The 67,767-nt window shown below is 30.8% G+C and overlaps 5 protein-coding genes and 1 pseudogene across 9 annotated transcripts; 5 read left to right on the top strand and 1 right to left on the bottom strand.

Annotated features, from left to right (window-relative positions):
- Nucleotides 1-15,171: 15,171 nt before the first annotated feature.
- Nucleotides 15,172-17,614, bottom strand: LOC149512655 (uncharacterized). Of its 3 annotated transcripts, XM_089751791.1 has the most exons (8): nucleotides 17,282-17,614; nucleotides 16,708-16,848; nucleotides 16,473-16,506; nucleotides 16,313-16,362; nucleotides 16,025-16,082; nucleotides 15,896-15,942; nucleotides 15,685-15,724; nucleotides 15,172-15,522 (listed from the first exon to the last, which is right to left on the bottom strand). In XM_089751791.1, the coding sequence occupies exons 1-7, from the start codon at nucleotides 17,477-17,479 to the stop codon at nucleotides 15,689-15,691; spliced, it is 564 nt and encodes a 187-aa protein (XP_089607917.1). In that variant the 5' UTR covers nucleotides 17,480-17,614; the 3' UTR covers nucleotides 15,172-15,522; nucleotides 15,685-15,688. The 3 variants fall into 3 exon arrangements, with proteins under 3 accessions (XP_089607917.1, XP_089607916.1, XP_089607915.1); XM_089751790.1 differs by having other exon boundaries at nucleotides 15,172-15,724; XM_089751789.1 differs by lacking the exons at nucleotides 15,172-15,522; nucleotides 15,685-15,724 and having other exon boundaries at nucleotides 15,731-15,942.
- Nucleotides 17,615-17,672: 58 nt separating this feature from the next.
- LOC111307383 (cytochrome P450 CYP72A616-like) lies at nucleotides 17,673-22,486 on the top strand. Its single transcript, XM_022905395.2, has 6 exons — nucleotides 17,673-17,800; nucleotides 18,288-20,329; nucleotides 20,643-20,863; nucleotides 21,035-21,279; nucleotides 21,386-21,749; nucleotides 21,924-22,486. Exons 2-6 carry the CDS (start codon nucleotides 20,050-20,052, stop codon nucleotides 22,347-22,349), a joined length of 1,536 nt encoding a protein of 511 aa, XP_022761130.2. The 5' UTR covers nucleotides 17,673-17,800; nucleotides 18,288-20,049; the 3' UTR covers nucleotides 22,350-22,486.
- Nucleotides 22,487-25,265: 2,779 nt separating this feature from the next.
- LOC111307381 (cytochrome P450 CYP72A616-like) lies at nucleotides 25,266-27,383 on the top strand. Its single transcript, XM_022905394.2, has 5 exons — nucleotides 25,266-25,617; nucleotides 25,715-25,935; nucleotides 26,017-26,261; nucleotides 26,367-26,730; nucleotides 26,861-27,383. Exons 1-5 carry the CDS (start codon nucleotides 25,329-25,331, stop codon nucleotides 27,284-27,286), a joined length of 1,545 nt encoding a protein of 514 aa, XP_022761129.2. The 5' UTR covers nucleotides 25,266-25,328; the 3' UTR covers nucleotides 27,287-27,383.
- Nucleotides 27,384-32,177: 4,794 nt separating this feature from the next.
- LOC111306703 (protein PSK SIMULATOR 1-like) lies at nucleotides 32,178-34,450 on the top strand. The gene has a single exon (XM_022904508.2). It carries the CDS (start codon nucleotides 32,392-32,394, stop codon nucleotides 34,201-34,203), a length of 1,812 nt encoding a protein of 603 aa, XP_022760243.1. The 5' UTR covers nucleotides 32,178-32,391; the 3' UTR covers nucleotides 34,204-34,450.
- An 18,742-nt stretch (nucleotides 34,451-53,192) lies between these two features.
- LOC111306701 (bet1-like SNARE 1-2) lies at nucleotides 53,193-56,904 on the top strand. Of its 3 annotated transcripts, XM_022904506.2 has the most exons (6): nucleotides 53,193-53,338; nucleotides 54,317-54,473; nucleotides 55,391-55,447; nucleotides 55,539-55,598; nucleotides 55,703-55,788; nucleotides 56,486-56,904. In XM_022904506.2, exons 1-6 carry the CDS (start codon nucleotides 53,325-53,327, stop codon nucleotides 56,508-56,510), a joined length of 399 nt encoding a protein of 132 aa, XP_022760241.2. In that variant the 5' UTR covers nucleotides 53,193-53,324; the 3' UTR covers nucleotides 56,511-56,904. The 3 variants fall into 3 exon arrangements, with proteins under 3 accessions (XP_022760241.2, XP_022760242.2, XP_089607984.1); XM_022904507.2 differs by lacking the exon at nucleotides 55,391-55,447; XM_089751858.1 differs by lacking the exon at nucleotides 56,486-56,904 and having other exon boundaries at nucleotides 55,703-55,792.
- A 5,444-nt stretch (nucleotides 56,905-62,348) lies between these two features.
- LOC111307380 (AT-hook motif nuclear-localized protein 20 pseudogene) lies at nucleotides 62,349-63,502 on the top strand (annotated as a pseudogene).
- Nucleotides 63,503-67,767: the final 4,265 nt, after the last annotated feature.

Raw genomic sequence — 67,767 nt, 5'->3', positions numbered from 1 at the left:
GAAATCACCATATCAGCTAAATTTTTTATTGCATTCCCTATCATCATTTCATAATAAAGAGATTTCAAAGTGATGACAAACAACACTGTAGTCTATTTTTCAATTAGAAGAGGTTGCACCTGAGAAGCTACATCTCTCCATCTCTGGGTGTATTCCTTAAAAGACTCATTTGCTTTTTTCTTCATGTTCTGTAAAGATAAAAGATCAGGAGCTAAGTTTATGATATACCGATATTGACTGATGAAATCATAAGCCATATCGCTTTAAGAACGGATGCGAATTCTGTCTAACTGGACATACCACCTAGCAACGAAGCTTGTAAGACTATCTTGAAAAACATGTATTAATAGTTTTTCATTGTGAGCAGGGGCTGTAATTTTCTGATAGTACATGGTGATATAAGTTTTTGGGCATTTCGTACCATCATATTTATCAAATTTTGATACTTTAAACTTTGATAGAATGACTACATCTGAGACTAAGCAAAGCCCAGTAGTGTTGACAGAACCATAAAATCCAATTTCTTCTACAGCTTGTAACCTTTGTTCAAGCATACTAATATTCAAATCTACTTGAGATTCCACCATCTTTGCCTTTTATTTCTCCTTCTCTTTTAAGTCATCAAGATCAGGAACTTGAATCGGTTCTACTATTTTTTTAGTAAAGATAAGATTTACATAGCTATGGTAATATCCTGGGTTTGAAATGATGACATTTCAGAGAATACAGGATATGTGAACTATTATGGTGGCATATCTTTTATGGACTGGGCTTATTGTGGATCAAAACCTGAAGGATATAAAAGGTCAACCACTTCTTGTGATGGGAGGCCTTATTGGCTTGTATTTTCTTCTATTTTTTTCCCTTGTTTAGCTTGTTGAGAGCATCCAAAATCTTGCTTAACTCATTCTTAATCTTTTCCTATGCTTTTTCCAGTTTTTTAAATCGATGAGAGTTTTTTTGCTCCATTTGTCTAGCTCTGGCTCTTGTGTTATATCAATAGGCAAGGTTCTTGCTAGATGGAGCTATCCTTGAATCTTGAATATCATATCTTAGAATTAGCAAGTTTATAATCTCATGGTTACTTTGTTAAATGTAATGAATGAGGATGTAATGAATGAAAATATATGTATGAAAAAAATATTTGCCTTAGGACAGTGCTCAACCAAAAGATTTCATTTATTTCAAAAAACTTTCATTTACATAGAGTTTATCATCCTAGAGTTATAACCATAAAATTGTTTGATTTGCTCATACTGGGCTTTGGCTTCCTCGATGAAGTTTAGGAAACGCTACCCATGTTCTCCTACTGGGGCTACCACTTACTTTAATGCCTCTGCCTCTTCTACCATCTCTCTTGCCTTACATACCTTTTTGTAAATTTGAGTCGTTAAGTGCTCAATGTACTTCTGTCTTTCTAAGTTCTCTCTTTTATCACAACAAACTTGTTATGATAACTCTCTATGCTCTCTAACCAATACAGTGATGTAGTCTTCTTGTTCATTCAACTTCTGTCTTAACCTGTTTAGGTAGCTATTCAACATGTTATTCTCTGTCTGTACTTGGATTTTTTTCTTCTAATTCAGCATATTCTTCTTTCAATCACGCATTCTCTTCAGTTAGCTCATCAATTTTATCTCTTTAGCTTGTACCCTCATACAAAACCTCTTATGTTCATGGTGTAACTCTGATAAGTCTTTGACAGTCGTGTCACGTTCCCTAGCAATCTTGTAAACTTTGACTTCATGCTTTTCAGCTCTATCTTTCCATTGATCCTTCTCCATTCGAAGTTTTTGGATTTCTTGCTTTAACTTATCTTTTTCAGACTTAAATTCTTTTGTCGCAAGCTCCAATTCTGATGGTGTCTCTTCAAATTTTTCTTTTGTTGGCAATTAAAAGCTTTCATAAGCAAATACCATTTTCTGTCTGCGTCTTGCTCTACAAACCAAGTACCCCTGAGTGACCTTATTAGTGAACGGTCCAAGACTCACTCTATGAGGATTTTTTCATGCGTTAATCATCTCATTCATCCTCTGAAATGCTTTTGACTCATTGTAAGAAAAATTTGATTGATGAAGCCCATGCGTCATAGGAATAAACTATTATTTCCAAACTGTCTTTTTACTAGAAGTGGCGTATAACTTGTTACTCTTCATAAACCCAAAAGTGGGATGACAGTGTTATCTCCATACTGATATAGCATAGGTTCTCGATTCAGCAACGAGACCAACCATCTTATTTTGGCACTTGTCAATTTTTATAGGAAAGCTATCCAATCTTTTTTAGACTTTTGTTCTGATCACCCACTTTCATAGAATTCCTTAATCAGAGCTCGATTACAGACATAAAGCATTGAGAAAACACATTTTCTCCACTTAAAATAGCTTTTCATCCATAAGTGCAATAACTGTATGCAACATATAAAATACCTTCCATTCCGACGATAGTAATTCAAAGATCTGACAGTCTCTGCTAATATTATCATTGAAGGGTTATAAAAATTTATCACACTTTCGAAGAAGTTAATCACTGCTATTTCAATATAATCCAAAACCTTTAAAAATATCACCATTCCATATATAGTCAAGGCAAATACATCTAACCCCCGTTCTTCATCGGCATGTTACATGAGAAAATCATGAAAGAACTTTCAAGGTAGGCAAACCTGTTCTTATTTCTTCTTTGTATGTGAATCCATAATCTCTTTGTCTATTTTTATGAGATGGGCCAAATCTTTACGGAATCTTGATTTGTGTTTTTTGACATATATCTTGTCAGGAGCCTTGTGGTGCAAGCCCAACAAAGTCAAATATTCTTCGATGGTTGGCATCATATCAACTTCATTGAAGATGAAACACTTGTATGCAGGATCTCATAATTACGCTGCAGCTCTAATTAGTTGATTGTCGACACTTACTGTGAGAAGGTGTGCTATATGCCCATATTTTTAGTAAAACTTCTCTTGTCTAGCTGGGCTCATCTTTTTCCATATATCAACCGAATCCTCTAGATTATTTTGTTTAAGGAGGATAGATGTTTCTTGAGACAAGATATAATCATAGCCGATTGGTAAACAATTCCTCATCTTTAGTTGAATCTTTTCTAATTGAACTTTTACTTCGTTAGGTGGCTCACAAGGAGCTAATATAGATAATGAGCAAACTAATCGTTCTGTGGAGTCCATGAAACACTTTTTGTTGAAGATCATCTTTCAAGCAAATGTTCTTTATGCAACTTTATGATATGAGCATGAACCAATGCAAAAGAATGAGAAAAAAAGGTTAGTATACCAAATAATGAGAAATAAATAAAAAATTAAGTAAATTAAAACGTCACATAGAATAAGAGGAATGAACCCTATGCTTTTGGTCAATTCTAAAGGGAAGGAGATGGCTCTATCTATAGATTAGGCATTCTTAAAGTTCATTATATGTGGTTCAAGGTTAAAAGTCTAAAGGTTCCTAAATTATTCCTTACATCATTGTCCATTACAGACTAGTAAGGTACCTCAATCCTCACCCATTACAAGTTACAAGCGAAAAAGGTTCAATTTGAGTGAGAGTATTTCGCTAGCCATTACGGAGGCATTAAACCTTACGATAGCAATAGGTACTTTACTCCCTTATAGAGGGATGGAGCTCGGGTATAGAGCTCATGTTATGCACATGTATATAAATGACAGAGTTAATGAAGTAAATAAATATGAATATAAAATCTATACAAAAGGTTCAATTTTATTAGGCTTTTGGATAACACGAATTTATTTGCTGGCCTGACTCTCAGTGGTGTCCCTAGTGGAGTCGTCAATCTGTTATAACGTCTAAATCTTGGGATCTATCGCTAGATATTGATTTGAGAAGTCACTACCAATCTTTTTTATTTAGGTGCGATTGACCACCTAAGAAATCTATCCTTTCAAGGAACACCCAAGCTTGACTAAAGGTCCCTAAAAGAATAGGTTCGAGTCTATTAACCAGAACAAGGTTTGAGAGTATGATTACGTGTGAGAAAAGTTATAGCACCCTCATAACGCCCATCAAAAGATGGTACCAGCTTGATTTCATGTTATCCAATAAGCCTTTAAAATTTTATCTAATAATTAATTATTAAAAATTATTCTTAATTAACTCCAATACTTTTGACAAAAAATTAAGAAAATTCTCTCACCTCAAGAGTATGCAAGAAAACTATTGTTTCACTTGTAGAGACTCCATCGTTGGATTATTTAACATTAAAAAAATTCAAGAAAAAAAAATAAAAACTTAATTTCAGATATAAATCTTTTTCTTTAAAAAAAAAAAAACTCATTTGCTTTTGTACAAGGAAAATTGATACTTTCAACTTTTTCTCAAAGCATTTAGAAGTTTTTTATTTTAAAAAAAATTGATACTTTCAACTTTTTCTCAAAACGTTTTTCTTGATAATTTTTATTTTTAAGGAAAATATGTACTTCCAACTTTTCTCTAAAAATATATTTTTTTTAATTTTGAAATTTTAATTTTAAGAAAAATTCATACTTTCAACTTTTTCCTAAAATATATATTTTTTAAATTTTATTTTAAAAATTTTATTTTTAAGAAAAATTGATACTTTCAACTTTTCTCTAAAAATATATATTTTTTAAACCTTTTGTTTTTCAGGGAAATTGATACTTTCAACTTTCCCTTAAAAAATTTTTTTGGGTTCAAAAGAAATTGATAAAATCAACTTTCCTTCAAAAATATTCAATAAATAACAATAATAATAATAATAAATAATAATAATAATAATAATAATAATAAAATGAGAAAGAAAAGAGAAGAAAAAACCTAGAACGGAACGACTCGACTTGACTTGCATTTGGCTCGGCTTAGGAGACAAAAAACGGCTCAACTTATACGGCTCAAGCAGTTCGGCTCGACTTGGCTTGATGACATTGAACTCGGGTTGAAAGTGGGTTACACTGCGGGTCAGATCGTCCGAACAAAAATGCGTGGATCCTCTGGGTTTTACTAATGCCAAAACGACGTCATTTTAGCTGAGTATAAAATACTCCCACCTCTATTTTTTTACAGATTGCTTCCTTACCTCTCTCTTTCCTCTCTTTTTTTCTCCTCTTTCTCTCTAAAAGAATCCCAAGAACATTGATTGAATCTCATCAAATTTTGAAAAATATTGCCAGAATCTAGGTTATTCGTGGGAAATTCGTCAGAAAGTTGGACGGTTTGTGGAAATGGTACGTCGAAAACTAGGTAACTAGCTAAAAAATTCAACCGATGCTAGAAAAGTCACTGAAAAATTCAAAGTTCACTGAAAAATTCTACCAGAATCTAAAATTTCCAAAAATTCCCAGAAAAAAATCGTCAAAAATTCCTCAAAATTTTTCTAAAATTTCTAAGAATACTCCTGACCTTTCTAACACCTTTTTTTGTTTTTCCTTTCTTCATCCGTGTTCTTTCTATCTTTAGGTTCTATTTCAACATCTATTTATAGGGATTGATTATAAGAGTTTTTGATCAATCTCAATTTCATATGGGATTGAGATTTAAACTTTGAATCTAATCTCAATTCTGTCAATCCCCAAATTCACGATCAAATTCATTTCAATTTTTTCTAATCCTAATCCTAATCCCAGCTGAAAATTGATCAAGGATAAAGATAAAAATAAAAATAATAGATAAATAATTAAATATATTAATAGATAACTAAAAAATAATAATAATAGATAAATAAATAAAAAATATTAATAGATAAATAATAATAACAATAATAATAATCATAATAATAATGAAAAATAATTAAATTAAAAATTAAATTAAAATTAAAAAAAAATGAGCCCATATTACTCATTTGGACCAGGCCCAATTGATCCGAGCTTAGATCAAATTGGGTGTCTACACCTGGGTTCACATATCTATATGTTTAAGACTTCACATGCCATGAGCACCTCCAGCAACTTATCAACCTTATATTGACATTTCTACCAAGTTGCCTCCAATTTAGATAAATGTTAATCACGGGCCTACCGTCTAGACCCCATTGTTGTGCCTAATTTGGATGACCTTAAAAAATGAGAGTAATTGAAAAAGGTATCTAATCCATCAACAGATATAAAGATGAAGGATAAATATGACTTATTAGAAAAAAACTGAAGGCAATTGAAGGTCATAATATATATGGGATCGTTGATGCCAGCAAACTCAATCTAGTGCCTAATCTTGTCATTCTATCAAAATTTAAAACTCTAAATTTCAAGAAGTAGGATAGAATGAAATGTCCTTCAACATTTATCGTTATGTACTACCGAAAGATGATAGGTCACACTCATGATGATAAATTGTTGATCCATTACTTTCAAGATAGTCTCACCGAGTTTGTAGTAAGGTGATATGCTCAGCTAGACTGAAGTAAAATTTACTTCTGAAGTGATTTAGCTAAGGCATTCCTAGCACAATACAAGCATGTAGAAGATATGGCGTCATATAGTGTAAAACATGAAGAAAAAGACAACTGAAACTTTCAAAGAATATAGATACAAATAAAAAGATATAGTAGCCCAAGTATAACCACCTCTACTAGAGAAAGAAATCACTACTTTGTTTGTCAATTCTCTGAACACTCCTTATTACAAAAAAATAATTAGAATATTTTCAAAAAGTTTATTGATATGGTGATTGATGGAGAAATGATAGAAAATACAGTCAAGAATGGCAAGATTAAGTTGAAAGATGCAACTGATGTTAAAAAGGAAAATACATAAAAAAAATATACGAGAGGTGCAAATAATTACACTTAAGGGGCATCTACCCAAGAACTTTTTCCCATGTAATTCTTATCTTTTTCATCAACCCCATTTTTTATTATAGGTAATATCTCTCAAAGCCTATATATTTATCAACTAAGCCAGTATATGGGCTTTTCGACAAATCTTCATCCTCAAATGACCATTTACAATCTTGTTCCCACATTTGAGCCTACCATCCGACCAACAAAGAATAAAAAAAGATCAAGAAATGATTAAGAAAAATTTTTAATTCCTATTTCTCACCTTTTACCTTTGTTAATAAAAGGTCGACACCTCACTTTTGTGCCTCCAAAAACAACACCAAATCCAGTTATAAGGAATTATGATCCTAATAACAAGTGTGATTATCATATAGGAGGTAATTGGCCATTCAACTGAAAAATGCAAACAGTTAAAGAAAAAGGTTAAAAATCTTATCAAAAATGGTATTCTGACTCCAAAACTAATGAAACAATGGAAGTTAACTCTATCTAACTACAAAATGTGAGGAGTTAAAATGTGAAAAAAAAAAAAGGTTTCAAGCATTGAAAGATCTGGATAGGATGATTTTCTTTTGAATCTTTGACCTTTTATGTATGACATGTGTCCTTAAGAGTTATTCGAATTAATCTTGTTAGAATTTATTTTGGAAAAAATGAATGCTTTGGATTTTTCTATGAAATTTTATTTTTATGCATTTATTTAAATAAAAGTTCTACATAATTAATTTCCAAAATTATAAAAGGAAAAGTGCTTTGTAAAAAAAAAAAAATGATTCACAATTGTTTGAAAATAAAGTCCCATATAAGTGGTTTTCAAGATCAAAACAAAAATAGAAAAAAATAGACATTTTCAAAAAAAAATATGCATTTTTTAAATTATAAGAATCTGGAAGTAATTGATAATTACTATTAAAAAATAAACTCATCCAATACCCTTACACATTTCCTTGACTGCTTTTATGTTGCAATCCTTTTGAAAAACTTCACTCACCATTCATAATCCTTTATGAGGCTTGCATACTAATTTGCGAAGCTTGTCATCCTTTGATATATTGAGATAATAATCTTTTCTTGGGCAATGAACAAAAGAAATCAATTTTGAAAATTCATTTTGAATTTCGAAAACCAAGCAAGATACTCTTATAAATTTTTAGTTGGTAATTTAATGTGTGTCAAAATTTTACTAATATGATTGAACTATCTATATTCTTTTAATAACCATAAACATGAAAAATGCCTGAATTTTCTTTCTTAAGCAACTCTTGTTTCACGTCTTAAGGCACATTAACTAAAAGAAGCAAAAATCCTTCTTACATAAGATAATTTGTTCCATGCCTTAATACATTTTCCCCTCATTTTACCAAAAAATGGCAAACAATTTGAACTAAAAGGAGTTTCCTTTGAACTATGTGATCAAATTTGGAATTTCCCATAGAACCTGATTTTCTTCATCATGGGAACCTTGAGTGGAAATAAGATAAGGCATTAATCACGTAAAAACGTTTAATGGTTATAACACACAAAAAAAAAGTAAAACAAAAACAAAAAGAAACCTTTTATCTTTCTCTTCAAATAATTTGCTCTTCTAACTAAGTGATCATATTTGAAATGATGAATGATCATCTCTCTCTATCCTTCACATATAGAAAAATTATCCACTTACTACCCATTTGAGCCTATTAAATTTCTTGTTCCAAAATGAACCCTGGTTAAGGATCATTTTTTACACTATAAGACAAAATAAGGATATCTTCAAGTGATCAACTTCAAGGAAAATGTTTGATGTTAAAAACATCTAACATGCACTTCGGAGATAAGAGATCGAGGTAAAAAATGAATGACGTTTTAGTTAGAATCCCAAGAATTCAAGAAACTAGATTACTAAAGTTGAAATTAGATGTTTCAAAAAAAATAAAAAAAATAGAAAGCGTGTACCTCAAAGATGAAAATTCCAGGTAAAAAGTGAATAAAGCTTCAGTTAAGATCTCATATAAAAAAAAAAAAAAGATAGGGAGAAAATAAAATGCTAAACTTAAAGCCAAATATTTTTAAAAAAAGAAAGACAAAAAAGAAGACATGCACCTAGAAGATAAAGATCCGGGATAAAAAGTGAATTAAGCTTCAGTTGAAACCCCAATAAAAAAAAAGATAGAATTTAAGAAAATAAAATGCTAAAGTTGAAGACAAATATTTCAAAAAGAAAAGAAAGAGCAAAAATAGAAAGACACATGGCTTTTCATCCAAAGAATGCTCTGTAAGATCTTTGGCCTAATTATCCTAAATAATATATCTTAAGCTTATTTATCCATTCTTTCATAACCTTGAACTTTGGCCTACATTACATACCTTAAAAAGCTCATTCTGATTAAAGCGGACATTTAAATTGAAAAGCTATGTCATTAAAATTTTGTATATGCTTGTTATTAATTGGCAAGATATTACCAAGTTCTTTCTTGATTAGAAAATATAGTTTTAAGGTGAAAACCTAAAAAAAGTAGTTTAGCGCTGAGCCACTCTTGAAACCCTTAAAGAATTTTAGAGTTTTAAGATTCTATTTAGAATAAAAAGTCACAATGCAAAACCTTTTGAAGGATCAGTACCCATTAAAAATATTGTATTTTACCAAAACATGAAAACAAAAAAAAAAAATGAATAGGCTTTTTCTCTTCCCAAATCTCTTTCAAAAAATAATGGGTAGTTTCAACGTTGAAATATCATATTTTCATTAAAAGAAAAGTGTTTTAGAAAAATTATCCTTTTATGAGCCTAAGAGAAATCTTTGCAACCCTCGCCGAACCTTCTTTGAAATATGTTCACCAGTGAAAAAATTGAATTATCAATCACCCCATCCACAAGTATTCCAAATAGTAATCATCAATTTGTAAAAGATTTGAAAGTTATATGTTTTTAGTTTTTCTTATTGATTACATAAACAATTTATGTAATGCAATTTTGTGATTAATTTAGAAAAGTTTAGAGATTAGTTTAGCATTTTATAAAAAATACTAAGATCATTTTTGGTTAAGAATAAACATTGAAAACTTGAATAGAGATCTTTCAAAAAAAATAAAAATAAATTAAAAAAATCATATTTGCATCAATTACATGTGTGTTATGAGAAAGATATTTGATTTGCATGTTGCAAAAATTAAAAAAAAAAAAAAAAGACATTCACATTTACATCACTTACATTCACACTGACATATACATCATGAGAAGGATATTTGATTTGCATACTATAAAAAAAATAAAAAAAGGTGACATTCCCATTTGCATCACTTGCATGTGTATCATGAAAAAAATATTTTCATTCACATATACATCATGAAAAAGATATTTGTAGTTGCTTCATTTGCATCTATATCATGAGAAAGCTATTTGCATTTACATCATATGCATCATAACTAAAACATTCGCATTTGCATCATAAAAAGACATTTACATTTGCATTATATAAAAAGTACTTGTAGGGACATCTACATGAATAGAACATTAGCATTTGCATTATGAAAAAAGTCACTGGTATTTATTTTGAAAGGCAAAAAAAAAAGAAAGAAGTCTATCATGAAAAGATGAAAAAAAGAGAAAATAGTTTGACAAGAGATGAAAATGTCAAAAAGGTTTGAAAAGTTGAAAGAAAAATTATCTGTAAAAAGTATAAAGGTTGGTAAAAAAGAAGATGAGATATGATTTTAAATCAACTGGCACCCAAGCCTAGATTAACTGGCACTTAAGCCCAAATTAGCTGGCACTTTAAGCCTAGATTAGCTAGTACCTAAGCCTAGATTAGTTACCACTTAAGCCTAGATCAGTTGACACCTAAGCCCAAATTAGTTAGCACCTTAAGTTCAAATTAGTCGATATCTAACCCCATATTAGCTGGTACCTAAACCCAGATCAATTAGCACGTAGAGAATATTTAAGCCTAGTTTAGCTGGCACAATTGAGATTTTAAGCCAAATTTAACGAACACACTAAACCCAGTCTAGCTGGCACTTAGATCAAACTAAGCCTAGCCTAGCTAGCACTCAGATCAAACTAAGTTTAATCAAACTGGCACCTAAGATAATCTCTAAAACCTCTGAACAAAATATTTTAAATTTTTAAAGTTTCAATGCCTCTAATATGATGAGCATTCAAAGATATTGAGATTTGTAAAACCTATAGGCATAATTTCTAAACCCTTCGGGCATAATCTTTAAGGTCTCTAGGCATAATTTGTAAGACCTATAGGCAAAACATTTCAAAATTTCAAAGCTTCAATGCCTCTGAAACAAAGAGCATTTAAAGATGTTGAGATTTGTAAGACCTTCAAATATAATTTGTAAGACCTCTATGCATAATCTATAAAATCTTGAGGTAAAATATTTTAAAATTTTAAAGTTTCAATGCCTATGATACGAGAAGCATTCAAAAATGTTGAGATTTGTAAGATCTCTGAGCATATTCTCTAAAACCTCTAGGCATAATTTATAAGACCTTTGATAAAAATATTTTAAAATTTCAAAGTTTCAACACCTTTGATACGATGAACATTCAAATATGTTGAGATTTGTAAGACCTCCAGGCATAATCTCTTAGACCTCGAGCATAATCTATAAGACCTCCGGGCAAAATATTTTAAAATTTTAAAGTTTCAACGCCTTTAATTGGGAGGAACATTCAAAGATAACGAGTTTTGTAAAACATCCGGGCATAATCTCTAAGTTTTTCGGGCAAGATTTGTAAGTCTTCCGAACTAAATCTATTTTAGTTCAGAGATTTGTAAAACCTCCAAACATGATTTCTTGTTCTATTTTCAAAAGTTGTTGAGCTCTTATTTCAAAGAGTTCTTAAATTTGTTTTCAAATGGTCAAATTAAAAAACAAAAAAAAAGCAAAATAAAAAAATAAGAAAATAAAAAATGAAAACAAAACAAAATAAAATTAAAAAAAGAGAAAAACTTTTGAAAAATTTGGAATCGTTACTTCAGACAAAATTGTTCTTTTTGTTTTTACCTTATTCATAATTTCAATAGTGTGCAAAAAGGAGTAGCTATTGACCCCTAATTTTTTTCTGAATCGATTCAACTTTTGTTTGAGTTTTACGTTTGATTCGAATAATTTGATTAATTTAAGCATTTTAATTAAATTAACGTATTTTGAGATTACCTCAGATTAATTATTCCCGAATCATTAGAATACAATCTGGTGTAAGGTTAGAGTTCAAAAATCCAAGTTGATTTAGTCTTAAGTCAACATTCAATCAATTGGGCTTCAAAGCCCAATAGGAGTGTAGATTGATTTTTAAGGCCCAAACTTCCATCTTAGGCCAAAATTAAGTTTTAAGCCCAATTTCATTTTATTTAGTTTATTTTATTTATTATTGTTATTACTATTATTTATTTTTATTTCTATTTCTATTTTGTTTAAAAAAAAGGAAACAAACAAAAATGAAAGGTAAACAAAATAAAAAAAAAATGATCGATAGCCACTGTATCAAGGTAGGAAACTGCCCATTCTGGCCATAACAAGCCAACACCTTTCATTACCCTTAAATTTTTATCCAACCCTATAATTTTTGTCTCTTATAGAGATTCACACATTAAAAACCAAAAGCATGCACAAAGCATAGGTCCTTGAAACACCGTCTAGCCCTTCCCCTGAGCACCACACCTCTCAACCTGTAAAACACCCTAACCCTAGACGAACTCCAAGCCACCAACCCCAGTCTCGGTGCCATAACCTTTGACCAAGCCATCGTAGATCATCCTCCATTGGCCTACCCTAAAACAGTGCCTCTCATAGCCATAAACATCCAAGTACCTGGGCACTTATTGAAAGCCTTCAATTTTTTCACCAGACTTCTCTAACACTGTACCCTTGCAAGCCTCACACCCAAAACAAGCCCTCACAAGTACCACCCTTGAACACTAGCTATCCTAGTCCTTACCCGCACCATCACCAACAATAGCCCCTTCTAAAACACCAGCCTCGATCAACCTTTACGAGCACCACCTAAGCCATCATCCAACACCAAAAGCCTATTTACAACACTAAAAATCGGATCCTTCGTCATAACCTTTCAACCAGAACCCTTCACTCTTGCATACACCAAACCAGTAACTTCGAAACCCTCAGCGCCTTCCCTTCCACTGCACTAGTATCTTTCACGCACCAAGCCCTAGATAGCCCTAGCTCAAGCACTGTCAACAGAATTCTCCCAACACCGCTTCAAGTCGTAATGTCACGAACCTAAGGGGGAGTCCTGAATCTCACATCGAACATAATAAGAGGGTCATTGGGGTATAAAAGGGTTCACACCATCTCCGCCTTGTGAGGCACCTTTTGTAGGATAAAACCGTGAGGCTAAGGGGGCCAGAGCAGACAATACCTCACAAGGGTGTAAACCGTGGCGGTCAGGCTGATCTGGGAAGTTGGAAGGGTGAATGCCCGAGTCTCAGAGTCGCGCGGGTTTGAAGCTTGAGTCTCGACCCGTGACAAGTGGTATCAGAGCCAGCCCTAAATCGTTCGAGCCACTCCAAGCACCTCAAGAGAGGCAGGTAGGGTGGTCAGCCTCCGTGACGAGGGCGTCATGAGGTTGGGTGCGGGAGAATGTCACAGACCTAAGGAAGAGTCCTGAATCCCACATCGAACATAATAGGAAGGTCACTGGGGTATAAAAGGGTTCACACCATCTCCGCCTTGTGAGGCGCTTTTTGTAGGATAAAACCGTGAGGCTAGAGGGGCCAGAACGGACAATACCTCACAAGGGTGTGAACCATAGTAGGAAGGCTGATCTGAGACTCCGAAAGGGTGAATGCCCGAGTCCCAGAGCCGCGCGGGTTCGGAGCTTAAGTCTCAACCTGTGACAAGTGATATCAGAGCGGACAATACCTCACAAGGGTGTGAACCGCAGTAGGAAGGCTGATCTGGGACGCTGAAAGGATGAATGCCCGGGTCCTGGAGCCACGCGGGTTCGAAGCTTAAGTCTCGACCCGTGACAAGTGATATTAGAGCCAGCCCTAAACCGTTCGATCCACGCCAAGCACCTCGGGGGAGGTAGGCAGGGTGACCAGCCTCTATGACGAGGGCGTCACAAGGTTGGGTGCGGAAGAATGTCACGGACCTAAGGGGGAGTCCTGAATCCCACATCGAACATAATAGGAGGGTCACTGGGGTATAAAAGTATTCACACCATCTCCGCCTTGTGAGGTGCCTTTTGTAGGATAAAACCGTGAGACTAGGGGGGGCTAGAGCAGACAATACCTCACAAGGGTGTGAACCGTGGCGGTCAGGCTGATCCGAGAAATCGAAAGGGTGAATGTCCGAATCCCGAAGCCGCGCGAATTCGAAGCTTAAGTCTCGACCCGTGACACTAGAACCCTCAACATTACCCTTAAATCCCTAAATTGGCCACAACGAACAAACAATAAATAAAAAAAAATATAAAAAAAAATAAAACACAGTCCTCGTAAGGAGAAACCTCAATGCCAACAAGCAACAATGCCGCTGTCAATGACAGCAAAGGATAGCGACAATTCATAATAAAGGAAGATAGAAACAATAGTCATTGATCTTCGATTTCAAGCTTTGATTTAGACTAGAAACTAATTGATATTTTGGACAGAAAGAGGAAGAAGTTTGCTAAAAAAAAAAAAAAAGGGATTGTAGGAAGCTAGTTGGATTTCTAATATAGACTGGTGACAGCCAAAGACAGAAGGTCGCAAATAGCACATTATGGTGGAACTCATTGGGTTTTAAGGTCTAAGCAATTATTGATTGCTTGGGTTTGGTTAGGTTTGAAAAGAAGAAAAAAGGGTGAAAGTAGTTGGAAAGAAGGATCAAGAGGCTAAAGGGATTTGAAAAAAAGGAAGGTCTTCGGTCACTACCAAAAGGCAGAGTGGTCGGCGAAAGCTAGGTGGGAAACTTTTGGTTTTCTTTGAAGGAGAGAATTTTTTTTTTTAAATGGAGTATGAAATGAACTTTTAAAAAAAAGTTTGTCTTATATAGATGTTAATGCGGATAATTGTAACTAAAAAATGAGCTATTTATAAACATGATTTTTTTTTTTTTTTGTAGAAATTTATGCTATGTGTGAGTCCATACAATAATATTGAATTATATTTCATTGAATTTTTAATGGTAATTGATGAAAGAATTCAAAATATTTTTTAAAGATCATTCTTGTAATATTTGTGTTTTAAAGGTAATGGATGCGATATTGTACAAAAGTCATAACGATTGATGATTTTTCTGGTAAAGTTAGATTTTTGTTTTGTTTTTTTTTTTCTTTTTTCTTTTTTTTTGGGGGGGGGGGGGGGGGTGGTGGGGAGGGGTGGTGTTGGAGATATATGCATATACAGAGAAAGAAAATTTAGCCATCAAAATTATGTAAAGACCGATAACCAAGTGAAAAGAACCCCATGTGGTAAGGCAACAGCACATGCCTTGGGAGTATTTATTTGACCCTGCCAGCCTGCAACATTAACTTATAATAATGAAATCTCCGACAAATCACATCAAATGGACCAAATTGAAGTAGTTGAGTAGAACTCTTCATAGCTGATCTCAGTACAGTTAACCTAAGAGTCTGAAAAAATTGAAGAATTTACATCCTGATATAATCTGATCCTAGAAGACATGCATCTAAGCAATTAAGGCACCCATTAACAATTAAGGGCTACTGTTAGCTTTGAAAAATCTATGTTGGGTAGGAGTTGCTGTCCAAATCAAGCTTCTTCATGACAATATTGTTCTTGAGATTTTCTTTGAAATTCTGCAAAGTGCAGAAGTCAACAAAAAAAAAAACATGATGACAATTCAGAAATGATACAGAAATTCTGGAAGTGAGCTAAGGTCTGGTCTTAGGCAGAATATGTTTGTGATAGAGGGCTATTTGAGAAGACTTCAGTTAGAAAAATATAGTGTCCAAACCAACCTTCTCAAATAACATATCCATTGCATTGAGGCAAATTACCCTGCTTTGTCATTGCAGAAGCAGAAATCAATATCAGAATTCTTTATTTTGTTCAAAAGAAATCTGTGCATGAACTTCATTTGATGAATTCATTAAATTGGTAACTGATTGCACATTAAGATGACTGAAATGACAAGGAAAAATATAGTAACAAACAATGACTGGGACCAACCATTTCAGGAGGCTGCAACTGAGATTTTTGTCTTGCTTCTTCCAAACCTGAGAAAATAATGCAAATTGAGTTACTGAATATTGACTTCCACCTCTGAAACAAATAAATCTTGAGGATACGAAAACTTACCAGCATTTTCCTGATTACCAAAAGGCTTTTGTTTCAACCAAGGTTGATGCAGTTGTTGCTTCAGAAAAGAAGAGAATAGCATGGTCAGGTACACAACAAATAAAACCTATCAATTTACTACCAAACAAAACAAGTTTGTTCCCTCATGGTTCCATAGTTCCTAGAAGGAAAATGAGTTTCTAAGCAAGGAACAGAATAGAACCATAAGGCATTAATCTAGTTAGATAATTAATGACATTAAAATAGAATGCTAATGACAAGAAAAACACAATCAGTGAAGGTTCAGACCTTTGCAGGAGGAGGTGGCTTAAATTTTTTTGGTTTTTCACCCTCAAAACCTGAAACCAAATCATTGATGTATATATAAATGACAAATAGTACTTTAAAAAATAAATTTGATTTAACTGAGTTCTGCTGCTTAAATAAGGTAATAATCAGGATACCGTACCAGCATTTCCATGCCATGGTCTTGTTCGTTGTTGCTACGAGAAAAAGGGAAAAATGAAACATCACAACCAAGATCAGTATAGACAACCTTATAAATTCACTATGTTCCTCATGTAGTCATGTAGAAATAAAAAGAGGAAACTAGTACTAAAAAACATCTATTTATTGCCGGTTGGAAATTCATCTTACAGTAGCAGTATTAATATATTCTTAAAATGGTGCCCAATTGAAACTACCTTGCAAGAACTTGTTTTGTCAAGTTTCATATAAGCAGCTGGTTTAGAACTTGTTCCATTGCCATCCTGATAAGCTGGGAGGCATAGAAACTGTCTGGATTCTCCTGGCAAGGGAATTGATGTAGTTGTCCGCAAAGGTTCCTACAAAGCAAGTCAATCAACCAACGCACGGAAAGTAAACCACGTGAAGGAAAATGATGAGAAAAATGAACTTTTCGACATAGAATATCAAACTTTAAGGACTCAGTATGTGCAAGGGATGTGCAAGGGATGGGAGGGCTGAAACATTGAATTGCTGGCTAACGCGAGTTACAAGCTCTTATACGAGTAATTCTGCAATAAGAGGATTGTTCTGTTATCCATAGGTCACCTTCGAGTTTTCAGGGCACTCATCAAAAATCAGAAGGATGACCGCCAACTAGTATATATCGGTGCAAGACTATAACAAGCTATCTAGATATTGGATATATATAGCACGTTAAAATCAAAGAAAAGGTGTGAAACAAGTCATTTGGTGGAGAAAGGGAAGGTCTAGGCTCTAGGTTAATAAGCATAACGTTTGTTAAAGGCCTACCAGCGCACGGTCAGTTTCCTGAATGAAAGTACCACTTCCACATTCTTCCCTTCTTTCATATGGCGGATTACGATCATGTAAAGGGGTTGTAACACCTTCAGGAGGAACATTTCCAGCAAGGAAACATGATTTAACTTTTTTATTCTTCATTTTCAACTTCCATAGCTGGAATAAAAGATTCAAACAACAGATAAACATTAGCACATAGGAAGTATATTTCCAAACTAATCAAGCCCTACTGTCACTTTCCATTCTTCATGACTCTGTGTAGTCATTGACTGTCAGCATCTTATATGAAAAGACAGTACTTGTAGGAGTCTTTTGGTCCTCTCTTTTTCACTTTTCAACTTTCTTCAACCATTCAATATCACAATGATAGATAGACACTAAAATTGGCAAGAAAATTGGAGTACCTCTTGGAATTGAGAATGAACCACATCATCACCGTAATGCTCAAGGAAAGCTCCGCGGGTTTTGTTTGCCACTTCCTCCATCACCTTGTGGTACAATGCTGTCGATGTACTGTCCTTCTTCCTCTTCTTCTTCTTCTTCTTCTAAAAAAGAAACAAATCAATCCAAGTTTAAATTGTCTTTGATGTTCTGTTTCATGGTTTAATAGATGTTTGTATTTAACTTCAGAAAGTTTTTCATATAGTTTGTATATATGTTTGCTTTGGAGAGTAGATTTACATAGTTGACATATGTCAAGTAGTTCTTAAATATTTTGTTCATGGTCATACTTTATTTGGTAATGCTATTACTATTAAATGAAAAGAGGGAACTAAAAGTTAGTAGATAAATTCCATATGAAAATAGATGAATTGAAGTAAAAAAAAAAAAAAAAACTATAAAATCAAGGACAACCGTTGCAGGAGGCTGTGGCTTATGCTTTTGCTTTGCTTCTTCATTACCTGAGAAACAAATGGATGCATACATATGTTGTTCACTAAAATTTTTGTATTTTGAAAAGTTTCGTGCTAATACATTGAATTGTACCCATCTTCAGGATGCCACAACTTACCAGAATTTGCTTGATCACCAAGAGGCTTTTGTTTCAGCCAAGGTCGACACTCTTGTTGCTGCAAAAAATTAAGAAGAGAATTGCATAGTCAGGAAGTAACAGAGTAGAATGAACTCTATCAATTTACCACTTCATTATTGGTTGTAGAAATCAAAATTTAAGGGGAAGCAAAGCAAGTATCAAATCACTTCTAATATTATATAGCTGCAGGGAATCCATGCCATCATCCAAAGACATCTAAAAATATAGCACCAAATAAGATACCAAGTAAGCAGCAATTTTGCCAGGTTTCATAGTTGTAGCTGATTTATGATTTGTGCCATTTTCATCCTGAGGAGCAGGGAAGAATTGAACTTGTATGGGTTCTTCTGGCAAGATAATTGGTGCAGTTGTCTGCAGAGCAAGGTAACCAAACAAATCATGAAACTAAATACTAGTAATACAACCACCATAATAGATATACATACACAGATTGTCAACAAATTTCAAGTTCCGGGGATTAGAGTACCGTTGGGATATTTGTATGAACTAAATCATCATCAAAAAGAAGATTAATAAGAGCTTCAAGGGTGTTGCTGGCGACTTCCTCCATCAGCAGCTAGTGTTAAACTTCAGCCGTGTCCTATGATCTTCTCAAATAGAAACAAGTCAGTCCAAGGTAAATTGCTTTTGGTACTTTACTTGAATTACTTCCTTTGGTTTTCTAGATTATATGTTGGCTTTGGTGCAATATAGTCGGACTTGCATTGTTGACACATGTCGAGTTGTGGATGAAATATTTTGGATCACAGCCATTGTGTTTTCTGTACTATCATCAATGACCAGTTTTTTCTCTGAAAAACTTGGAATAAAAACAGCTTTTTCTCCCTTTTTTTAATATAAAAAAACTAAAGATAAAACAGATAAAAATACTTATTGGTTAGGAATTGGAAAGTTTCAACAAGAATGTAAATGATATTGAAATTTTCCGTCTACAGTTTTGCTCCTACATTCACTTTCAAAATGCCATTTTGTTAGTCGTTTTTTTAATGCAAAAACTTGGATTGGGGTTCATGGGTTTGTTTACCTTTTGGGCCTAATTTCCTTTTGTGATTCTCTTGGTTCTCATTACGAAGATGGGTCTAGTTCATATAGTAACGCTAGCTGGGCGAGTCACGTTGGGTACCTGAGTTTTGGATTGGTTCATTCTGTTCGGCTGGTTTCAAGTTCAGATTATTTTGACCCAAAATATATTGATTTTAAGTGATCAATTTAAATTCATGTCATTTTTTTATGGCCAAAATTATAAAAGTTGAGGATCCTTTCTGGTTTTTCTGAGACAAATTCAAGTTATTGATTTTTTCTCTAAACCTATGAGATTGAAACGGATTAGCACAGATTGACCAAAATTTTGAATTCAAGTTAAGTAAGCTCTACTGGCTGCCATTATAATTATGCACCCTAATATACATAAACAAGCTCCTTTTCAATATGAGAATTGAAGGTGATTGATGATTGCATGAGTACCACAAAACATACCCTTGGGATGCAACTTGCAAGGCAACGTTGTCTCTTTCTCTCATTTGCTCATCAATTCTTCTCAAAAGTCAATAAATTCATTTTAAAATGCAATTAAAGACAGAAGGCTTCCATATGGTCTGGCTTGATCTACAATTATTTTGCTATAAATAAGCATGTCCTATTCGAATAATTTAGACAAAAGCTTAATTTATAAAATCCTTGCACAAGTTGAAGCATAGCAGAAATAATGGGAAATTTCAGTATCATCAACACTCTTGTAGTATCAGCTGCATCACTTCTTCTCTACTCAGTGTTGAGAATAATATATGCCGTTTGGTGGAGACCCAGAAGCTTGGAGAAGTGCCTAAGACAGCAAGGAATCAAAGGAACTTCCTACAAGCTTTTCTATGGTGACACTAAAGAACGGGACAGAGCTTTCGATGAAGCATGGTCCAAACCCATGGCTCTGAATCACCATATTGTGCCACGAGTAGAACCATTCATCTATCAGAAGGTGCAAAACTATGGTAAGCAAATCCGCATAAACTTGGGGGGGGGGGGGGGGGGGAGGAGATTAGATCAGATTAGATTCATTAGAATGAATGAAAATCTAGAGATATAACTATGATTGTCAGGGGTGGATCCATATGTTTAGAATGGACAACTCAAAGATTGAAAAGCAATAAAATTTGAAGTAAAATTTTCTTCTGAACACCCTCAAAAATTTATTTTGGACACCTTTTTTATTCAACAGATTTTTATATGTATACATCATAAGTGGATATCTCCCAGAAAAGAAAATCCTCGGATTCACACCGTTTTTATTGGTGGATGAAACAGGGAAAATCTGCATTAGTTGGAAAGGAACGAGACCAAACCTAATAGTGGCGGACAGGGAGCTGATGAAGTTAGTTTTAATGGACAAGAATAGTGAGTTTGTGAAACAACCACAAAACCCTCTGGTCTACCTTCTCCAGCAAGGAGTCGAGACCTTAACAGGAGAGAAATGGGCGAGACGCAGGAGGCTAATAACACCTGCTTTTCACCTTGACAAGTTAAAGGTGTATATTAGCTCTACATACGAAACTTTATGGAAAATATTCTTACATAATTCAATGCTTTTTTGGGATGTTCAATTGGCTGTGGAAAACATAATTAGCTTTTTGTAAAGTCCAGCTAACATTCCTTTTCACTGTGTCAATGCATGTACTAATCGGTTCTATGGCAAATAGGAGATGATACCAGCGTTTGCGACAAGTTGTTCTAACTTAATTGATAGATGGGCAAAGTTGGTAAGTCATAAAGGATCTTGTGAACTAGATGTTGCACCAGAGTTCCATAATCTTGCTGGTGATGTTATTGCTCGAACAGCTTTTGGAAGTAGTTATGAAGAGGGAAAGAAGATATTCCAACTCCAGAAGGAGCAAATTGACCTGGTGCTTGAAGCTTTTCATTCCATCTACATTCCTGGATTTAGGTTCAATTCCTCTGTTTTTTCATCTCTGGTGCACGGAACCTTTTGCGTGTTCAATTAGAAAATTTGTTACAATTACTAATCTAAGTATCCGTTCTTTTTTCTATAGATTTATACCTACAGAAAAGAACAGAAGGAGATATCGGATAAATAGAGTAGTCAAAAAATTGTTAAGGGACGTGATCCATAAGAAAGAACAGGCCATACAAAATGGAGAATCCAGTAATGATGATTTGCTAAGCTTGCTGTTGCTGTGCAAAGAACAATCTGAAAATGATATGTCTATCGAGGATGTCATAGAGGAATGCAAACTGTTCTACATTGCTGGCCAAGAGACCACTGCCAACTGGTTTACATGGACATTGATCATTTTATCTATGAACCCAAATTGGCAAGATAAGGCAAGAGAAGAGGTTGTCCAAATATGTGGCAAGAGAATTCCCATTTTTGAAAACATAAACAATCTCAAATTTGTAAGTATAGTTCCCTGGAAAATGGAAATATCTCCTATGTTGATATCATTCAGCAAGCCTAGAGTTCAAATCTTAACATTTGTAATTCTTTCTTTTCTCAAGTTATGGCCTCCTTTGTAAAAAAAAAAAATCATAATTAAACATTTTGGTTGAAAAACTTGGCTTGTTTTGCAGATATCAATGGTATTGCATGAAGTCTTGAGACTATATCCTCCTTTTACGGTTCTAACTCGACATACAAGCAAGAAAACAACCATAGGAGGAATGTCTATCCCTGCCCAAGTAGACATTCAGTTACCAACATTGTTGCTTCACCATGAGGCAGAATACTGGGGCGATGATGTTGAAGAATTTAGACCGGAGAGATTTGCTGAAGGAGTTTCCAAAGCATCAAAGGATCAAATAGCCTTTTATCCTTTTGGTTGGGGTCCAAGATTTTGTCTAGGCCAAAACTTTGCAATGATTGAAGCAAAGATGGCACTAGCTATGATTCTTCAACATTTTTGGTTCGAGCTCTCTTCCTCCTACGCTCATTCTCCCCATCATGTCTTCACTCTGCAACCTCAGCATGGTGCTCCCATCATATTGCACCGAATCTAATTTCCTATATGGCAAAGAATTGTAATTAGTTATTTTTATACGTGTATATATATACATATATATATATATGTATGTATATATGTATCATTTATACAAATTTTTGCAAATGTACCATCTACTATTGTTGTCCACGTGTTGTTTGCTGCTTCGTTTTTTATTTTTTAATTTATATATTATATTTAATAAATATTTTTTAAATAATAAAAATATATTTTAGATTTTTTTCTTTGGCAAAAAAAAAATTATTTTTCATGTGAGACTCACTTAAATATTTAATATTTAATATTTCAATTTTTTCCCTTTTTTTACTTTTTACCTTTTTTTTAAAAAAATATTTTTTAAAATTTTAAAATTTTTTTTGAGACTAACTTGCTATCAAAGATATACCACCTTTTTAAATTTTAATTTTTTTATGAGACTTACTTAATATTAAAGATAGGTATTGTGTTAAGTAATTTTGATTTTTTTGTTCATTTCTTTTTCATATTTGCCTTTTCTTTGTTATTTTTTTATATTTTTAAATATTTTAATTTTTTAATATGGGTCCAATTGATATCCTCGATGTAAATGCGGCAAATTTATAACCGAGGTGCCACATGGCATGCCATTGGACAGCCTCTTGGTTTTTCTCTTTTTTTTTTTTTCTAGGCCTCACCAACCTTTTAAACATATTTTTAAAGGTGTGAAGCCCACATCTGTTTTTATTTTTTAAGGTGTGGGATCCTTTTTTATTTTATCGGTTTTTTGTTTTTTATTTTTTATTGGTAGGACTCACTTGTTTTTTTTAAAATATTTTTAAGAGATATAGAGTAATAAAACCAATGGATAGTAATGTTAAAACAATTTATATTCAATAAATTTTTATTTAACTAGGTTATTCACGTAATATCCTAATGAAATTTTTAATAATTTTTTGTTCTTTCATTTTTCTTTTATTTATTAAAATTTTTTTTGTAAACAAAACAAATAAAAGTATTCACATAGCAGTCATTCACCTTTTTTTCATTTCAATTTTTTTTATTTTTATTAATTAATCAAATAAATTTTACAACAAATGATATCAATTAATAAAAATATAAAAATAATTTATATTCGATTGATTTTGATACGTATTGATTTGATAAAAATAAATTTTTTAAATCAAGATTGAATTAAAACAAAAACGAAAGTATATTTACGATATTTTCTTTCGATCAATTTTAAAGTATGTATTAATATAAATATTTTATAATTAATTTAATTTTAGGCATTTATATATATATATATATTATTAATAAAATTATTTTTAACTTTTATTTAAGAAATTAATATCGTTAATTTGATATAGAGTTTTAATGTAACAACTTCTATAAACTTTTTTTTAGTTTTTTTTTCATTTTCTCTTTTCTCTTTTCTCTTTTCACTTTTCACTTTTCAATTTTTTAGTTTTCATTTTTAATTAGATAAATTTTATGAGTAAAGAAAATCGATTAAAATATTAACATATCATTTTTTTATTTTTTTAATTATATAATTTTAAAAAATATATAATAAATTTAGATGACAAAACAAAAAAATTTAACTCGCAACAACGAGCATATCTATTTCTAGTTTGTATAAAAGTTGGTCAAATGTGAGAAAATTTTTAATTTACTTCCTACAAGGAGTAAATATAAGCATTATTTTGTTTATGAAAAACAAAAACTTTACTTTACTTTCAGGAAATATTTATATACTTTACGCTTTTTTTTGGTCAATGGTACACCTTTACGTACGCAGTACACTCATCTCATACACTCATTTCGTTAAAATTAGTTAATAAAAATAAAACTTATTAAATATATTAATAATAAAGTTTTTAAATGCATAAAAATTATTAGCAAGGTGACATATGCCTCTCAAATTATATAAAAAAATTTTAAAAAATAGTTTAAAAAATATATAAGTCAATTTCTTAATTTTACAGAGATTAAAATTTTTATTGTTAGTCAAATAATTTCTCTAATAAAAAATTATTTTTCAGACAATTGCATTTGTTTTTCCTTTTTCAGTTTTTCTTTTATTGGACTTGTCAACCTACCCAAAATCCAACAATAAAAGTCCAAGCCCAAGACTTATAAGCATGTAATCCCTCTGGCTTTCAAAGTATGCATACTGGCCTTGTAATTTGCGCTACAGGTTTTTTTTTCTTTTTTGAATTAGAACTGATAAAACAAAAAAACCAGAACTAGAAAAGTGAGAGTCATTGCCTTGCACCCAATCGTATGGTTACAAAGTAATGTTTACCGGTAATAAAAAAAAAAAATTCAAATAGAATGATTGAAAATTTTTGTTATTTATATCAATTGTGTAAATTTTGAAATTAAAAGAAATTAATATATTTTTTAAAATATATTTATTAAAAATTTTGATATAATTTTTATCGTTAAATAAATATTAATTTAATTTAAATTTTAAATGATATTCTTAGTAATTTTTTACATATTATTTGCTTTTTATTAAATTCTATCAATTTATTAATTTAAATTTTTATTAACATTTTTATTGAATTATTTTGAAAATAAACTTTTCTAATTCCATATAAAAAAAAAAAACTTGGATCTAAATCTTGTTCAAAATCGAAGACACTAATGATTTTAGGATTGCAAGTAGACGTTAGTTTGAAACCATACACTCGGGGTACGAGGCAATGACACCCACACTCCTTGTTCTGTTTTTTTGTCTGTTCTTCTCAAAAGTCAAACATAGTTATGTTACTTGTCAAAAGACAGAATTAGAGAGAAACTATCCTCTTGATCTGCCTTGATGCCCAAGTATACAAAAAAATAAAAAAAGGAGTGAACTTTTTTTCCTTGGCGTAAAAGATATGGATGTCATTTTCAAATAGTTCAGAAACAAGCCTTATAAAATCCTTGTTTATAAGCTCAAAGTTGAGACTCATTTTTTTATTTTTATTTTTTAAGTTTTATTAATTCAACAAGTTGAAGCAGAGTAAAAGAAATGGAGTGTTCCAATTTCAGTTTCATTAACACCATTGTTGTATCAGTTGCAACACTTCTTCTTTACTCAGTGTTGAGAATAACATATGTTGTCTGGTGGAGACCCAAAAGCTTGGAGTGGTACTTGAGACGACAAGGAATCAAAGGCACTTCCTACAAGCTTTTTCATGGTGATACTAAAGAACTGGTCATGTCTTCCAAGGAAGCATGGTCCAAACCCATGACTCAGATAACTCACCATATCGTGCCACGTGTAATACCATTCGTCTATCAGATGGTGGAAAACTATGGTAAGTTGGGATTCTGCAGAAATTTACAGCAATTATTTAAATCTTTAGCAAATTTGGTTTAACAATGTTAATGGGTTTGAATGGTGGATGGAAACAGGAAAAATCAGTATGAGTTGGAAAGAAACAAGAGCAAGTATAATAGTGGCGGACACTGAGCTGATGAAGTTGGTATTAGAAAACAAAAATGGTCATTTTGTAAAGCCACCACTAAACCCTCTGGTGGATCTTCTACAGCTGGGAGTCTCTACCTTGGAAGGAGAGAAATGGGCCAAACGGAGAAGGCTGATAACACCTGCTTTTCACTTTGAGAAGTTGAAGGTAACTCCAAATGCACCAGAAGGATCTTGCTCAACTAATAAAACTATAGCAATACATGTACTGATGGTTTCTGGCAAACAGGAAATGATACCAGTATTTGCAACAAGTTGTTGTAACCTAGTTGAAAGATGGACAGAGTTGGTGAGTCTAGAAGGATTTTGTGAGTGGGATGTTGCCCCAGAGTTCCATAATCTTGCCGGTGATGTTATTGCTCGAACGGCTTTTGGAAGCAGCTATGAAGAGGGAAAGAAGATATTTGAACTTCAGAAAGAGCAAGCTGTTTTGGTGCTTGAAGCTTACTATTCATTCTACGTTCCTGGATTTAGGTCCAATTCCCTCTTTTTACTTGCCTTTGTTTGCTGCGGTTGATTAATATAATATTTGCTTCAGGACTGACTAAATTATGTATCGACTCGATCTGTTTTCTACAGATTCATACCCACTAGAAAGAACAAAAGGAGATACGATATAGACAAGGAGATCAAAACAACATTAAGGGATATGATTCGTAAGAAAGAGCAGGCCATTAAAAATGGAGAATTCAAGGACAATGATTTACTAGGCTTGTTGTTACAGTGCAAAGAACAATCTGGCAATGAGATGACAGTTGAAGATGTCATAGAGGAATGCAAATTGTTTTACTTTGCTGGGCAGGAAACCACGGCCAACTGGCTCACGTGGACATTGATCACCTTATCTATGTATCCAAATTGGCAAGAAAAAGCAAGACAAGAGGTTTTACAAATCTGTGGAAAGAAAATTCCTAGTGCTGAAAACATGAACCATCTCAAAGTTGTAAGTATAGTTTTCTGAAAACACCGCCTATGATAGCAGAAGATTTAGAGGGCACGTGCTCAATTTACTTTTTCTCCAATGCAAAATCATAACCAAGCATTTTGTTTGGAAACATGACTTAATTTTGCAGGTGTCCATGATATTATATGAAGTCCTAAGATTATATCCACCCGTAACTGTTTTGCCTCGACATACTAGCAAGAAAACTGGCATAGGAGGAATGTCGATCCCTGCCGGAGTAGACATTCAGCTACCAACATTATTGCTTCACTATGAGCCAGAATATTGGGGAGATGATGCAGAAGAATTCAGACCAGAGAGATTTGCTGAAGGAGTTTCCAAGGCATCAAAAGATCAAATCGCCTTCTATCCATTTGGATGGGGTCCTAGATTTTGTCTAGGCCAAAACTTTGCTATGGTAGAAGCAAAGATGGCACTAGCTATGATTCTTCAACGTTTCTGGTTCGAGCTCTCCCCTTCTTACATGCATGCTCCTTATCAAGTCATTACTCTTCAACCTCAACATGGTGCTCCCGTCATATTGCACCAAATCTAAGTTCCATATCCGGCTTGGAATTTAAATAGAGTGTTACATATGTAGTTCTTAATGTATTTTGGACTATGGAATGAAATAAGGTTTTCCAATTTTATAACTTCTTATTGTTGGTGAATGTTCAATAAGAGCAAGAATAGTTTTGTGTGAAATAAACTTTGTTACAAAGGGATTTTTGTTGAGGTACATTATTTTTTCAATTAAGATAGAATTTAAATTATAATCACTTGAATAAAAAATCCAATATAATACCATCAAACCACATGGTTGTGCATCACATTAGCTTTAATAATGCTCAAAATAAAAAGTTTGGGTTTCTCACTGTCATTCATATATGGGTTCAAGAGGCCCTTGTTGACCCATGTTCTATTAACTATTTGGGCTTGCCAATTGTGGATCTTAATATTTCTAAACCCAAGTTGCTTTAACTTATCTAATGTTTTTCTTTTTCTCTTCTTTTCAATGAGAAGTATCAAGATTCTAAACCTACTTGCAACAAAATGTATAGATCAAGAAAGTGACATTTTTCCCGCGTAATCAAAAACCGAAGATTTCTTGATGAAGGGAAAAACCTTTGATTGATTGCTAAAAAAGTAGTTTACACTTTGATGACTTTTGATGATTATGAATCCAATTATCTAATTGCTTAATCAATCAAATTAGTCAAAAAGATGAACATAATGTAATCTTTTTCAAAAAGAAAAAAAATCAACAAAAAACAGTACCATCCCCATCCATGAAAGTGACAAAATCGACCCAAAAGTGTAAATATAGAGAAAGTGGGGCAAATTCAAAGCCATGGTTGAGACATTCCATTGTTCCGTATACAGAAAAGTGAGTCCAAACACAAACTTACAGGGAAACATCGGAGGGAAATTGTAACCATCAACCAACTCTTTTTGCTTGCTGATTTCTCCTTCAAATCCACTAAACTTTGTTCTTTTCTTGGAGGTTGGATAGGTCACAGATGGGTCCCATTTGATTGGAACAGGTGAAGGATGGGCAAAGTGTCATGCAGACGCATATCACTTGCCCATGCAACAATCATCACTATTTATTTATTTATTTATTTTTTTATGTTAACTTGGCCATGAACTTTTATCTTGTATATGATCCACCTCCTGTCTCTGATTTTATATTTTAAGATTTAAAATTTTTATATTATATGTTGAAATATAATAATATATAAATTAAAATTACAATCAGATGAATTTTAATTAAATCATTTCAAGTACAAATCACATTGAATTCATATTATTTTTAACAAGATTATTCAAGTTCATATCAAATTTAATTTAAATTAAAATCAAATTGATAATTAAAAGTGCAATAAATTTTAGTATTATGTTAGGATGATTATGAGCCTTTGTTGAATTAATTTTGAATTTGGATTTTTTTTTAATTTCAAACCATATTGTGTTCTAAATTTTTTAAAGTTTGGATCTTTAAATTTTTTTAATCATTATGTATTTGATCAAGTTCAATTTTGAATTTTTTTCACGCTAATTTTTTAGTTCAAAATTATTTTTGGCAATTCTAAATTATATATTAATTAATGAGAGAGGTTTTGCAAATTCAAAATTAAATCATAGATTGATTAATTAGTTTATCCATAACTGTGTTATATTTTGGTCTTTGTTGAGTTTTATTTTTTTCATTTATTTTCTTGGGTAGTGAATTAAACGAATAAAATTTTCCATTTTTGTGAGAAGGAAAGAAAAAGAAAAGAAGCACTAAAAATAATAGATAAGTAAAGAGGGCAAGGCCAGAAAATGAAATGCAAAGGAAAGGGAACGTGGTCCTAAGCACTAAAAATAATAGATAAGTAAAGAGGGCAAGGCCAGAAAATGAAATGCAAAGGAAAGGGAACGTGGTCCTATCTCTTCTACCTAAAGTTCCCCTTGGGACCCCAAAGCAACAATTCCCAACAAAGTGCAAGTATAAAATAAACAGCTGCCGCCAGCAGCTGGTTGCGCATCGTTTTCTTCTTCTTTTTTTCTTTTTTCTTTAACAAAAAATTGATCAATCACAAAAGTAGGCAGGATTTGCACTTGAACATCTTAAACAAGGGACCAGTATTTTACAAACACTAGTAGTGTTTTTTTTAAGTGCGTGAATTATTTTTTTTATCAAAGGAAATTATAATTTGAGAATAAAAAAATTATATGTATTGATATTTAAATTTAAGATTTATTAAATATTATTTTTAAAATTATTATATAAATTAATTAAGTTAAATTTTAAATTACTTATGTATTATTTATATTATCTAATGTCATAATATATTTTTTATATAAAAAGCGTGAATTTTAAAAAAGATAAAATTGATTGATCAAAAATATTTTTAACAAAATGTTATCACTTATTATTATTTATTAATGAATTAATGAATTATCAATTATGAACCAAATAAATTATTTTAAAAAATCATAAAAAATATATATCATTCACTATTTATACTTTTTGAGTTCTTTATACAATACATGGATAGGAAAATAAACCCACTTTCATAATTCTATTAGGCATAAGTTTAGTGGAAGAAACATGGGTCTTTCATGGCTGTTTTATGTCCCCAACATGAAAATCTGTCGGACTGTCCCCTTGAAAATGGAGGGAGTGAGAGGAGCCATTACATTATTTCAGGGAAATATTGTAGGATCATAAGCCAATAATTTGAATTGACATGACTCAGCTTTTGATCGTTTGATGAAATGGGAATTTTCAAGTAGGACTGACTGTTAAATGCCAAAACCATAATTGAGGCAAAAGCTTGGTGATGTATCAGTTTCTCATCTCATCCCACCCTTTCTTTTTGTCAGTATTTGGTCGTTTACCTTACCTGTTTTGGTTGGGGAGGCCAACCCATGTGGCCAGTTTTTGCTCTCCTAGTAAGACCTAAGTAAGCTGTTCCTCAATACAAACAGAGCCACCAACTCCACTATTGGGTAACTTTTGACGATTCCTCTGTTGTTATATAGTATGATCATTTTTTCCAAGAACCTTTTTGTTAGATTAGACCGAAAATTCTAATCATTTTCCTTTACTACAAGCTGTAATTTGAACAACACTTCAATAAAATAAATTATTTTTTTTCATTGAAAAAGATATAAATTAAAATAGACGTAATTTTAAAAATTGATATGAAAATTAAATAAAAAATATAAAAATAATACAGTCTAAAATTTTTAAAAAATTATATGTAAATTTAAAAAATTAAAAAATATATTTCTATTTGATATGTCAATGATATATTAATTTTTGTATTTCATATGAAACAAGCATGATATAAATACATAAATTAGTAAATTTAGATTAGGGCTTAAGAGTCCTTTCAATTCAACTGAATTACCCTAATCTTTAAAATTAATCAACTTTGTTGTTTTCCATTTGTGTGGGATTAAGGATAACAAATAGAAAAAGCCAAAAAAGTAGGAAGGATTTTTCTTTTGAGTTTTATCAAAAGGTGGCTGGAGAAGTTACAACTTGCCCAAAAAGCTAAGCTTATCAAGCCGAAGGAATAGAAAGAGGAGCAGGTAACACCTAAATCTTCTACCAAATGGACAAATTTCATGATTTCCAAACTTGCAAGTAAAAATTTTCTAAACTCATCAAGAAAAAAGGTCCCACAATCACCATTCCTCCTGCCCTACATTTTCCCTCCTATGATTGGAGCTCTTCCAATTGGGTTTTTTCAATACGTACCCTTTGACTTGAAATTCACACTTTGCAAAGCAATTTGCCCATCAGTTGACTTTTGGAATGATTTTTAAAATTTTTCTTGGACAAGATTTAGAAAACCAAACATTGCTTTTGGGATCATTTTTTTTCTAGACCTAACTAACCATCTATAGCAAAATCTAATGCACTTTCCTTTATATGTGGCTACATTAAAGCATTTGTGCTCTTGGCTCCATGTATAAAATGAGTGAAAGATTTGTGTTAGGAGTTAAGTCAAACCACTTTCTAGATATGTTGGTTTGGGTGGGTTGCTTCTCTTTTGTTGACCCAAAGGAAAAAAAAAAATTGTGGCCAAATCCACTTAATTTCAAGCACTAATGAGTTCCAACCTTTTGGGTGGTGACATCAAAACCAAAATAAAAGTGAATGGCATGAACGTAGATCTCAAACTAGCTCTCCTATGGTACCAAGATCACTTGTCTGATTCAATTGGAAGCAAATTTAAAAAAAAAAATATAGAAAAAGAGAACGAATAATTCTATTCAGCCTTGTGACAATGGGGATAAATTTTTTTTTTTTTTCATTTTTCTTGAAGGTTTTAAGAATCAAGCAAAATTCTAAGTTAAGAGACGAAGAAAAAGAGTATTATAGTAAGCTATATATATATATATATATATATATATATACACTACATTATTCTTAAAACAAATTTAATCTTATTTATATAGAAAACATTTTATTACTAGTAAGCAAAGAGAAAAAGTCATGGGGTTTTAAAAACTACTTTCTCATATCCTATAAAATCAAACCTCATTCACCTTATTTTCAAAAATGAAATCCCTTAATTGAAATGGCCATTTTTTTTAGGGGGCAGATGTGCAATTTTCTCACTTACTATGTTAGAGATTTAAATTTTGGATATATCAACAAGAGACTATCAATGTTAAAATTTAAGAGTTTTTTTTTTTATTTATTGAACTAAGCGATCGAATCAAGAAATGACTATTTCTAACAGTTAGAAGCTTAAAATGTCTACTTAATCATCATTTATGATTTGTAATTGTAATTTATCCAATATAAATATTAGTAATTGCTCAAATAATTAATTACAAATAGTAGAAATAAAGAAAACAGAAAGGATAATGTGGTAAAATCAAAGTATCATTGAATATCCAATGGCATACATAAGTAATACTGTACTTGCAAAACCCTCAGGCCACATTCAAATACCAACCAATCCCCTCTTTCAAGCGCTCACACCTCTCTCTCTCTCTCTCTCCTTTTTTTCAACCCAAAAATGAAATGAACTAAAAAAGAAAGCCTCCTCCTCCTCCTCCTTCTTTGAAAACCCGTTTTAAATTGTTAAGGAGATTTGTTGTTTCAGCTGTTGAAACCCAAAGGCAGCAGCAGACAGCTGCTCAACTTCAGCAATGGTAGCAGAAACTTGGATACTTAAAATGGGAAACCAGGTAAGTTCCAATCTTAAACATGCCCTTCTTCTCGAGCCTTCTTCCAAAAAAAAGAACACCCAAAACAAACCAACACCAAAAAAACATGAGACCATTGGAATCTTGTCTTTCGAAGTTGCCAATGTCATGTCCAAAACCGTTCATCTCCACAAATCCCTGTCCGAATCCGAGATCTCTAAGCTCAAATCCGAGATCTTAAAGTCCCAAGGCATTTCCAACTTAATTTCTTCTGATGAGAATTACCTTCTTACCCTTGCTTTAGCTGAAAGGCTTGATGACTTAAACAAGGTTGCCAATGTTGTCTCTAGACTAGGCAAAAAATGTAACGAACCAGCTTTACAAGGATTTGAGCATGTTTATGGAGATATTTTGAATGGGGTTATTGATGTTAGAGAATTAGGATTTTTAGTTAAAGATATGGAAGGAATGGTTAGGAAAATGGAAAGGTATGTTAGTTCGACTGCGAATTTGTATAATGAAATGGAGGTCCTGAATGAATTAGAACAAGCTACTAAGAAGTTTCAAGCAAACCCACATGAGGAAAGTAAGAGAGCTTTTGAGCAAAAATTGATTTGGCAGAAACAAGATGTTAGGCATCTTAAGGATGCTTCACTTTGGAACCAAACGTTTGATAAGGTTGTTGAGTTGTTGGCTAGGACCGTTTGTACTATTTTTGCTAGGATTCTTGTTGCCTTTGGGGAGTCTGCTTTGAGAAAGGATAGTGAATGTGGGTGGGCTTTGGGGGGGAGGGCTAATGGGGGTTGTTATGATCGAGATGAAGTTGTTTCAAGGCAGTTTAAACGGGTTTTTAGTAAGAGTAGCAGTGTTGGGAGTGGTCAGCGTGGGAATGTAGAGAGGGGTGTGATGGAGAAAAGGGGAGCAAGTATGAAGCATCGGGGGATTGATTCTCAAAAGGGTGAAGCTGGGTTGTTTCGGGTGGAGGATTTTGGTTTTCTTTGTGGGACTAGTCCCGCTAGGCTTTTCACAGATTGCCTTAGTTTGAGTAGTTCAATTTCAAGGTATGATGATAGTGATGATGGGAACGTTGATCATGATGACCGAAGTAGCCAGATGTCAGGTTGTTGTACTGTTGCAAATGATGGGATGAAGAGAGATAGGCCGAATTGCTCTCCTCCCTTTTGTCGGCCCCAACATAATGTCCCTTTGAATGGAGATCAAAGACAATCCAAGTGTGGTGTGTTGAATAATGCACAATTTGGTCCTAAAAGTAGGTTAGCAGCGTTTGCTTCACCCTCCACTGTGGGAGGCTCTGCTCTTGCCTTGCATTATGCTAATGTAATAATTGTCATTGAGAAGTTGCTGCGCTACCCTCATTTGGTTGGTGAAGAAGCTAGAGACGATTTGTATCAGATGTTGCCTACAAGTTTGAGACTGTCTCTGAGGACTAATCTCAAGTCATATGTCAAGAATTTGGCTATATATGATGCTCCATTGGCTCACGATTGGAAAGAAACTCTCGATGGGATATTGAGGTGGCTTGCCCCATTGGCACATAACATGATCCGATGGCAAAGTGAGCGGAATTTTGAGCAGCAGCAAATTGTTACTCGGACAAATGTTCTTCTTCTCCAGACGTTGTATTTTGCTGATAGGGAAAAGACCGAAGCAGCTATCTGTGAGCTTCTTGTTGGGTTGAATTATATATGTCGTTATGAGCATCAGCAAAATGCGCTGTTGGATTGTGCAAGCAGTTTTGATTTTGAGGACTGCATGGAGTGGCAATTGCAATATGGAAATTCTTATCTTAATTGATTACATTGTTTAAATCTTATGAATGCCTGTAGAGATTTGTGGATTTTTTTTTTTCTTGATCCTTATAGTCATGTGAAGACACAGATAAGGTTCAACAAGATGTTAATATCTGAGTTACGCATGGAAAGGCTTTTCCTAATCAAAGGTTGGAGTTTTTTAATGTATTTAGTTTTGAAGGTATGGGAAGTCTTTCTTCTGAAGTATATAATTTTAATTAATTTATAAAAAGAAGTATTTTCCTTCTCTATAGATTGTGTTTATATTTCTCTGTACATTCTTTACTAGTTCCATATGCCTACCGGTCTCTTTTCATAATGCACATCACAGTTTAATCCTATCAATTTGGGTAATTGATAATGCAGTGGCTTATAATTCTTTTCAGTGTACTTGTTTCTCATTGATGCACTCCCATTGTCAGGACTAATGGTGTATTACTGATGGTTTAGCCGATATAGACATTTCCTTGTATTCCTAATTGTTAGATTTAGATTGCATTAGATCGGGCATTTTTCACTCAGTGTTGTGAAAGGCTTTACATCAACTATATAGTGGTGTTTCTTAAAAGAAGCATCACATGAGCATGCTGTCCCTTAAAGTAAGGAAGTAATATGAAAGTAGCTACTGATGTATTCAGTGTCTGATGCATGCAAAAAGAATAGCATCATTGGTTTTCAGCACTCCTGAAAATTTTATGGTTTCGTTCCTTTTTTATGACTATTTTGTATCTGATGCCTTGAATTGATGAAGGCTGAGCAATGCATACAAACTGAATCCATATAAAAAGCTGGCATTTCCCATTTTAAGTGCCATATTTTTATTCCCTTATAAGGACATCCACTTGATAGTTATCTGGTGGTGGGGGGGGCCTTGTTTTATGCACTCACTGCACCTTTGTTGCTCCCTTTCAAAGTTCAAGATGTAATTATCCTTATTTAAAAACATCTCATTCTTGCTGGGATAAATTTGCATTATGAAACTAGGATTAGCCAATGCTTGATAACTAACAATGGTTAGCCAGGCTGATTGATCCCAAATTTCCAAGATACTCAACCTGTCTCAATTAACTTTGTTATTATGCCTCTCTCGAGCTGACTTGCAAATTGGAGTTTATACCGTGAAGGAAAGATGGGTTGTGGAGGCTTTTTTTTTTTTAAGTTGTAATGAGTTTTTGGGTTTTGCTAAATACATCCTCTTTTGTTATCGATTCAAGTATATTTATCTACGTCGGGTCTAACGAATTCACGAGGGTTGAGAAGGTTTTGACAAATAGAGGAAGGAAGAAAATGAGAGGGTTGAAAGATGGGTGAAGAAGAGGGTTGGAACTTGGAAGAAAAGTGGGAGGTGGTTGTGTACAAAAAGAGGGATGTCAAATTTAGAGAAAAAAGAATAATCAGTTTTCAGTTTCACCAGCTTTTTATTGCAGAAAGCAAGTAACGTGCTTAGCCATTTTGATATCATCTTACATTTTATCAACCTACTCAGGGCCAGCCATGAGCCAACCCAGTGGAAACAAAGTAAAGAACCATTGATGATTGTATTCAAACTGTGGTCCTAGCACGCATGCATGCCCAAGTAATCATCTTCCCTCATTAATATATGTCTAATTGAAGACCAACATACTTTTTTAATCATATTAAGTGGACTTAAAAAGTTGTTAAAATTCTTGTTTCTCTACAAAAATATGGCCATATTGATTCAACTTTTATTGGTTCATACTCTTTCAAATTAGAGTTCTGGGTTTTGGTCCAGTGTGTTATTATGCTTGTGAAAGCTGTAGTTTTAGCCCCATAAAACTCAACATGCATAACTAGATACATTTTTTTTTTTTTTTTTTTTTGCATCAGTTGTAAATTTCGTAAGGCTTCCATTATTTTTAAAGATATACAATAGTTATGGGCACGGGTCGAGTTATCCGTCAGGTCTTCGAGCTTGACCCGGTTCGGGTTAAATCCGGACATTTAAGATTTGAATAATCAATTTGATTATATTATTATTAATTTTTATTTAATTTTTAAAAATAAACAGATTGGGTTTGAGCCTGAGTCACTAGATCCATAAACACTTTTAGTTATGACTCATGGATAGAATCTCTTTCCCTTCAATTAAAAAAAAGGACAAAAATTCAAGAAAGCTCAACAAACTGATCAGCTATGAATGTCTTTGGTTGGTTGGAATTAGGTTAAGTTTAATTTCTCGCTTTCTCATCATTATTATCATCATCAAAATTTTCTCTTTTCCATTCAGCTGTCAGCTGCCAGAAAAAAAAAATGGTTGATATCTGTAGCAATTTTTTGTTGAACAATGTAAAGAAACATTTTGTGTACTGTATGATTCATTTGGGATTGTGTGAGACTTGAAAATGAAAATAAATGAATGCTCAACAGCAAAGCAGGTGGGATCATGTGGAAATGAACTGAGTTGATAAGTGATAGCATTCATTGTGGAAATTGTGATCATAGAGAAGCCTTTCTATCTCTCTTATATCTATCTTCCTCGTTGGATCTCATTAATAGTCAGCCGTATTTTTTGTTTCTCATTTTGCTGATGAATATTCTAAGATCTGCTCACTGTTAATTCAATATTTTAGGTTTCATTAGTTATCTAGCCACATTTTCACTCGTCAAAATTTTAATTAATCTCTTATTATTTCATATTTATTATTGATGACAACTCACTTTGATCCATATCATGTACGAGATATCACAATTAATAAAATTTTATATAAATAAATTAATAATACAAAATAATTAAAAATTAATTTAACACATATAATTTAAATCTTGTTCAATGCGTTTGTTTTATTTTAAAAAAATAAAATATAATAGAATGTGTTATAATACATTGATTCATGAATCTATCCTAGACTTAAGCTTCTAAAAGAATAAATTTTGTTTTGTATTTCAAAATTAAGTTCGAAAGTTCAATTATATATGAAAATGATTATGGTACTCTCACATGTCCATTCAAAAAATGATTGCACTTAATTTCAAATTATATTAAGGATCTTGATTCTAATGGTTTTCTATTAAATTTTAAAGTTTAGATATCACAAAATAACTTCTAAGAATTTTTTGTCAATCTAACAGAATTTTTAAAAATACTTCATTACTTTAAGAGTATTAAAAAATTTCATATGTTTTCTTAAAGAAGTTTCATCGTCGAAAAAAAAAGATTTAATTATTTAAATTTTTTTATTAATTTTTACTTTATCGAAAATATATCTAAATCTTCCCAATTTGGGTCAAATTTAGGAATATTTTCTCATTTAAAAAATTCTTAAAAAAATCATCAATTAGCAATTACTAAGAATTTCATTATTAGACTTGTTCTTTTATTTTGTAAGTTTTAGTTTAAATTTTTTGATGTAGTGAAAATATAATTAAATTTTTTACCATTTAAGCCCAATTTAGAAATATTTTGTTACATAAAATATCCTAAAAAATTATCCATTTGCGATTTTTAAAATTCTTATTATAGAGCTTCATCCATTATTTACATCCTTATTTTTAGAATGGAAATAAATGCTAATTACTTTTTGAAATCTTATTTAAATTTTTTCATCATTTAGGATGAATTTAGAAAATATTTTTAATTAGAAATTTCCTAGAAAGTCAATCATTTGTAATTTTCTTGGGATTTCATCATTGGATGATTGTCATATATTTTCAAACAAAATTATAAGTTGTACTTTTTTTTATTTAAAAATGAATGCAATCACTTTTATTAAAATTTCGCATAAATTATTTCACTATTCAAGTTAAATTTAGAGAAATTTCTAATTTAAAAACTTTTTAGAAACTTGACTATTTAAAACTTATAAGAATCTCATCATTAGATAATTGTAAACTCATTCCCAAAATTTTATAAAGTTTATTTATGTATTTTTTTACTTTAAAAATAAATACTAATTATTATTATTGAAATTTTATCTAAAATTTTCCTCAATGTAAGTCTAATTTAGATAAATTTCTCACCTAAAAAATCTTAAAAACTTATCCATTTGTAATTTCTAAAAATTTTATTTTTGGATAATTATGATTTATTTTCCAAATTTTATTAAAGTTTTATTTTAACCTTTATTTATTTATTTTTATAATTTAGAATAACTTCCCTTAATAATAATTTTTCCTAAAAAACTTTAATCATTCAAAATATATAAAAAATAAATAAAACAAAATAAAAATAAAAAAGAGATAAATAAAACCATAAAACAATTAAAAATATATAAAAGAAAATGAAAGAAAAAAAAAACCTGCAGTATGGGTCGGGTTGAAAGCGGTTGATGCATGAATCCTAACGAGTTGACGAATGGATCTTGAAAAGTTTTTTAAGGCAAAACGGTGTTGTTTGTGGCTATATTAATATCCTAAAATCATTTGTTTTCCTCAGTTTTCCCTACTTTCAGTTTTCTTTCTCTTTTTTCTCTTTGTTCCTCGTTTTTCTCAACCTTCTTTCTAGAAATCTAGCATCGATAATAGCAAAGCTAACTGTGTTTTGGAAATTGTCATTGGAAAATTCAAATATCATTGAAAAAGTCATCGAAAACTGTAAATTTGGTTGAAATCTTCATCAAAAAATTCAAAGTTTCATAAGAAAATTGAAGGTTTTTTTTTCATAAATTTTTTAAAAAAAAAAGCTAGAAATTCAATTTAAATCTTTTGGGCCCTTTGGATCCTTCAATAACACTTATTTTCTCAAAATTGAATTAAATCAAACCCTAACAAAACAAAAAAGGAAAAAAAATCAAATCTCTTCAAATAAATAATTTGGCAAACTGTTTATTTTTTCTTGCTTTTTCTCTTGATTGTTTCTGCTTGTCCACTATGTTAAATTATTATTGCTTATATAGGCATTTAGTCTCAACTCATTTAGAATTCTAAATCAAAACAATGGGTTGATTTTAAGAATTATCTTATCCTTTATCCTTAAAAGATTCAACTTATCTTCACACATAGATCATTTTCAAAATTCATCCATTTTCCCTTTCTTTATTTCGAATTTTCAAAATGTGCCATTTTATCACTTTCTTTATCTTTTCTGTATTTTTCAAAAAAAAATTTATAGAAGAGATAAATCGATGACAAAAATAAAATTCATCAAAAAAAAGTTGGGCTTGGTTTAAAACCTATCCAACGAGGACCAATTTTAACCCAATAATCCAATAGGGCCACAATGTTATGCCTCACAATCAACTGCCAACTTTAACTTAGGAAGTCAATTATAGGCCTAAAAAGAAAAAGATAAAAATAAATAAATAAATTTACAAATTTACAAATGATCTCAGACTAAATAAGATGTCTGCAACTGCCTTTCTTTGTGCATTTTCAATAAAACAAAAATTATGTAAAGATATAAACAACTATTACTTTCGATTGTTCAACATAAAAAAATTGAAATTCTTTTTCTTTTTTTTTTATTGTTCCTATATAACTTTGAAAATTTTAAGGCTCTTTCAAAACAAAGGTAGACAACTTTGAAAAACATTTAAGGTTCCTTCCAAAACAAAAGCACACAACTTTGGGAATATTAAGGCTCTTGAAAATTAAAGCCTTTCAAAATGAAGCCACACAACTTTGAAAATTTTATGGCTTTTTCAAAACAAATGCACACAACTTCTAAAAGTTTAAAGTTTCTTTAAAATGAAAGCACATAACTTTGAAACTTAAGGTTCTTTCAAAATAAAGGCATACAACTTTGAAAATTTTAAAGACTCATTCAAAATGAAGACACACAACATTGAAAATTAAAGCTCTTTTCAAAATGAAGGCATACAACTTTGAAAAATTTAAGACTCCTTCGAAGCGAAAAAAATTTAAGACTCATTCAAAGCGAAAACACACAACTTTTAAAAGTTTAAAGCTCCTTCAAAACAAAAGCACACACTTTGAAAATTTTAAAGGCTCATTCAAAACGAATGCACACAATTTTGAAAATTTTTAAAAACTTTTCTATACCATGGTTGATTATTTTACCCAAGAAAGTTTTCTATTTCAACTTGAAATCTTACCTATGCAATTTCCCCTCAATTATGGATTGTAGTCTTATCACCATACATTTTTCAAATGAAGATTAAAGTCTTCTATCTACAATCTTTTATTGGAGGATAAAAATCTTTAACATTTTGCCAAGTTCAATTCAAAAATCATTATCTTTAATCTTTCCTAAATGCAAGTGTCAGAGGTTCTAATTGCAATATATGTAATGCAAATAAAAGTAGTGTTATGCATTTCCATTTATGGTAAAAATGGTTCTCAAGATTCAATTTCATCTTTATACTTTCAGTTCCTACTCGTGACATTCTACTTTATCTAAACAACCAAAACCTTTGATTTGGCCTATGACCTTTGACCAACAGCATCAGTAATTTACATTTGCCATTTGCTTCTATCATTTTCCTCTTTTCCAAAGTAATGCAATAATCTTTCATGCTATTAATCATTTATTTATCATTATTTCAATTTCAAGAAAATAAAATGTAATTAAACATTTTTTCTATTCATTGGTGGATAGTAACAAGAATAAAATAAGAAATGGAACAAAGAGAGGAATGTTTTTTTTTTAGAGAAAAATAAAATTTTTAAGAGGAAAATAGGATATTTAAACAAATTACAAAGATAGGTGTTTATTTAAGATGAAATTATCCAAAATAAATAATCAAATAATCATGAAAAATTAACCTTGGATTCTTTTTCAGAAAACACAACCAATGATATCCTTGATTTTTCAAAGTTAATCAAACCAGGCTTTTTCAACTTGGATAAACTCTTTTTGACTCAAATCGCCTTTTCAAGTTTTCGATCTGAGTCTTTCTTTCTTTTTCTTTTATTTTTTTTATTTTTTCAAGCAAAGTACTTTTTCACAACGTCAAAGTTTATTAGGTTAGGCAAATCATCTATATCCATTTCTGTCAAGATTTGTGTTCCACCCAAAAAAGATCTTTTCACAACATATGATCCTTACCAGTTCAGTAACCACTTTCTTCTATTATCATGTTGATTTGAGAGAATTTTTTTCAAAACTAATTCCCTTTCTTGAAAACAACGAGGATGAATTTTCTTGTCATGAACGCTTATCATCTTTTTGTTGTATAGTTAACCACGACAAAGCGTTGTGAACCTCTTTTTTTTAATGAAGTTCAATTGGTTATATCGATCTTGGACCCATTTAGCTTCTTCTAATCTGACTTCTCTTAGAACTCTCAAAGATGGAATTTTTACTTCTATTGGTAATATAGCTTCCATTCTATAAACTAATGAAAATAGAGTTACCTTTGTAGAAGTGTGGACTGATGTTTGATAAGTATGAAAAGCAAATGGTAACTTATCATGTCAATCTCTATAGGTTTTAATCATCTTTTCCAAAATTCTTTGGATATTCTTGTTTGTAGTTTTTACTATTTGATTCATCTTCGGATGGTATGGTATTAAGTTATGGTGTTTGATCTTAAAATGGGCTCACACATCATCTTACTATTTAGATTCTTAATATTGTTGGAAGTGATCTTTTTTTAGAGTCCATATCTACAAACTATTTCTTTTTTTATAAACTTACTGATAACAGATCTTGTCACACTACCATACGAGGATGCCTCAACTTATTTTGTGAAATAATTGATTATAAAAAAATGAATTTATGCCCATTTAAAGCCTTTGGGGTGATAGGATGAATAACATTTATGTCTCATAAAGAAAACAACTATGAAAGTACTAAAACATGTAAAATAGTAAAAAGAGCATGAATCTTATTGGCATAGATTTAACACTTGTGACATATTCAAGCATAATTGATACAGTCACTTTTTAGCATGAACCAATAATAGTCAGCCCTCATGATTTGCGTAGCATTATATGACCATTTGTACAGGCTCCACAAATCCCTTTGTGAACTTTTTTAAGAATCTTTTTCACTTTTACTGTGTTCACACATATCAAAAGCACATGATCTCTATTTTTTTTAGAAAGAACACTTCCAGCAAGAAAAAAATCCCATAGCTAGCCTTCTAATGACCTTTTTATCATTTTTTATTGCATATTCTAGATATTACTATCTTTAAATATATTGCAAGATATCATGATACCATAGTATCCCATCAAATTTTTATTCAACACTTAAATAATGTACTAGTGAGTCCTTCACACCTAACATGATGGGTTGAATCTTGTTTTTTACATATATATTGATCATTGCAACCAAAGTAGCTAAAGCATTAGTGAGCTAGTTTTATCTTCTAGATGTTTAAATTAGATAATCTCAAATTGCTTGATTAATTCTGAGATATACTTATGATATTAAACTAGTTTAGAGTTTTTTTCCCCACTATCCTCGTAATTGATAAATAACTAGAGTTGAGTCACCATAAACTCTTAACATTTAGTTTTTTTTCTTGATCGTCGCTTGTAAACTCGTGACATAAGCTTCATATTCAGTAACATTGCTTGTGCAGTTGAAATTAAATTTAGTTGTAATAGGGTAATAATGTCTATTATGAGATATTAAGATTGCCTTAATTTCATGTCTTAGAGCATTTGAAGATTTATCAAAGTATATCTTCCAAGATTTCTTGATGGATTCCTCTTCATTAATTTAACAATCATTAAATCTTCATATGAAAAATCAAGTATCATTGGCTCATAATTCTCATTGACACGATCTATAAGGAATTTGGCTATGACATTTTCTTTAATTGCTTTTTGACTCATATATGTGATGTCATATTTAGAAAGAATCACTTGCCATCTTGTAATCCTCTTAAATAGTTAAGGCTTTTAAAAAATATACTTGAATGGGTCTAACTTTGCTATCAGCCAAGTAGTATGGTATAAGATGTATTGCTTAAGTTTTCAAGTTGTCTAAGTCAATACATAACACATTTTTTCTAATGATGAGTACGTGGACTCATAATCAGTAAACTTCTTACTCAGGTAGTAAATTACTCTTTCTTTTCTATTTGTTTTATCTTGTTACCCTAACACACATCTTATTGAATTTTCATGTACTTTAAAGTATAAAACTGTTGGTTTTCTTGGAATAAAAGGCACTAAAATTGATGGACTTAATAGGTATTTCTTGACTTTATCAAAGACATTCCTTGTTTCATTCACCAAAATTATATTTTTGAAAAAGTTAAAAAATGGGATCACATTTAAAAGTGAGTTAAAAGATAAAACAAAAGATGTAATTCAATCTCTCTAGGAAACTACATACTTTTTTTGGTAAGCACAAAAAAACCAAGTTTTAGATAGCATGTATCTTATCAGAATTGATTTCGATTTTTTTTTACTTGCCATGAAACCTAATAATTTGTCTGATTTAGCACCAAAAGTACACTGAGATAGATTATACTTGAGTTGAAACCTTTTTAGCCTTTCAAATAGTTTTCTAAGATTGACAATATGGTTGATTTAATGGTCATATCATCAACATACACCTCTATCTCTCTATGCATCATATCATAAAAAATAGTTACAATTATCCTCTGATAGGTGGCTCTAACATTCTTCAACCTAAATGGCATGAATTTATAACAGAATGTGTCTTAAATTGTTACAAAAATGGTTTTTTTCTGTCTTTTGAGCCATTTTTATTTGATTGTGTCTAGAGAATTCGTTCGTGAAAGAAAACATGTAATGCTTAGCTGTATTATCCATTAAAGTGTTGATATGACGCAAAAAAAAGTTATCCTCCAGGCTTGCCTTATTCAGATCATGGTAACCAACACATATTTGAATTTTTTCATCTATTTGGGAATTGAGATTATGTTTGCTACCCATTTTGTATACTTAGCTACCTTCAAGAAAACTACTTTTCACTTTTTTTTTTTTATCTTGAGCAATATCTTAAGCTTTATTCGTCTTTGCTTCTATTGCATTGGTTTACACTATAGCTTCAATGGTAACCTATGTTCTACGATTTTAGTGCTTAGTCTTGGAATATCTTTGCAAACACATTAGTGATTTCTCAAACGAAATCTTCTAACCTTTATCTGTCTACTGATGAAAGTGACGTGCTACATTTGACTTTTTTCTTAATTTTGTCATCCATTAAATTTAATAATTCTATAACTTTTCACAAGGCTTAATCGATTTTTTCTTGTTCTATAAATCTCAATAAATCATGATGCAAAGTATAATCATCCAAGTCTTCCTCATTATCAATTTCATCAATATTAATTAGGTTTTCAAAATCATATCCAAGATTATCATCATAATTATCTTTATAGTATTTATTTAAGGACTTGAAAATAGGTGAATTTGAAAAAAAACGGCAACAAGTATTGGAACACAAAGAAAATGGGATATGGAGTTGAAGAAATGAATGAAAATGTATCACACTAATCTTTTATTTGAAATGAATAAAATAAAATAACCGATACATGAAACATTTCCCTAATACTTTTAGGCATAAGTAATTAGGGAATTAATCGACTACAATATTTTAGATTCAAGGATAATGGATAGCTCTATGACACTTCAATTCTTCAATTCAAATATTAGAAGACATGGATACAAAAGCAGCTTTTCATTTTGACTTTTCATCATCCCATCATCTACCATATAAATTTATAGTTTAAAAAAATCTTCATTCAACATCAATTCTCCATTAAAAACTTCAGGCTTTTCTGGATAGATGCATTATTAATCAAAATGTGTTATAAAGATAGGGAATGACCATTCATTTAGACTTAGGTTGAATCCTTAAAACTCGTAATCTTGTTTCTCTCTTATCATCCAAGATCTTTTTTTTTTTTCCATTCTGGTGAGCTTATATCCTAAGTAAAATCTTTTCTTGTTATCAACTATAGTTGGCGACTTTCTAATCCTTGCAAGTTCTTTCTGAATCTTGCCTCAAGATGCAAATTTTTCAAACACTTGCTTGATAACTATTCTTATAGTTACAAACACGCATGGGGAATATAATTTTGAACTTTTACCAACATATATGGCATTAACAAGTTCAAAAGATCTACAAAAACATTATATTGTTCCTCTACGATTTCTATATACTGCATAGTCATTAGCTAAGACACAAGTATATCTTCTTCACCAACTATATATACAAGTTTTCCATCAACATTGAATTTAATCATTTGGTGCAAAAATATTGGAATAGCTATTTCCATGTGGATGCAAGGCCTCTTGACAAACAGCTATATGAAGGAAAAATATCTATAACTTAAAATTTTTATATTAAAAGTGCAAAGCCCAATTTGGAACGACGTCTCGATACTTTCTAAAACCTTTCGATAGGTTTCATCAAATGTCTTAATAATCATTTGGCTATTTCTCATGTAAAACATATTAGTTGGTAATTTGGCCAATATGGTCATAAGCATGACATTGATTGTAAAAACATTATCAGTAAAGACTTTAACCATACCATGACTCTTGTATCTAACAATAATATGTAAGGCTTTAGTACTTTCTCTACCATCAAGAGGGATTTCATCATCTTTGAAAGATATGTAATTAGAAACCACCAGATTACTAGCAAGGTGGTTTACATATTTAATAGACACTTTTTGGGCTATAACATGCCTGATTTAATACCTTTCATAAAGCATTACGGCGAGGTTCAAAATTCAGTAGCAATGACAAGAATGAAATCTTGGTAGGCATCTTATTTAACTGTTTAATAACACTATATTCAATGTATTTAACAGTTTTAAAAATTCACAAACCTTTTTTTTTAAATTGATTTTTGGCATTCCTTATCAAAAACTACCACAGGATTACTTTGATCTATTTCTTCTATGACTTTAGTTTTCACTTTTCTGGCTTGCTCTAGCATTTCTGGAGTATAACATCTCTCACTTCGACTCATGCCACCAACACGAGTTATGTTTGCAACACTTAGATCATTCACGAACTTATCCTCATTTTGTCCTTTAACTACAACATAACAATTGTATTTCCATGATACAGCTTTGTACTTTTGTATGGAAAAAGACTTAGAACATTATTGGTTACAACTAGTTTTAGATAAGGTTTTTCTACTATTGGGTTTGCCTTCTCATTCTAATAAATTGTCGAACGTTTGTACACAAATCTTAAAGATGTGTCAGTAATGAAAACCTCAATTTTTTTTGAATCTTTTTTTTTTATAGAACTTGATCTGATATGAGTTCATAAATTTTTGTACCTTTCAATAAAATTAATCGTAGCTTTCAACAGAATGTCCCACTATTTTTTTATGGTGCTTACAAGTCTTGGTCAAGTCAAACTTTCCTTGATAAGTATAAAGATCTATCGAGTGAACTATATTAGCTTTAATGAAAGCATAAAATATTTCATCCATTGGTATATTGACCTCATCTACCCTTTTTTTGATACAGTAGGCTTGGCCTTCATTCAAAACATTCATTGATGCCCTAACATGGTTTGGTAAGGGTTTTCACTTACATTTAGGTCAAATTTCTTGCTGGTTTCAAAGTTTACCAAACCAGTTTTAAGTAAGCCTTGCATCTTATGTTTCAAAGCAATGTAATTTTTAGTAAAATGGCTTGTGTTCTTGTAATGGTAATCACAGTGTGCATTAAAATCATATCACTCTATGTAAGGAGGTTTCAGTGGCTTTAAATGGATAAAAGCAAGTAAGTGGTTCTTAACAAGATGAGAAAATAAATCGATGTAGGTCATTAGGATAAAATCAAAATTGATTCTTTCTTAACTATTTTATAGTCCCTTTGGACCACTAGTTTAGCTATTGGGTCTTAAAGCTAGTTTAGCAGAGAAGTGTAGTGGTGGCACTAAATATATGTGTTTGTGGTTGAAAAATTAGCTAAAATTTATGTGGATAAGCAAATGGTGAAACAAGTTGATAGGAGTAAGATGCTATACTATTCATAGATGGATAATGAATTGGATACATCAATTGTGAAAATTGGGGAAAATTTTTGAATCTATGATTATCGTAGCTCACGGTTTGAGCTTCAACTTTCTTTTTTTTTGGATACTTTTTTTTTTTTTTGCATTGGTAGTCTTTCCTTCATTTAGCTTGTCATTTTTAATGGCATTTTCTATTATCTCTTCGAAGATTACCATGTCAATAAAGTTTTTTATGGCATTCTCAATCATTTTTTTCATAATAAAAAGCATTTAAAGTGATAATAAACTAAATAATGATTTTTTTTTAGTTAGAGATGGTTAGACTTGAGCAGCCATGTCCCTCTACCTTTGTTCGTATTTTTTAAAAGATTTGATCGTCTTTTTCTCCATACTCTATAAAGAGTGATTTCAGGCCAAATTAATAATGTACAGCATAACAATCATCTTTTTCTCTATGGAATACCATTGCTTTTACCTTTTGGCTTAATACATACACCAACCTAAGGCAAACTGAGTCTCAACATTTGTATAAGCTTCTTATGATAACTTACTTTATTTGACTAGTAGATTTGTCTAAATTTGGTAAATTAAAGCAAAGTAAAACCATGTACTCTTCAATTGTTAGCCCTATATCTGCTTCATTGAAGACAAAGCACTTATAAGAAAGATTCCAAAACTACATAATAGTTTTAATTAGATTATAATCCACATCCACTTAAAGAAGTGAGGTTACATCCCTATATCTATTCTCAAATGTTTCCTATTTTGTTTTATTTATACACTTCCAAACGTTGCTTAGATTGACTAAGTCATTTTATTAGAGATCGAGATGAACTTTCTTAGGAATAGATGAGACAAAATCTTCAAACGGACAATTACCTTATTTTTTTGGACTTTTTTGGATTTGGCTTTCAATTGATAGGAAGATTCCCAACAAGTTGATGTAGACTTTAGTTGCATTTAACTTTCTATGGATGTAGCTACAAGATTTGATTTATCAAAAACTGATATATAGCAAATATTCTCTATATGACAATTTAAATGATGCAAATGCATAAAGTAAAATAATTAAATAAATAGAGAATCAAATAATCAAATAATCAAATAATCAAATAATCAATATATAACATGACTGTTATAATTTAGTTTACATTTAACAATAGGTGGAAATAGCTTTATCTTAAAGCTGGCCTCTTAAGTATGTACTACGTGCAGGGTTGAGTGATTTTGACCATTAAAGGTTCTCAAATTGTTTCTCACATCATTGTTCATGACAAATTAGTAAGACATTCTAATCCCCACCCATCATAGGCTACCAACAAAAATGATTCAATTAGAGTAAGAGTATTTCGCTAGCCATTGTAGAGATTATTATTTCATGAGAGCATAGTTACTTTATTCCCTCCTAAAAGGGATGAAACTAGGATATAAAGCTCATGTAATGTAAGTAAATGTGTGTGTGAAGGAACATGTACATTTGTTAACCCAAATTCTCCCCAAATCAAGTAAAGACGAAAACAAGGGAAAATGTTAGTAAACAGATAAAATAATCATTACAATTTAAGATGATTAAACCAATAAATATAATCAATTTGAAATTTTATGGCTTGACTCTTTATTGAATCTCTCTAGTGGAGTTGCCAAATTGTCATAATGTATATGTCTACAAACCTATCGCTAAACACAATTTTAAGAGTCGTCACTAGTCTTTTGTTAAGGTGCAATTGACAACTTAGTGAATCTATCTTTTTTACTTATCCTAAACTTGACCTAGGCTCTTAAAAGAATAAGTTCTGATATGTGTTTTAGTATTAAGTTTAGGAGTTTGGTTACGTGTGAAAAATGTTATAGCACTCCGACACGCCCGTCCAAAAGATGGTTTCATTTAATTTCAAATTATCTTAAAGATCTTGGTTCTAATGGTCTTATATTAAATTTTGATGTTTAGGTATCAAAAATAACTTTAAGATTTCTCTATCAATTTGGTAGAATTTTTAAAAATACTTACTAATTTCAAGAGTATTCAATATTTTCATTTTTTCTTGAGGAGGCTCCGTTGTTGAAAAAAAGACTTAATCATTTATTTTTTAATTAAATCTTGCTTCATAAAAAATATATCTAAATCTTCCCCATTTGGGCCAAATTTAGTAATACTTTCTAACCTAAAAATTCCTTAGAAAATCATTTATTTGTGATTACTAAAAATTTCATCATTAGACTTATTTTTTATTTTGTAAGTTTTATTTCTAAATTTTTTTATTGTATTAAAAATATATCTAAAATTTTCATTATTTGGGCCGAATCTAGAAATTTTTTTTACCTAGAAATATCCTAAAAAATTATCCATTTGCAATTTTAAAGATTATTATTATAGAGTTTCATCCATTGTTTACTTCCTAATTTTTAGAATGAAAAATAAATGCCAATTATTTTTTGAAATTTTATCTAAACTCTTCCACCATTTGGAAGGAATTTAGAAAATATTTTTACCTAAAAATCTCCTAGAAAGTCAACCATTTGTGATTTTCTTCAGATTTCATCTCATTTTCATATATTTCGAAACAAAACTATAAGTTATATTTTTTTATTTGATTTGAAAATGAATGCAATCACATTTATTGAAATTTCACCTAAATTATTTCACCATTCGACCTAAATTTAAAGAAAATCCTCACCTAAAATTTTTTAGAAACTTGACCTTTTAAAACTTTTAAGAATCTCATCATTGAATAATTGTGAACTAATTCCCAAAATTTTATAAAGTTTATTTATATATTTTTTTACTTTGAAAATAAATACTAATTATTATTATTGAAACTTTATCTAAATTTATCTTCCATTTAGGTCAAATTTAGAAAAAAATCTCTCACATAAAAATTTCTTAAAAACTTATTCATTTGTAATTTTTAAGAATTTCATCTTTGGATAATTATGATTTATTTTCTAAATTTTATTAAAGTTTTTTTTTAACCTTTATTTATATATATTTTTTATAATTTATAGTAATTTTCCCTAATAATAATTTTTCCTAAAAAAATTTAATGAAGCAAAATATGTCAAAATAAATAAAATAAAAACCATAAAACAATTAAAAATATAAAATAAAATGAATGAGAAAAAAAATGAAAACCTATGATATAAGTCAGGTTGAAAGTAGGTTGGCGCAAGGATCCTACCGAGTCAATGCACGAATCTTGAAAATTTTTTTAAGGCAAAATAACATTGTTTGGGGGTTGTATAAATAGCCCAAAATCAGATTTTTCACAAATTTTCTTGTATCCTTTCTTTCTTTTCCCCACTTGTCTCTGTCTTTTCTCTAGAAATCTAATACAAGTGATGGCAAAGTTGATTATGTTTTGGAAATTGTCATAATAAATTTAAAAAACCATTAGAAAATTCAAATGTCATTGGAAAAGTAGTCGAAAATTGTAAATTTCTCCAGAATTCATAGAAAAATTCAAAGTTTCATAAAAGAATTCTAGGTTTTTTTTTCAAAAAATTTTAAAAAAAGAAAAGGTCAGAAATTCAACTTAAATCTTTTAGACCTTGGATATTTCAATAACACTAATTTCCTCACAATTGAACTAAATCAAACCCCAAAGAAACAATAAAATTTCAAAAAAAAAAACAAAATCTCTTCCAATAAAAGCCTATAGCCAAACTATTTATTTTTCTTGCTCTTTCTCTCTATTAATTCTACTTGTCTATTGTGTTGAATTATTAGTGCTTATATAGGCAATTAGTCCCAACTTATTTAGAATTCTAAATCGAAACAAATGGTTGATTTTAAAAATTATCTTATCCTTTATCCTTAAAAGATTCAGCTTATCTTCGCACAAAAATCATTTTCAAAATTCATCCAATTCCCTTGTCTTTATTTTGGATTTTCAAAATGTATCATTTATCATTTTCTTTATCTTTTCTCAATTAAAAAAATTTCAAAAAAGATAAATCAAATGAAAAAAAAAAATTCACTAAAAAAAGAAGTTGGATTTGGTTTAGAACCTATTCGCAACCAAATAATCAACAAGGGCCAATCTTAACCCAATAATCCAATAGGACCACAATGTTATGCCCCATAATGAATTACCAACTTTAACTTATATAGTCAACTGTAAGCCTAAGAAGATAAATAAATAAATAAATAAATAAGAACAAAATTTGGAATTTATAAATGATCTTGGACTAAATAGATTGTCTACAGCATGCATGAGCATTACATATCATGTATTTTAAATGAATAACAACACTTTAGTAAAAAATTTAAAATCTTTTGATTTTATTATTGCTCTGTTGGCAATTGTATAAAATAAAAAATAAGTTAGATGTAAATTTACATGGTGAGAAAATATTAATACATGTATTAACAAAATTGTATTTTTAAACATGCCAAATAATGAACATTATATATTACTTTTTTATCACAAAGTTGTATACTATATTACATTATACAATTTAAACTTGAGGACTTTCAAATTTTATATTTTAGTGTAACTATTTGCTAATGAGACATTAGATAAACTTCAAAAATGATAATTGCATCCAATTATACTTTTTATATTTTAAAGACCTAAGATGCTTATCAATGTAATTAATTTTTTAATTCCTTGTAAGAAAATATTAGTGTTATGTATGTTGTTGGATATGAATTTATAGTTTGACAATTATTAATATTTAGGTATGTCAAAACCATTCGTTTCAATGGGCTCTAATTCATCCAAATTTGATAGAGATAGTATTTTTTTAAAAAAATCAGGATCGGGTTAAAGATGGCTTATAAGGTACTCTACCTCGATTCTTCTCGAGATATATATAAAATATATATTTTATTAATTAATTAATTATATTTATATATTAATAAAATTATTATTTAATATATTAATTTAATATATTATTTAATAAAAATATTATATTTTTATATTATTAAGATATAATTTATATTATCGAACGAGAGTTATACATACATATGTCATGTCAAAATTGAATGTAAAAATAATAATTAGATGTAGGATCAAATCAAAATTGGGTATATCTTCTAAAAATCAAAATAGACTTGGATGAAAAAAACTCGTCTCAACCTGATTCATTACTATCCCTTTCAATATTTGGGAATCATATTCTCCAAATAATTTAAACTTTATTACATTTATTACAGTGCATCAACTCAAATATTTCTTAGTGTAAAATAGCAAAACTATGTACTCTTATATGTTCACCTGAAATTGTTTTTTAGAATTTTTTTTAAACATAGATTTTTTAAAATGAAAATATGTCTTAATTTGGATTTAAAATAAATTAAAAAAATTAGTAAAAACTAAGAACTTAGAAGAAAAATCAATATTATAATAATTATATATGATTTAATTAAAAGCATGGGCTAATGGTGGTTATTTGATTCAAAGAACAAATATAGTTTAATCTTAAACATCCAAAAATTGTTCAACATTTAAACTATGAATCATGTCATGAAACATTAATACTTTAATTGAAATTTATTAAGGTTATGGCTAGCTACAAAATGTTAAAATTGATCATAAGAAGGGTTTATTTATGATGTATTTACGAAAATGAAATGAAAAAAGCAATTATTTAATGTTAAGAAAACATAATAATAAAGGATTATAATTAAATTAGTAGGGATACAAGAGATATACATGATTTATAATAATTTTAGAAAATTTTGGTCTTCTATCTTTTTAAAATTTGATAAATTATAAAATTTTAGTTATTTTCAAATATATAGTATAAATATTCGACCTATTTATTTGAATTTGAATATAAATAAATTTAATATATTTTTTACATGTCTCGAAAAGACTATCTACATAAATATTCGTGTTAGAACATTTAATTTGATAACTTTATGTTTTGTAATATAATATATATGAAAAATACTTTTAAAAAAATTTGAAAATTGAAAGAAGTGATTTTAAATATATATTTTATAAAATTTAATTATTTAAAAATAAAAAATAATAGACATCAAAGATAAAAGGTATTAATTGAAAAAAATAAACTTTGACAATTAAGAATATTTTTTTTGTACATAAGAAATTATAACCTGAGAACAACAATTAGGAATATGGGTATTCGGCCTATGTTTATAATTTGGCCTCAATGAAAGCCCAAGAACCCAAATTCTATACGACACTAAAAAAAAAAAAAAAGAAAAAAGAAAAAAGGAGGAGTTCGCCTCCTCGCCTAACAAATTTCGTCAGCCAAACTTTTTTTTTCTCAGTGAAAGTCTTGAAAGTTTATTAAAAGCAGAATCGAAAAGAGGAAGTCGAATTTGAAGCAATGAGTTATAGAAGGTTTGTTTTTGATGAAATTTGTTTGCCGCTAACAGTTTTTTTTTTTTTTTTATTTAGATTTAGGCATCAATATGATTTCACAAGAATCAATTATTTGGTTAAATTTTTTTTGGATTTTCCATCGCATTTTGTTCGAATTAACGCTTTGCCTCGAATCTGTTAGAATTTGCTCATTACTTGGAGTATTTTAAGCATTAAATTGATGAATTGTTCGAAACATGTTGGAACTTGATGAAATTAGTAGCAGAAATGATCTCCTTTTTTTTTTTTTTCAAGGCTTTTCAGATTCGGCTTTGCTTTTGATTTGTTGCTTGTTTGATCCCTTAGGTTTTAGGGTTTTTGACATGTCCTAGAAGAATAGTCCTTTCCTTATCCTTAAATTAAAAACCAATTAGTTTAGTTGATTCGTCAATATTCCATATGATGATTCTCTGCTTAAATTGTTTATCTTTCTGGTATTTTCCTTCAGCAGCATTGTCGTTCTTTATTTCGAGTACTCGCTGCATTAATGTTGCACTGGTTATGAATATTCATGGTTGATTTGCCCCCAGTAGCTGACTTTTGATGTTTTCCTTTGGAAGTTCATCTTTAAAATGTTGGGTTTCAATAACTTTGATTGCAATGATAGGGGTTGAGACTTCTTTTATAACTTCCTGATCTATTTGTAGATGTTTTTACTCCCAATTGTGAATGGACCTGATAATTGCAATGAATTTTGATGCTTGGAAAAGCCCATCATCTTTTATGTTTTTGCAACAATGTTGACCACTTCATTTGTTGAACTAGGAAAAGTTACTAGTAGTACTGTATGGTCTTATTTTATATGTGATATATTCAACTTTGCATATTCTCTTACCCTATTTTTCTTTGTTGTTAAAAATCCCTTTGCCAAGTTTTTGTGGTCCATTCAGTATGATCCTTTTATTCGTTATATTGATTTTTCTTTTCTAAATTATGGCATGATCACTTATTGTGTAGGGATCACCGCTCTTCAAAATCAGCTCTATTTGATGGCGTTGATAAGCTTGAAGAAGGTGGTCTCAGGGCCTCTTCATCTTTCTCTTACGAAATTAAGGAGCATGACAATGACAAAACTATAGACAGCTTGCAAGATAGAGTTGCTTTTCTGAAAAGAGTAAGTTCTGTCAAAGAAGATTTACCTTGCAGTTTTATTGATTATTTGCAACTTGTTAAATGTTAAATATCTATCCAAACCTTTGTATATTTTTCAAGTCCAGGTGAACTTACCATGATCTTGTGGACAATGTTATCTGCTTGAACTTTATAGGGTTGGCATTTAGGACATGTTGGGTTGGGAGTTCCCTTATATAGCATGCATCAACACGGACACATGCACACACGCACGCATGCATGCATGCACACATAAAAACTAAATAAAATAAAATTTAAAAATAATTCTAAGCTAGTATAAAAAAGCCCTCCTTTTGGTTAGTTTCTCAGAAAGCTCAAGCAGATTTGTTCAGGAAATCTTTAGTGTACATTGGCTGTTATTTTATGGGGTATTATATATGTTGGAGCATATGTAGATGCTCAAGCATCGAAATGCCAGGGTCAGCTACAGTGATGCATCTATCAGATAAATGCTATGTGAAATAGTCAACAGAATGGCAACTTTCCACTTGAACTGCCTTTTCACCTTTCTTCATTTCTCCAAGTCACCTTGAGAAACCCTAAGCACCGGGGAAGTACTGGGATAAGTGCTTGAGGGAGACATTAAGATCTTGAATTTCAAGCACATATAATGAGCCGCTCAATGTCAATATGCATTGGTTTTTTACTTCTTTGCCGCCCATACTAGTTTTATGATTGCATATTTCTGTATAAAGTCTTCTATTTGTTCATGTATTTATGGACCTGTGTGAGTGTGCACAAAGTCTTGTGCACCTTTATGTACACAATAGAATTATTTCTGCTGTGGGGAATTGTATTAGTTTTTCTTCTCTAAAAACAAAGCAGATGGAGTAAAATGCCCTGAAATTTAATGGTTTATACTCTTTTAGCCAACATTTGATATATATGAGTTCTTTATAGTTAACAGGTGACATACATGATGAGGTGGAGAGCCATAATCGTTTGCTTGACCGGATGGTATGTAGGTTGCAGTTGTTATGCCTCAAACTTAAACTTTTGTGAATACAATCTAGTTTCTTGTTTTTAATGGATTTTTGTTGTAAATCAGGGCAATGGCATGGATGTTACGAGGGGTATAATGTCAGGCACCATGGATCGGTTCAAGAAGGTATCTAAACAAGATCTGCTCCACTGTTTTAGCTTCATGTTTGTTTAAATTTAATTTCTGTTGCTGATAAAAAATGGTTCTATATGATGGATGCTACTCTCTAGGTTTTTGAGAAGAAGTCCAATCGGAGAATGTGTACACTGGTGGTGGGATTTGTGGTTTCCTTCTTAATTGTATACTACCTCATTAGGTAAATAGCATTATTAGTTCATTACTGTTGATTGCAAATCCTAATTCTCTGTGCTATAGCAGAGGTTTTCTTTTATCTCTTTAGTTTTATCTGCATTGAAGATGTTTATCTTAAAAGATTTTGAGGTACTAAAGTTGATTGCATGATTGGTTGAACATACTTGTCTCTAATTATAGTTAGTCGGTAATGAATTTCATAAGTTGTAATGTTTCTATTTCTAGTGATTGAAGGCATTTTTTGAATGTTGTAAGATCTAAACAATTTTCACCTGAAATGATATCATCCACTCCATAAACTTCTTGCAACATTATTGCCTAATTAATTATGACCAGATATGTACCAAAACAAGATTCATGAATCTGCACAAAATCACTAAGAGCACTAGTTTTTCTTCTTGCTTTGAACTAGATTGTGGATCCCTTTTTCTAACCGAGCTAACTGAAGAGAGCTTAAGACAATTGAGGGCCTAACCACTTTCTTTTCTGATAATTCTGCAAGTGTTGTGCTAAATACATGCAAGGGTAAAGACGAGTAGAGGACCCTGTCTAAAATTTTGTACTGTTATACTACATGGAATAAGATTTGCTGCATACATGTGTTCATACAAGAAATGAGGAATAAAAAACAAACAAGACATGGCGCAATTGAGCATTTCTTGAATGAATCTATGCTATTGCTGATAGTTTTCTGTGTGCAGGACGCTTAGATATATCCGTGGTTGAAGAAACTACAAAATTCTTGAAGTTGTTCCATATGCAGAAGTGAATGTCAAGTCAAGGCACCAAAATCCATTTTTTTTTCTTGAGAACCTGGTACTGCTTGCATGCCGTTTGCTGGCATGGCTGCCCATTGTAAGAAGAAATGCCAAATTGCTGTTCCACGAATTTAAGGCTGGTGGGCCACATTTGAATGCTGTAATCTAGATTTCAGCCAGCAGTTTTTTGAGCAAAGAAAGAAGCGAAAAATGTGAAAGAAACAGAGAAAAAGAAAGGACCGGAATTTAGATAATAGTGTTTTGTAGTTAACTGTAAGCACATGTTGACGATGTCACATCAAAGCCTATTAGCTTCTTGAAATATTTTATGGAAATTTTCTTTCTAAAACCAACTTGTTTCACCAGTTCTTGTTGACATTTGAGCGTCAAATCCTGTTTGCCGATCCAATTGCTTGCATAATGACAAAACGGAGTAGCGTGGACGATCTGTTACCTTTAAAATATTACTAATAATAATCTCATATTAAATTTTAATTTATTTTAAGATTTCATGGGCAGAATTAAAGAATTGTGAGATTTCATTATCCAAATTTGAGAGTTGTCAGTAGAGGGCGAAATGAACTCGAACTAACTTACCCCAAAAAGTTTGATTCTGATTTTTTAAAGATTTGATTTCAAGAAAACTCTGAATGAAAAAAAATTTTGAATTTGAAATTATATGAACTCAAAAAAAAAAAAAAAAAAAAAACTCAAAATCATAATCAACCTAGCTTCGAAAATGCATGCAAAAATAATTATATTTTTCTTAAAATCTAGAAAGTATCCAATTAATCCAAATTTGAGATTAATTCAAACTTGAAACTATTTAAATTTAAAATGATTTAATTTAAATTCGCCTAAAAATGATTACTAACTCTTGTTATATATATGTATATGTATGTATATATGTAAGTAGCTTTTTAACGGGAGGATATAATTTACAATAATTATACTTTAATTAATTAATTAAAATATAAAATTTATCAAAATATTATGTAAAATTGGCATTTAACAGTGATCTACCCTACATAAAATTTTTTTTCAATTTTTTTTCCTCAACCATTTCATTTGTTCTACCTGTGCTTTTCACCCATCTTCCTTCTCCCTAAACAATAAAATACAATAACATTAAAAATGGTACCGAGGTGCCATGGGCTAATCTAATGTGGTCCCAAATAGAAATTTATTGCCTAAATAGTAAGGAAGGCCAATTTTTTATAATTGATTATGATCTATGTGCGTTGGTTTGTACAGTATAATTTTCGACATCACTGCGCACATACATCCCACTAATTTTGATATTGTGGTATTCAATAAAATAGATTAAACTAAAAAACAGTGGAATCCAAATATGTTTGATAATTTCTTTAAAAGTTGTTTTATTAATGTGTTAGAGTTTCATTAAAAATTATTTTAATTGTTTTTTAAATTTGGGTAATGCTTTTGAAAAGTTAAAATTTGCAAATTTTAAACTTTTGCCATCATTTTTTAATGTGGCTTCTTTCAAGATTTACGAAGACTATAGATTTTGGCCATGATAAGTGTACCTTTTGCAATTTTTAAATTTATTAGTGAGCAATAGATAAATGCCGTACGTATTTTTAAAATAAAACACCGAAATATAATTATCAAGAACTCAATGATTAAAGTCAAACCTCATTTATGCTTTCAAGCAAAAAAACTATTTTTTATAGCATAGGAAATCATATTTCAATATTCTGATCTACCAACTTAGATGTTCATGGATTAAGTTAGTTCGATTATTCCTCCAAAAATTTGTTCAAATTTGATCCAGAATGCCTGTTAAAATCTATTTAGACTTGTTATTATTATTAAAATATTTAAATTAAAATTAAAGAAAAATAATTTTTCAATGATATAATAATTTCACAGAATAAATCCGACCTTGAAAAACCTCTTTCAAAACTTAGTCATACTTTCAAAACGAGTCAGACTCACGGACAGGTCTAAGCATAAAAAACGAAACCAAAATTAGATTCTAAATGCTGGTTTCTGGATAGAAAAATATAGTCATGCTCATGAACATAGAACTTGAGCAAAATAATTGTGGATCAACTTTGAATGTCATATAGATTATGTTGACAAAAAAAAAAGATAATTGTCTGATCTCCTTTTGGGGTGAAAAAAGAAAGTTTAATTGTAGCTAGTTGGTGACGAGGATCAATTAAAAGATGCATAATTTCTTCAACAACAATCTTGAAAAACAAAGGCTTCAATGATAATTAGACAAATGTTCAAGTCACTGAATTTTATTTATCAATGGCAAAGATGTTGCAGTTTGTCCAATCAAACTCACCCTATGTTCTTGTAAGAAAGGCAAAGCCACACGCGTTGGATGCTAGCTCCACCATTGTTTTTGATGTTGACTCTCCCATATTTGTTGCACTTTATTGGATTTCACTTTGTCATCAAACCAACATTTCTATGGAGAAATCTCTTTTATGATCTCTTATCATTCTAGCTTTGACTACGTTTTATATTATAGCTTATATTAAATGGTCTGAAAATCTTTAAAGATTGTATTAAGATTTATATATATATATACATACAGCTTATAAAAGTTTGCTTTGATCAACGACTAGAGAATTAATTAAGACAACAGTTAATAATATAATTGGAGGCTAGTTGGAATTAAATTTAACTGAAAATTAATTTGATTTTGTCAACAATTGCATGATCTATTAATAAAAATGATGGATTTTTAGTTCCAATGATTAAAGTTTAAATTCGACAATTTCAAATGCAAAAAAAAAAAAAAAAAACCACTTAATTTTGATGATTATTGGATCGTTGGATATGGGGAGCATTAAAATCATAATCTCAATTACGAATATTGGTGTAGGCAATTTATATGGGTTACTCCAATAATTAACAAAGGAATCTAGCTTCTTTAATGGCTTACAACCCTACACTATTAGCTAGACTCAAGTTCAAGCTACTCCTCTAGTTAAGTGGGTTTTTTCTTCAACGAATTTATTTGATTTGATTTGGTTGATTTTTCTCTTAAATTAACTTACTAAAACATATCAAATATGCGATGTTCTACTGATTTGGTTGTATGTATAGTTTCTACTTCCCTTTCTTGGTTAAAAGGAAACATAAATATGTCTAAAAGTTACTGGATCCCATGGTCATGTTTCACATTTATAAAAAACCGAAGTGGTGAAAATTTCATATACATAGGTGTTAATATATGGACATGAATCATCCATAAACTTAAATAAGGAAAGAAATTAATTTTCTTGTCAATCAAAGTTTGATTTTTGTGAGAAACACTCTGGAAGTAAAATCTTCAATGCACTAAGTTGATATAAAGGAATGCACATTTAAAATTGCTCAGGGAAGTAACTAAGTCCAGAAAATTTCCCTAACCATATTAAAACCAACCACTTAAAGAAATCCAATGGATGATGACAATGAAAAAAAGTCAAAAGAAAGACTGAATTTTATAGCAACTGTGGATGCACAAGTGGTGATGACTGTATATGGGACTGGATTAGTAGATTGCATATATATTGTTGCCAAAGCTAATTAATGGGGACTTTAATCAAGTTGCCAGGTAGGTGCAAAATCACGTACACCTTGGCCCAATTTGCATTAATCATATGCAGAGGAGGGTATACAAATTTCAATGTTCTCTTTGCAATTCCTAATTTCAACTGCTTACTCGGTAAAGTCCCTATTAAAATATTGAAAGAGCACTCCTTAACTTTTATTTTGGGATATGTATAGCCTTTTAATTACTTTAGCAAACTGAAATTTATTTTTTTAATGAATATTTACTCTTTAATTTTAACCATATAGTACGTATTAATATGTTATACAGTAAATTTTATACATGCTATATGTCTTCTCCATTAAGGTTGTCAAATATTGAATTTTGATTATTGAAATTAAGAATTCAGCATTTTTCGGTAGACTATATGACTGTTGACACTTTCTCCATTATATTCATAATTCTCCCCTTTCAAAATTTTTTTCCTCTTCAATGAAAGTCCTTCTTATAGTAGCATACATACTACTTATATGGTCTTCCATCCTAAGTGTTCTTCCAAAATTAATTTATGAAATTTTAGGATACGCAACTTTCATGACATGGCTGCTTTGATGGTGATTATAATCACCCATTACTATGTCTATTTCGCAACATTACCTAATGCTCGGCCATCATAGTTGCAAACAAATCCAACAGCTATTGAAAAATAAGCTGCTAACGTTCAAAATTGTTGTAGTGACCAACTATAATGCATACATAGGTAATTTTCCAGTGGATTTGCACAATACAATTGAATTGAAGTTTTTAGTTGGTTATATCATCCGAAAATTCATATAGAGGATGGCAGCATGCCTCTTGTTACAAATGAAGATCATTGACAACTGAAACAATTAGTTATGGCCTAGGGTCTTAGATATGAAGGTCATTTCAACATTTAATTTGACTAATTACTTCAGTTTCATCAAATTAATTTACCTTAGACATGCTTTCTATTACTATTAATAGTGGCATTGTAGAACTCCCGCCTCTAAATTAGAAATGAGTATCCAACAAAAAAATTGTCAATGGCAATTGGCACCCGGTGCTAGATCACAGACTGCCCATATCAGACAACCATGTTCAGACTTACCCTTTTCTTGTTGCGTCAACTGAAAAGAAATTGCAGCCCATAGCCAATAATAATACCATTAAAAGACTTTGCAACTTGCCCAAGTAGCCAAATTGTTTATTTTACTTATATGGGTATTATTTAGATGTATGCATGTTTAGTGGAAAAAGACTTAAGGCCTTACCTAACACAAAACCAAACAAATAAAAACAGTAGAAATCATGGACTTAGAAGATTGCATGTGAAAACTATCCAAAGAAACTAAAAGAAAAAGGCATGGAAAGGTTGTGGTAACCGCTAGGAGTTTCACTAGGACCTCTCTTTCAAACTTGTAATTTTTTTTTGCTCTCAATTGCTTCCTCCGATATGTTGGGCCACGAGAAAACGACGTGCTCCCCACCTGCCCACGCGCACGCGACCCGACGAAACCCTAATTTCCAAGGACCCCTCTATATAATATATTATTCAAGGGAGTAAATGAGGAAAATAATAAGGAAAATGGGTAGTAATAAAATAATATTGATAATTAATATATTATTAATATAGTAATTAGAATACACACCCACCAAATAACTTCCCAAATCAAAACACAATACACAGTTTCAACCTAGAAAGAAAAAAAAGAACATTTGATCCAATCGTGTTTTAAGTTTTTTGTATAATTTTCTTTATTGTTCTTTTAGATACTGCAAAATTTATCTCTCACTGCTTTAGTTTATTCGTTTTCTTTCCTTTCTCTCTTTCTTTCTTTCTCTCATTTCTTTCTCAGTCCTTGATGCTATGAAGGATTCTTTGTTGATGTTCTTGACTCATCTTCATCAGAGATTAATTAGTTTTCTTTTGTTTCCTTCTCTCTTTACTTGATTCCCAGTTCGGAATTGCATCTAATTCTCTCTTTCCTACAACTTCTCATATCCCTTGTCTTATCACCTCTCCTACAAGGCTACAACTTTTTTTTTTTTTCTCATCAAAATTTATGTAGATCAGTCTGGCAAGGTAACGAGTAGAAAAAACCCTGTTGAGGCAACTATAGAAAACCTTCTTTTTTTTTTTTGTTTTTTCTGTTGACTTCTTTCTTTAATTTAACTCTTTGATCATCTCAAAACCCTTTAGTTAAGTTGTTAGAAGAAAGTAAAAAGGTCGACCCAATTCTGGTTTTTTGCTCTTCTGTTTAGTGACTTGTGTGTTGAATTCAATTTGCAATCCTGGCGAATCCTTGGTGGGCTAATCAGGTGAGTCTACCGGTACCGGGCATGGACCCGGCAGGCAATTCACCAGCCTTAAACAAACGTGACCTTGAAATTTCCATGAACGATACGGGCAAAAACAGAAGCAACGTCAGAGGGGATGATGATGACGATAGAGACACCGGCGATGAGCCTAAAGAAGGGGCAGTCGAGGTCGGTAGCCGAAGACCCAGAGGCCGTCCTCCAGGCTCCAAAAACAAGTCTAAACCACCCATTTTTGTCACCAGGGACAGCCCAAACGCCCTCCGTAGTCATGTCATGGAAGTTGCAAGTGGCACTGATGTAGCTGAAAGCATAGCCCAATTCGCTAGGAAACGACAACGTGGGGTTTGTGTGCTTAGTGGCAGTGGCTCCGTAGCCAACGTTACACTAAGACAACCAGCAGCACCTGGAGCTGTTGTTGCTCTTCATGGAAGGTTCGAAATTCTGTCTTTGACTGGGGCTTTTCTGCCTGGACCAGCTCCACCAGGCTCAACAGGGCTCACTGTGTACCTAGCTGGTGGTCAAGGACAAGTTGTTGGAGGAAGTGTGGTGGGTTCACTGATCGCTGCAGGGCCTGTTATGGTCATTGCAGCAACATTTTCCAACGCAACTTATGAAAGATTGCCTATAGAAGAAGAAGAGGAAGCTGGCAGTGCTGGCCATGGAGGACAGATCCAAGGAGGAGCAAGCCATTCTCCACCAGCAATCGGAAGTAGCGGCCCACAGATAGGTCTGCCTGATCCATCTTCCCTTCCAATATACAATTTGCCTCCTAATCTACTCTCCAATGGAGGGCAACTAGGGCATGAGGCCTATGCCTGGGCACATGGGCGACCGCCTTACTAATAAATGGAGAGCAACTCCATATATAAGAGAGTGAGACTTAATTTTCTTAGATCTTACAAAAATGTTGTGTTTGTATTTAGAGATAGAGAGATTGGAAGAAAATAGCAAAAAGAGGGGAATGTGCAACAAGAGAAAAACCTTGGGTGATCTTGTATATTAAACTCCCTCCTTTTTTTTTCCTTTGCCCCTTTTTCTGTTTGCAATAATAAAAGATGATTTTAGAGAGTACTATTTTAAAATTTTTCCCCCATATCCTCCAATTTCAATTATTGACCTATGAATTGTTCATCTGAACTCTTTTTTTCTTTTACATATTTTTCTTGGTTGGGATTACTTATTTTAATTTGTTTGTTTTTCATTTGATGCTGAGTACACTTTAATTTCTTTGATTATGCATGATGGATTAGACAGATATAATATATAGCTATTATTTACATTGCTGCAGGGAAAAAAGGTTATATTGTTATTATAAATTAGATTAATGTTTTGCTAATAACAACATTAATCTTTTAATCCCTACTTTATGACTTGGTTAATAATCCCACTTGTGCACAGACGAGGAACTGCTTTGAACTGCTGTGTCCTAAATTTCATGTCATGTTTTTGTGTTTGATTTTGTAGGTTGGCAGAGAAGGAGCACTTACATATATGCATACATACATACATATGTATGTAATGTTTGTCTGTATCTGTATATCTTTCACACAAGTTGTAGTAAAATAAAAAGCAACATCAAATGATTATTTTATGCTCTATCACCACAATGCAAAGGATATCAATAAGAGAGCACTGGGTATTCTGCAGAAAAAACATATAAGATAATATTTATTATACATAAACTTTTTTGTCACGTGGTCTAGGTTTTCGTTTGGGTGGAATTTAGAATTATTTTTTAATGTTAAAGAGCAGTATAGTTTTTTCTATTTTCCCTATAAAACAATTGTAGTTTCTTTTTTAAATAATATTTTTTAAATTAGTGCAACTTTATTTAAAAGGTATGCTGCAATTGGAGACACATTAATAATGTTATACACTCTTAGTTGGAGTGATCAAATTCAATATCTGTCTACTTTAAATAATAATAAAAAAAACCCTAAAATTATAGAAGGAAAAACACACCTTTTTGTAAAACTTTTTTAAGTTTTATGTCATTTTATTTGATCTTTTATTGTTTATGGATGTTAGAAATTAATGAAACTTTTAAATAAAAGAAAAAGGCCCTGCCATTCTTCAAACTTCAAAGTGCATTGACAATATTTTATATAGTGATATCAAAATCATCTATATGATGCCTTGTCCTTCATCCAATTTAATTATTTTTTGTTATATATACAATGATTGTGTCACATATCCCATTCAAATTCACCAAATTTTATTAATAGTCTGTTAATTAAATTATTGTCCAAACTGAATTAAGAAACAAACTATTTGTACATAAACTAAGTGTTAAACTATAAAATTCAACATTATCATATGCATTACAAAATATATTCATATAAGACTTATTCCTTCCCAGCTTAAGTCATGTCCATGTCTTATTCTAACAATTCTGAGCAAATCAGCTTATTTTATTTCTGGCATTTTGGGCTATAGATATTGTTGATAATTTAAAATGTGGTGTATCTCATATTAGATAGAAAGATTTAATTCTTGGTAAATAAATTTAATTTTTGTATTAATTGTATTTATATTTTAAATAATTATGTTTGAAAATAACTTATTATTATATGACAAATGGTCATAACTATTTGAATATAAATAGATAATTGTTCATAAGTCATGATTGTACAAATGGTTATAAGGATTTAAATAGAAATTTATGTTTGTTCATTTATTATAAATAGATCTTTTAGTATAACCATTTTCACTACTTTTGATTGGAGAGTTTGATACTTTATTGTATTCTAGAGGTATAATTGCTTTTAAGAAAGTGTTTTTTATGCCTCCAAGCCAAAATTCTTTTCTATTCTTTCTTCTCTTATTTATTTTTTCTAACAATTAAAGGTAATTATGTCAAATTCATATTTTGCATGAAGAACATACAAAGAAAAGAAATTGGCAAAATTGACTTTTGAAATATGATTGAAAAGTCTTAAATATTCAAATGATTTATTGGTGAAACAAATACTAAAAATTAGATAAGTTTCTTGTTTCTATCTTTCTAATTTTATATTCTATTAAACGAATTTATGTTATGAATTCATAAGAGATTTTGAGTCTTGTTGAATTTTGTTTTTATATTGACTATATATATTTTTAATTTTTTGATTCTAAATTAAATTATTTAATTTATAATTAATGATTTTATGGTATGTTTGTGGATTTTCTTGATCATGGCATTAAATGGTCATAAACCTCAAATGGGCATGGAGTACTTTCTAGCTTTAGTTATGAATCTTTAATAGCCTTATTATATTTTATTAAGACCATGGTTATCAAATCAAAATGATAAAATTCTTAAGAGTTATTTAAGACATAAAAGAAATTGTGATTTATAATTTTTTTTGTTCAAAAAAGAAGCAAGTAAATGTGTTTTTATCATAAAATTATATTTTATGGTCTATATTCAATGATTGCATTTTATTGGCAAGATAAAAATGTATAATTCATATTATTTAATTTGTATAATATTGTTTCAACAAGAAATAAGCATATTATCTAAGATAACTTCAATCCAATTGGATAAGTTATATAATTCTTTGCAACTAGTTAAAATACTTTCTATTTGTTTGGTGGAAAGTTTAATATATTTGATAATTTGGAAACCAACTTTATATATAGTATTATGTTGTTATATATGAAATTATGGTTATTTTTAATGAAATGAACTATGGTGGATATGGAATTAGTGTCCATGACAAAATAATTTTTTAAGTATCCATAAATTGATATGAAAGTTTCAAAAGGAGACTATAGAAAGCATAAGTTTAATAAAAGAAAATAATTTTGAGGGTGATTATATTTGAATATCATATTTATTGTTGTAAACTCTTATATTGAGTTAAAATATAAAAGTTTTGAAACTTTTATGAAAAAAAAAGATATAGAATATTTGTTAATTATATTTTAGTAAGGGGAGGTTTTTTATTATTAAAAAAACCATCAAATAGTGAAAAGATAAATGTGCAGACACCTCTTTTGTTCAAAACAAAAAAAAATGAAATTAAAAAAATAGAAAAGAAATCAAGCTGCTAAGAAGGTTTTTTTTCTTCCGCAAAGCCAAAGCATTGCATATGCCTAATTTGGAAGAAAAAATCAGGCCATCAATGACTATGAAAATTATCAAACATTTGAAAATCTGGGATTCAAATCCCAAAATATTTGGGATTTGAATCTTAGAAAGTTTTATATATACTACACTTTTCCTGCAAGCAAATGGGGGAAGAATAAAAAAAAAAAAAACTAAAGGAGCACTACTAGAAAAAAAGGAACGCAAAGAATAAAAAAAATTTTTTTGGTTACTGGGTTGTAACCATTCACACACACAAGCACAAAAAAAAAATATATCATCATAGTTCTCTTTGAGTAAGAGGAACCAACAATAAAGTAAAAAAAAAAATTCTAAAAACAAAAATAAAATTTTTTGATTTGGGCATTTAATTTTTTTTTTTAGTAAAACTGCTTTAGAAAATATGTTTAGGAGATAAAAAAGATTGTTTTAAGAATTTTGAGAAAATTTTTGAAAATTTTTTTAGGTCACCAAAATCTAGAAACTATGAGTTTTCTAGCAACCAAAATGTGGGAAATAGACTAAAATTTGGGATCTTTTTGAACTTTTTTAGCATCGGTTAAAGTTTCTGGCAATGGCACGGTGGCTACCAGCCTAAAACTGAGACTAGCGACGATCGGCAAAGGAACAAAATTTTATAGAAAGAGGGTCTGGTTTTTAGAGAGAAAAAGGAAAGCGAAAAAATAAAAAAAAAATAGCCTTTTATAGGCTGAGTGAAATGGTGCCATTTTGGGAGCCCGACTTGTGCCAGGATCCATATGCGACATGCTAGAGATGCAACCCATTTGGTTAGTATTCCATTTTCTTTTTCTTTTTTATTTTATTTATTTATTTATTTATTTTTATGATATTATTATTATTATTATCACTATTATTATTATCATCATCATCATCATAATTAATATTATTGTTATTGTTATTATTATTTTATGTTATTTTTTTAGAAATAAGTAAAAATAAAAAATAGAATTAAAGTAAAATATGAACTTAATAAAAAATAATAATATTATTACTAATAATTATTTAATGAAATTGATATTTTGTTGCTTAAATTTCACCAAAGCGTTGGGATGATTTAAGAAATAAGTTTTGCTAAAAAAAGTAATAATAATGAAATAAAAAATATGAAAACTAATCAATTGTTTAAGTTAATTTTTAAAGAAAATTGAAAGACTTTGATTTTCTTTAATTATTACAAGTAAAAATATTTTTTGAATTTCACCATAGAGTTGGGATAATCTTAAAATTATTTTTACTAGAATAAAAGTTCATTTGAACAATATAAAAATAATAAAT

This window comes from Durio zibethinus, chromosome 22 (genome assembly GCF_047325235.1).
Source record: "Durio zibethinus cultivar Kanyao isolate XHJ-2024 chromosome 22, ASM4732523v1, whole genome shotgun sequence".
Taxonomy (NCBI): Eukaryota; Viridiplantae; Streptophyta; class Magnoliopsida; order Malvales; family Malvaceae; genus Durio; species Durio zibethinus.
This window is presented reverse-complemented; position numbering and strand designations above follow the sequence as displayed.

What these genes read in the sequence shown, in the direction of transcription:
- LOC111307381 (XM_022905394.2), top strand. Translation starts at nt 25,329, where the DNA reads ATGGAGTGTTCCAATTTCAGTTTCATTAACACCATTGTTGTATCAGTT. An exon ending in TCAGATGGTGGAAAACTATG is followed by an intron (nt 25,618 to 25,714) that starts GTAAGTTGGGAT and finishes GGATGGAAACAG; the next exon opens with GAAAAATCAGTATGAGTTGG. An exon ending in TTCACTTTGAGAAGTTGAAG is followed by an intron (nt 25,936 to 26,016) that starts GTAACTCCAAAT and finishes TCTGGCAAACAG; the next exon opens with GAAATGATACCAGTATTTGC.
- LOC111306703 (XM_022904508.2), top strand. Translation starts at nt 32,392, where the DNA reads ATGGTAGCAGAAACTTGGATACTTAAAATGGGAAACCAGGTAAGTTCC.
- LOC111306701 (XM_022904506.2), top strand. An exon ending in ATCGTTTGCTTGACCGGATG is followed by an intron (nt 55,448 to 55,538) that starts GTATGTAGGTTG and finishes GTTGTAAATCAG; the next exon opens with GGCAATGGCATGGATGTTAC. An exon ending in ATTGTATACTACCTCATTAG is followed by an intron (nt 55,789 to 56,485) that starts GTAAATAGCATT and finishes TTCTGTGTGCAG; the next exon opens with GACGCTTAGATATATCCGTG.
- LOC111307383 (XM_022905395.2), top strand. Translation starts at nt 20,050, where the DNA reads ATGGGAAATTTCAGTATCATCAACACTCTTGTAGTATCAGCTGCATCA. An exon ending in TTCACCTTGACAAGTTAAAG is followed by an intron (nt 20,864 to 21,034) that starts GTGTATATTAGC and finishes TATGGCAAATAG; the next exon opens with GAGATGATACCAGCGTTTGC. An exon ending in ACATAAACAATCTCAAATTT is followed by an intron (nt 21,750 to 21,923) that starts GTAAGTATAGTT and finishes CTTGTTTTGCAG; the next exon opens with ATATCAATGGTATTGCATGA.
- LOC149512655 (XM_089751789.1), bottom strand. Translation starts at nt 17,479, where the DNA reads ATGTTTATCTGTTGTTTGAATCTTTTATTCCAGCTATGGAAGTTGAAA. An exon ending in ACCATGGCATGGAAATGCTG is followed by an intron (nt 16,363 to 16,472) that starts GTACGGTATCCT and finishes ATTTGGTTTCAG; the next exon opens with GTTTTGAGGGTGAAAAACCA. An exon ending in AGCCACCTCCTCCTGCAAAG is followed by an intron (nt 16,083 to 16,312) that starts GTCTGAACCTTC and finishes TCTTTTCTGAAG; the next exon opens with CAACAACTGCATCAACCTTG.